At 39.2% G+C, this 72089-nt stretch overlaps 1 protein-coding gene across 1 annotated transcript; it reads right to left on the bottom strand.

Annotated features, from left to right (window-relative positions):
• Positions 1-52937: 52937 nt before the first annotated feature.
• On the bottom strand, positions 52938-70440 carry OTOL1 (otolin 1). The gene is made up of 4 exons (XM_068547389.1): positions 70077-70440; positions 66315-66404; positions 54512-54583; positions 52938-53845 (listed from the first exon to the last, which is right to left on the bottom strand). The coding sequence occupies exons 1-4, from the start codon at positions 70438-70440 to the stop codon at positions 52938-52940; spliced, it is 1434 nt and encodes a 477-aa protein (XP_068403490.1).
• Between the last annotated feature and the right edge of the window lie 1649 nt (positions 70441-72089).

The following is a 72089-nucleotide window of genomic DNA, read 5'->3' as shown; positions in this document are numbered from 1 at the left end:
ACCTCAAGAAATAAGAAAAATCTTAAATCAACATTCTAACCTTATACCTAAAGGAACTAGAGAAAGAAGAACAAAGTCCAAAGTTAGTAGACGGAAAGAAATCATAAAGATCAGAGCAGAAATAAATGAAATAGAAACAAAGAAAACAATAGCAAAGATCAAAAAACTAAAAGCTGTTTCTTTGATAAATCTTTAGCCACACTCTTCAAGAAAAAGAGGGAGGGGACTGAAATCAATAAAACTAGATATGAAAAAGGAGAAGTTACAACAGACACTGCAGGAATACAAAGCATCATAAGAGACTACTAAAAGCAACTCTATGCCAATAAAATGGACAACCTGGAAGAAATGGACACATTCTTAGAAAGGTATAACCTTCCAAGACTGAGCCAGGAAGTAACAGAAAATACGAACAGACAAATCACAAGTAATGACATTGAAACTGTGATTAAAAATCTATCAACAAAAAAAAAAAATCCAGAACCGGATGGTTTCACAGGTGAATTCTATCAAACATTTAGAGAAGAGCTAGCATCCATTCTTCTCAAACTCAGCCAAAAACCTACAGAGGAAAGACAACTCCCAAACTCATTCTATGAGGCCACCATCACCCTGACACCAAAACCAGACAAAGATAATACAAAAAGAGAAAATTACAGACCAATATCACTGATGAATATACAGGCAAAAATCCTCAACAAAATACTAGCAAACTGAATCCAACAACACATTAAAAGGATCATACACCATGATCAAGTGGGATTTATCCCAGGGATGCAAGGATTCTTCAATATATGCAAATCAATCAATGTGATACACCATATTAACAAATTGAAGAATAAAAACCATATGATCATTTCAATAGATGCAGAAAAAGCTTTTGACAAAATTCAACACCCATTTATGATAAAAAAATCTCCAGAAAGTGGGCATAGAGGGAACCTACCTCAACATAATAAAGGCCATGTATGACAAACCCACAGCCAACATCAGTCTCAATGGTGAAAAATTGAAAACATTTCCTCTACGATCAGGAACAAGATAAGGGTGCCTACTCTCACCACTATTATTCAACATAGTTTTGGAAGTCCTAGCCACAGCAATCACAGAAGAAAAAGAAATAAAAGGAATACAAATTGGAAAAGAAGAAGTAAAACTGTCACTGTTTGCAGATGACATGATACATAGATAATCCTAAAGATGCCCCCAGAAAACTACTAGAGCTAATCAATGAATTTGGTAAAGTTGCAGGATACAAAATTAATGCACAGAAATCTCTGGCATTCCTATACACTAACAACGAAAGATCAGAAAGAGAAATTAAGGAAACAATCCCATTCACCATTGCACCAAAAAGAATAAAATACCTAGGAATAAACCTACCTAAGGAGGTAAAAGACCTGTACTCAGAAAACTATAAGAGACTGATGAAAGAAATCAAAGATGACACAAACAGATGGAGAGATATACCATGTTCGTGGACTGGAAGAATCAATACTGTGAAAATGACTATACTACCCAAAGCAATCTACAGATTCAGTGCAATTCCTATCAAATTACCAATGGCATTTTTTACAGAACTAGAACAAAAAATCTTAAAATTTGTATGAAGACACAAAAGATCCCAAATAGCCAAAGCAATCTTGAGGGAAAAAAACAGAGCTGGAGGAATCAGACTCCCTGACTTCAGACTATACTACAAAGCTACAGTAATCAAGACAATATGGTGGGCTTCCCTGGTGGCGCAGTGGTTGAGAATCTGCCTGCCAACGCAGTGGATACTGGTTCGAGCCCTGGTCTGGGAGGATCCCACATGCCACGGAGCAACTAGGCCCGTGAGCCACAACTACTGAGCCTGCACGTCTGGAGCCTGTGCTCCCAACAAGACAGGCTGCAATAGTGAGAGGCCTGTGCACTGCGATGAAGAGTGGCCCCCGCTTGCCGCAACTAGAGAAAGCCCTCGCACAGAAACGAAGACCCAACACAGCCAAAAATAAATAAATTAATTAATTAATTAAAAATAAAAAAGACAATATGGTACTGGCACAAAAACAGGAATATAGATCAATGGAACAGGTTAGAAAGCACAGAGATAAACCCACACACCTATGGTCAACTAATCTATGACAAAGAAGGCAAGGATACACAATGGAGAAAAGACAGTCTCTTCAATAAGTGGTGCTGGGAAAACTGGACAGCTACAGGTAAAAGAATGAAATTAGAATACTCCCTAACACCATACACAAAATTAAACTCAAAATGGATTAGAGACCTAAATGTAAGACCGGACACTATAAAACCCTTAGAGAAAACCATAGGAAGAACACTCTTTGACATAAATTACAGCAAGATCTTTTTTGATCCACCTCTTAGAGTAATGGAAATAAAAAGAAAAATAAACAAATGGGACCTAATGAAACCTAAAAGCTTTTCCACAGCAAAGGAAACTATAAACGAGATGAAAAGACAACCCTCAGAATGGGAGAAAATATTTGCAAACAAATCAATGGACAAAGGATTAATCTCCAAAATATATAAACAACTCATACAACTCAATATTAAAAAAACAAACAACCCAGTAAAAAAAATGGGCAGAAGACCTAAATAGACATTTCTCCAGAGAAGACATACAGATGGCCAAGAGGCACATGAAAAGATGCTCAACATCACTAGTTATTAGAGAAATGCAAATCAAAACTACAATGAGGTATCACCTCACACCAGTTAGAATGGGCATCATCAGAAAATCTACAAACAACAAATGCTGGAGAGGGTGTGGAGAAAAGGGGACCCTCTTGCACTGTTGGTGGGAATGTAAATTGATACAGCCACTACGGAGAACAGTATGGAGGTTCCTTAAAAAACTAAAGATAGAACTACCATACGACCCAGTAATCCCACTACTGGGCATATACCCAGAGAAAACCATAATTCAAAAAGACACATGCACCCCAATGTTCACTGCAGCACTGTTTACAATAGCCAGGTCATGGAAGCAACCTAAATGCCCATCGACAGACGAATGGATAAAGAAGATGTGGTACATATATACAATGGAATATTACTCAGCCATAAAAAGGAATGAAATTGGGTCACTTGTAGAGACGTGGATGGACCTAGAGACTGTCATACAGAGTGAAGTAAGTCAGAAAGAGAAAAACAAATATCATATATTAACACATATATGTGTAATCTAGAAAAATGGTACAGATGAACCAGTTTGCAAGGCAGAAATAGAGACACAGATGTAGAGAACAAACGTATTGACGTGTATACACTAATAAGATAAAATAGATAACTAATAAGAACCTGCTGTATAAAATTCAAAAAAAATAAAAAGCAGGTGAGGAACAAGGAAACTAGTGCAACAGTGAGAAAAGCTTAGATATCCAGATCCAGTGCAGTTGCTGCTTCTCAAAAATGCTGAAATCTGTAATACTGGGCAATAGTCTCACCCAGAAATTAGCAACTTCATCAATTACAATAATGTGAGTCTGGATGAAGATGCTAAGTAACACCTGATTGCCCAATTTGGCATCTTTCAGCGGTGATATCCATGGAAGCAGTGCTTCCATGAATATCAGTAAATATTGTTGAGAACTGGTCAGCCAACCTCTCCCCCATGTATTTGAGGTCCTGGGAAGACAACTGCATTTGGTGACCACAGTAACATGAACTTTAGAATTTCACACAATCGGATTTAAATCCTGCCTCTAAGAGGAAACTTCTCTGATCCTCAGTAAGATGTCACTAGTGTGGTATTTACTTCAGAGTGTTGATGCCAGGATTAAATAAAGTAAGGCATCTAAAAACACTTAATATGTGGTAATTGCCTGATCATAATTTTTGTTTCTAGGTACAAAATGCCCAATCTACTCCCAGGGAACCAGGGTGAGGGTAAGTGAATGAGAAAGCACGGCAGGACATATGCACCTTACAGGCTAATTTGCCTTGCCTGACCTGCAAATCTAATCACAAAAGTCTAGAAAACTTAATTGAAAGAAAGTAATACCAATCAATTAATATTTTTTTTAAATAGACATGTCATGGTCAGTTCTGCCTGAGTATCTGTAGTGAATATTTCAGTGAAAAATCCACAAGACTCCCAATATCTTTCGAAGTCTCACAAAATGTATTTCCCCATCAGCTGCAATTTCAGAAGCTATCTACCAGGATTGTAGGCTTAAATCCCCACTGGAAAGCTAATTCTGCCTTCATGCTCTTGGGGCAGCCACAATGTCTTGAGCCTGGTCCAAAAGCATCCCATAAAGTCTAGACTGTCACCTAGGAGCCACCTAGGTTTCCAGGTACACGGAGAGAAAAGCCTTGGCAACGCTTCTCGGGTCACCTGCCATTTCCCTTCCCCTCAGTAATTCCCAGAGGCTCTTCCCCGCTGAGACAGACATGAGGACAGATTGAAGAGACTCCAAAATTCGTGCTGCCTTTCCTGCCTACTCGCCCCATAACTGACATCAGGAAAGCAGTGTAAGGGCAAGGCCAGCAGCGCCCAGAGCCAGGCCCACTGTAGACTCTTAATCAGTGTTTGTTGAATGAATGAGTTTCACTCATGGTCCCTGGGATGAGATACAGCCAGCTGTGAATCATGGACTGGCCCTTTACCTCGTTGGAATTCTGTCAAAGAGAGACTCTAATCCAATTAGGGAATCAATATCCAGAAAATATCAGAGCTGTTTTAGCCATGGCTTTTTTGTTCAAGGTTATTATTCTCTGGCATTTTAATGCCTTCAAATGGCAAAAAAACAGTAGTAAAAAAATAAAGCAACCTAAAAGTAATGAACAGATTGAAGTGACATAGTACGTGATACACAAAGAAGCTCGGAAAATAACACCATGAAATTAATTTGAAACTTAATTGGTGTTTTGTTTTGTTTTTTAATTTTTAAACTATAAGCTAGTGTAAAGGGAACAAAAAGACCTTTAGGAAGGACAACTAAATTTAATATAATTTTGAAAATCCTCTTTTTGAGACACTTATTCTAAAACATAATAAGATTTAAGTTAAACATACCAACCACCAAAACAACTTGGAAAATTAATGTCCTAATTTGGGCAAAATCAAATTTGGTTATCTTGGACCCTGATGGGCTCTGCCATCTCTCACCATAAGAAGCCGAGCATGAAATGGTACATGCCAAATCAATCTCCCTAATTGCCTTGGTCACTATCACAGGCCATTTGGACAGGAAGCCTGTTAAATAGCCTCCGAAGGCCAAATAAGACATGACATTGAGAGTAATCTAGCTCCGTGACTCCCCTTAGCCCAGTTGATTTGAAGGACAACGGTCTGTTTTGTAAACTCTGAAGGTGTAGAAAGTGACAGAGTTTATGGAAATATCCACAGACTTCTAGAATGTTAGAGCTGGAGGTGACCTTGCAAGGTCAGTATTTCTGTCTCTTCATTCTCCAGACAAAAAAAGGATGTAGCTATGCTCCCTCTCTGCGCACCTGTGATGAGAGATCTTTACTGTGTAGCAGCAAGTATTGGCCTCGGCAGTACCTAGAACATATTTGTCTATAGGCAGCACGTTGTAGTATCAGTTACACATCTTTCCTCCCCCCATTCGCCCCACCTCTCACACACACACACCACACACCACAGCTACATACATAAACACACTGCATACACACAAACACCACACACACACTTACATACACTTCATGCACACACACTCACATACACACCACACACACACCACACATGCTTCCAGACACACCACACACACTCTTACATATACCATACACACACACATTCTTGCATATACACCACACACTTACACACACACCACACACACACAGCACACACTTACATACACACACACAGCAAACCATTATCTGATATTTTGGGAAGGCAATAACCATGCTATTCACAACAGATGTGATTCCAAACCTGTCAGGAACTCAATAAAACTTGATTGAATAAAATTACAGAAGGCTCAAGCGATTCCCATATTTTGAATTAATTGCAGTCTCAGTGACACTTTTAAATTTTTTCCTTAAGCCCTTCATTCTGTCTCCGTCCAGGCCCTGATTGTCATGGGGTAGCTCTTGTTGTGGAGCCCGGATTGAGCCCCTGGTGGGGTTTCTCCCTCTGGTCCTGCACCAGCCTTTCCTGCTGGCATCCGCGGGGCCACAGCGCCACCTGCTGTGAGCAGCGTCACAGTGACTGAGGAAAAGCGGCCAAATACTGTGGGACGCCTTTGTTCTTCAAAACACAAGTCAAACTGCAATTAATCAACATTTATTAAAATTAATTCTAACACGTTCATTAACTTTTAAGGGAATTACAAGGCACGCGGCATTATTGAATGTCTACATGAAGTGTTCTCTCCAGGAGAGAGAACAACATTAATAGGATGGGAGGAACTGAATCTGTGGGCCTCAGATGCTAAAGCACCAGGTGGCTTACACAGAAAACTATAAATATGCCCTTTAGTCAGGTCTTCAGAAATCTTAGACTGGAACCTTGCACGTTAGCTGCCAGATGTCCTTATCCTGCCACCATCTACAAATATGTGTTGCCCCACCTTTCCCAGAAATGACATGCTGACCATTTAAGTGATCTGAGATGTCATTTAAGAAAGTGTCCTCAAAGCACAAGACCTCAGAGTATTGGTGAGTAATGGCTTTGTACCACCTTAACCTTATCTATTGAAAAAATGGATAAACAGGTGTTCAAACTTCCTTTAGGAGTTAGAATTCTCAATGCATTTTAAAAATAAGAACCAAATTCATACTTTCCTCCCCTACAAATGGAATTCTATTTTTGTAGGCTCAGAGAGAGAATTTTATTTCTCTTTCTACTGGGAAGTAAAATATTCAAAGATCTGAACATAAAAGAATAAACGGTTAGGGGTGGACAGAGCAGGAATAGGAAGAACAAGGTAGGTTTTTCATTTGTTTGGGTTTTTTGATTTCGGAGTCTACAGGCCTCAGAAGTTATACAACAGCGCCACTCCAGGGCCTTTTGTGGAATAACAGGCCAGGCTTGCCCAGCCCAATTTCCCCCTTGGTGTACCCCTCCTTTCATACAAGGCAATTACGCAAAGGGTTAACCTGGCACAAAATGTAATGGTATTTTAGTAGTAGCCTATTTCTTCTATTTTGTAAATTATGAAGCATTTACAAACATTATGCTGAAGCTATCAATTACTATTTTATTAGTCAAAAGGTACCTACTAATCTTCTAGATCAGCAGTCCCCAACATTTCTGGCACTAGGGACCAGTTTCATGGAAGACAGTTTTTCCATGGACCAGGGTTGGGGGAAGGGGGATGGTTTGGGGATGATTAAAGTGCATTACCTTTATTGTGCACTTCATTTCTATTATTATTACATGGTAATATATAATGAAATAATTATACTACTCACCATAATGCTGACAGGAGGCGGAGCTCAGGCGGTAATGCGAGCGACGGGGAGAAGCGGCTGTAAATACAGATGAAGCTTCCCTTGCTCGCCTGCCTGCCGCCCACCTCCTGCTGTACGGCCTGGTTCCTAACAGGCCACGGACCAGTACCAGTCCGTGGCCCAGGGTTTGGGGACCCCTGCTCTAGATGGCTTTAAGACAGCTGCTCACTCTGTGCTCTCGGGCAAGTTCCAGTAAACTTCCTGGGTCTCACTTTCCTATCTGTATAATGGATGGGTTTGTAGTCAATAGTCACAAATGGCTATTTCAATTCAAATTTCGATGAATTACAATTGAATAAAATTTAAAATTCAGTTCCTTAGTCATATTAGCCATACTTCAAATGCTCAGTAGTCACACGGGGCCCATGGCTACTGAAATGAACAGAGCAGAATAGAGAACATCTGCATCACAGCAGAGAGTTCTAATGGCCGGCACTGGCAGAGCTAATATTTATGCTTCCTTTCACATTGAGAATCCACATGCTTCTAGCAAAAAAATGTTTTACAGACCAAGTCGATCAAGGTGAACCATACAAAGAACAACGATTTGAAACGCCAAACAGAGAGACAGAGGAAGAAGAAGAAAGAGAAAGGAAAAGGAAATGGAAATGAGAGCCGGGTTCTAGGCTTCCTGCCACATTCACTGCTGCTATCTGATAAGCCACTCATGTTTTAATTCCAGTCTTCAAACCAACTCATCTGCAAAATGAGGAGAAATCAAGTGCCCGCATCCGTCGTCAGCATTACAAGCAAGGGAGGACCTAATGTGCAGCATAAATTTTCAGTGCTGACAGCTCGGGAAAGAATCTGCTGACAATTCCATGTTCACTTGACGAGCACAGCGCACACAGCAGGCTGCCTGGGTCTCTTAAGGACATTGAGGTGATTTTTGACCATTGCACATTGAAGGTGTTTCCTAACAAATCAGCTGTGTGCTGGATATTACAACTCTGGCCCGGCCTGGCCCACCACCGTGGACCTCGGACACACTGCAGAGAGCAGTGTGCTTGGGAACTCACAGCAGGAAACAGAGGTCTTGCTGATAGCATGTGCCTGTCCTGTGCCTGGAGCCACAGCAAGGCACCTGGGCCACACACGGCTGCACCATAAACACACTCGGCTAGTCCTGAAGCCACGCACGCCCGGCTCTGGCCAGCACAGGCCTCGGCCAGGGATCTGCCAGCAAGCAAAGCTGCTGCACTCAGCTTTCCCAAATGTTCGCTTTTAGAAGAACATGAGGTGGGGTGACGGGGGAAGACTGTGGCATCGTGAAAATCTGGGGCTCTTTCCTCAGCCTTCAGTCCCCTGAGGGAGGCCTGATGCAGATGTCCAGATCAGTCCTTGTTCCCTGTTGAAATGTCATCAGGGTCCACAGCTCTGAGCATGGCAATGGCCTCTTAAGAGGTTGGGGTGAAGTCTGTATTGTCTGTTGTCAAGCCAACATCTGGAAGGTTAGGGAGAATGTGCAGGGGGGTCACTGAAGTGGTGTTGTTCCCCCTTGCGGAATCCTCCTGACCTTTCTGGAATGCAGCCAGGCTGGACACATGGTTCCCCGCCACTCAGCCCAGCTGGATCTGGCAAGGGAGGGAAATAGGGCCAGTGGGGAGGTGGGAGACGAGTGAGTCAGGCAGGAGGATAGAGCAGTCGAGGGCGTTGCCTCGACGCACTCTAAGGAGCCCTGAGGCAAAACCTCGGGAACAGGGGGCTGAACAACCTGGGAGCATCAGTCAGCGGGACAGAGAGAGAGAGGCAGGGCAGCTGGCCAGTTGTGTCACCTACACAAGGCAGAAGGCCGAGCTCTATGCAGAACGGCTGCCTTCCGGGATGGGGAGGCGCTGCGCTGGGTGGGCTGTGCCCATCACTCCCCACGGACACCCAAACACAGCAAAGAAGGAGCGTGTGTATCCAGCACAAAAGACAACAATAGCCGTTTAGACCTTTACAAATGCTTCCCTGCTAACTGGCCCAGATGAAAAAACAAACTGCTGACTAGGACACCAAGTTCTTCTGAGGTCGGGTGCTCATCATTTATGTTACTGCCTATTCCAAATCCTCCACATGGAAAAAGATGACAAGAGCACCCTCTTGCCTGTAGGGACAGGGAGGGCAGAGAACTGCAATGACAAAAGTACATAAATGAACTCAGGCAGGCTGTGAATGTGAGCTGGGCTAGGGAAGGGCTGAATGTATTCATTAAGGTCAGAGGTCAAGTCCTGGAAACTCCTGTTTCTGCCACCAAGTGCCGTGCTCTGTCCACGGTCACCAATGATCTGCCTTTCCGGGCCCCGGGAAGAGGGGACATGTGAGTAGGACTAGGATAAATATAAACACAGCTGGGGAGCAGATTTTGAAGCAAAGCTTACCCAGAGCATTTTTCATATTCAGTCATCAGGGACTTGGGGTATTTCGTTTTCCAAAAAAAGAAGTGAAGTGTGAGCTGGGAGAATGCAAATTCACATTCAAACCCACATGCCACATTGTGCACCCTCTTAATGACAAGAATTATGCCCTGCCTCAGCAGCAATGTGAGCCTGCGGATTAAAGCAGTGCAAACCGTGGCCAAGGATAAAGAGATTAAGGCCTAACGACCCCATCTGTCCAGGCCACAAGGGAATTCCCCTGCCGTGCTCCAGTCTTGACATAAGTGGGCAAAAGCAGAGATCACACCACTGGAAGGTCATAAAAATAGCCTTTGCTCATGGCTCTGTTTTCTAATTCAGTGAGAAGGAGATAATGCAGGGATGCTTCCAAAGGCTTCATCACTCCCTTATACAACTGGTTTTGACAGAAAATTCTCCTGCCACCCACCAGATCATTGAACTCTGTGAGATGATAACAGAGTTGGCAAACATTGATGTTATATAGCCATGGACCACTTGCTTTGGCTGTTCTTTTTGGTTACCGTGGCTATAGTGTTTCTTTCCTCAGTTCTTATGATCTTCTTTTCAAAAACCCTAATGTGACATTAGACAATCCCCCCTAAAACCGTTCTGTTCAAGGAAAACACTTCATTCTTACACCATTATAAAGCACCTGTCAGAACTAGAAGGTCGGGTAGGAAATAATCTCCTGTTTCTAACCTCATCTTCTCTGTCTTTAAGTTGACCCCTAGTCAGCTGAGAATCCACCTGGGAGAAAAATCCATTATTAGGTAGTGATACTCAGCTACATGACATCTGCCCTGAAGACTATTCAAAGTTGGGTTAAGGGTGAGAAGATGGGTGAAATGGGGCCAGACAGTTTCCAGCAGGAGGAAATCAAATGCAGCAAAGAAGACATTTCAGAACATGCCACCCACCTCTACTAGTATGGACCCCACCCTGACTGCCGTCAGATCCACCTGAAAGGAGAAGCTTCTAAAATAAAGTTTCCCAGCCTCGACCCCAGACAACTGAATGAGATGCCTCAAGATCTCCATTACACAACCCTGTTCTAGATGGTAAAAAGAGAAAGGCATTTCTCTTCCTCAAATAAATCTCTAAGCTATGACAGTGACAATCTGAAATCGTTACTATTCAAGTAAAGACCAGTTTGGCAAAATGCTCTTTTTCTCCAAAATATATTTAGGTGCTAATCTGACATTTCTCCACAAGTCCCCTTTTTATACTCTTCTTTATCCAAGTGTAACATACACTCCTTGATATAGTCCTTTCAAGTCAATCTTCATCTCTCAGCTGTTTATCCCTTCATTTTCCTTAGGCAGATAATCAGAGTACCTGTCAATCCACCAGGAGGGAAATCATTCAGAAGAAACATTGAAAATAGAGGTGTTGTCTGCTCTCCTGAGGGATGTGAAGAACAAAGGTTAAGCAACGCTGCTCCCTTCCCTGCCCTCGTCCAGGCATCCTGCACTCATCTGTCTCTGATGTAAGTACGGTGGCTCTGAACGGCATTTGTGGGGACTTAAACTGTGGAGTCACGCTTCCCTGACACGGCAAATCCAGCTGTCTTTTCTTACCACAGGGCATCTGTGCTCGTTCACATCTTAAAAGCTCTCTTCCTCTGTATAAAGGTGAATACTTAAGATGAATTTAATCTTCTTCATTAGAATAAGTACCAGCGAAGAGATTTACACATCTGTTTTATTCTACGAAGAATGCTATTTAGGTGCATGTGCTTTTATTTCTCCAGCTCATTTCTTTATGATTAAATGTGGTGGGCAGGACCGGAGTGGGTGGGTGAGAGGGTAGAGAAAAGCTGCAAAAGCACTTAACGGAATGCATTACTTTCTGATTTGAGATGTCCTCCACGGATTTAGAATCTGACTTTTAAAACATGACGCACATGAAGTTAGCTATGAAACAGATACAGACTCAGACGTAGAGAACAGACTTGTGGTTGCCAAGGAGAAGGGGGGGGATAGATTGGGAGGTTGGGATTAGCAGATGCAAACTGCTATATGTAGAATGGATAAACAACAAGGTTCTACTGTATAGTACAGGGAACTGTATTCTATATCCTGGGACAAACCCTAATGGAAAAGATTATATATATATGTATACCTGAATCACTTTGCTATACACCAGAAAACTAACACAACATTGTAAATCAACTATATTTAATTTAAAAAAAAGAATCTGACTTTTCGTCTTCAGGAGGATACAGGTGCATTAACTACGGCTGAGCAAACCACGGAACCTTGGCTTTTCCTCCTGCAGGATCTTCCCCAGGAGCGAAAGTAGGGCAGCAGCCAGGTAGGAAGAGTATTAAATTCCCTCCCTTGAAGCTGCTGTTATATGCTGGCCATTTTTCCTCTCCTTTTGGGGGCCGTGTAATGACCAATCACCCCCTCACTGACAACCGTTTCATCCCACAATCTGAGGTCACGTATTCTGTAGGGGCCCAGCCGTTTATCAGGGCGAATCTGCACAGAAGGCATCTGTGCATGGTCTGTAGCGAACAGAGAATACAAGTGGGAACCTTCAACTGGGAGCTTGCTGTGAAACTGCCAAGAACTCTCTTGAACTCATTATTTGGGAAAGAACCAGAGTGAAGTGAATAAAGATCCAGGAACATGTAGCCCGTGTCTTTGTGGTGCCTCCTCTATACCTTGTCCTCTGTAGGTGGCTTGCCTTAAATGTCAGTGCAGCAGTACCATTTCTCCTTTTTCTTTTAGAATTAGGTTATAAGTGGTTTCACTGTTGGCATTTTTCCCTAAATACAGGTTGCTCAGAGAACTTACATCAAAACAATATTCTCCATAGTTTCCTTGAATTTATTGACCCCATTCTAACCCAAATTATTTTGTATAAATGTCGTGATGATTCAATGAAAATAAAGCTAGATTACCCCCTTTCCCTTTAACAGGCTTGTTACTTGTTTCTAAATCTCAGTGAAGATTTAGACAATCATGCGATTTATTGAGCACATTCTATAGGCCAAGCAATATGCTAGAAAGCATAAATTTGCAACTACATTTAATGTTCATGATAATTCTGTCAAACAAGCACAAATCACTGCAACTTCACAGGTGGAGAAAATTGAGGCTCCTAAAGGCTAAACTAACTGCTTAAGTTCTCAGAGCTTAAGTGGTGAGTCTGGAAATTGAACCTGATTCCAGTGCACATAGTAAGTCCACTCCTCTATGCAACACCACTAGAATAGAAAAGAATAGACACCTGGGAAGTACAGTACACCTAACCTAGATTTCCTCTCCTTCATCTCACAGAGATGGGCAGAGCCAAAAAAAATGACAAGCTGCTTCAAGGATTCTTCACTCAAAAAATTCACAGAGGAAATGAATAGATCAATATGTGCCAGGAAACATACACTGTGTCATCATCAAGACAAAGTGCGTGTGTTTGGGGGGTGGGGTGTGTATGTGTATGTGTGTGTGTTACAAACTCACATGAAGATGTGAGCTGATTACATCCTCTCACTCTGTGTCCATGAAGCGTCCAACCAAGAAGCACCCAGGCTACTGTTATTTTCTGTTCCTTCCTTTAAATTCCAGTGGAAGAGCAAAAAAACTTATTTCAAAGTGCCAGAAGTGGATAGATTACACACAATTCAATCCTAAGAATCTGTCTAATCAATGTACTGGCCCGTATTTTTCACATTTTATGGGACAGCAGGGAAAATTGTTGAGAAGAGCCAATTTGCAGCTGTGTTCTTAATTACGCCTTCTATGTGAAAGGAGGCGAATTTTTCAGCAAGAGACTGCAGCTGCATTCAGAAGGCAGGAAGCCCCAGTGTTGACAGCAGATAATTGAATGCCATAATGGTCCCAGATCTCAAGGTAGACCAAGCCACTTCCTCTCTGTGTGGCCCAGTCAAGCCACTTGACTCCTTTGTGCCTCAGTGAAGCCTGCTGCCAAAGTGTGTTCAAGCAGCAGGAGCTGACTGAAAAACAGATGCTATATGTGGGTAGAACTGTCCTGGATAATTACATTCCCCCAAGTCACTGTCACTTGCGAAATAGTGGAGTTCAAAAGTTCCTGCCTGCCTTGAGTGTCTTTGAGCTGTTATACTGCCGAGTCACAATTGCCTCTCTCTCACATTGGGCAGTTTACTTTGGGCCATCTTGGAAAGGAAAGTATAAAATCCTGGAGTATCTATACTGATCAGTACCAGGTAGAGGTACTGATCAGTATAGATACACCAGGTGTAGAGGGGAAGGATGGCAGACCACCAACTCAGATGTGCAAGAAATACAACTTCATTTTTCTACAACTGAACTCAATTCCTATTAAAATCCCTATTCTCTGAAGGAAAGAAAGAGGGCAGTTCAAGGACTATCCTCATTTTCCCTGTGATGCCATTTAGCTATCAGATTGTTTCTATGGCTTGCAACAAGGCATTGGGATAGCCATTGTGTCTGAGTCACCATCTCTGTGTGTTGGCATCTCCTAAGACGTCGTGATTCCTGTCATGTATGACAGGTGGTCGTTGTTGAGTTGTCCCTTGTTCCTTAATGCATGGCTCCTTGTATGGTCCCCCTAGGGCATGAACACACATGATTCTGCTGTTATAAGCAATTCCGTGAGGCTGTCTGATGCTCTTCACCTCTTCTGGGCATCATTTAGGAAAGAGGAAACCTTTCTACTGTTCCATTATCTTTGAGGCACGAGGGAAAATTAAGAGTCCATCTGAGTAAGCAGGCACAAGACCCCACTCCTCTCAGGTTCCCAATCCTATCTGAATTTCTGTCCTGTGCCCTACCCTGGAAGCGAGGAGGGATGGCAAAGGACACAGGGCTCATCTTTCAGGTACACACCTAATTCTAGTATCATTTCACTTCCCCTCGTATTCTTTCACTCTCTCTAATTCAGGAAAACTTCATCTGGGCTCAGGTTGTCTGTACCCTGAGGCCCTTCAGAGCCTGGAATTTCTCTGTTTCTGCTATAACATGCCTAACAGTGGCCATGGATGTCTCTTGATCAGATAGAAAGGAACAAGGAACAGTAGAAAACACATGAATTCATATCTCAAACACTCCCATCCTAACATTCAGTTCATTGGCTTTACCCTGAATATACCCGGGTGAGTTTGTCTATTTCCTTCCTTTCCCAAACCCTGCCAAGTGAAAAGAACATGATGGTGTCTGCCTTAGCAACTAGAGGCCTGATTTCCATCCAGTAAGCGCTGGACAGGCCATACTGATTGTTAAAATACTGAAATTGTTCCATATTGGTTGGTAAATAGAGGCTGTCCGAGATTACGAGTTTTGCCACTGCTACCCTGTCAGCCCCAGCCTCTCTACCAGAAACCCTTGAACCTCCCAGGGAATAAAACCTGGCAGATCTGGGGGGCTACAGGATTCTTGCTCCAGCCTATACCTAGTGTTCATTCTTATTGGTCAGTCATTGTGCCTGACCAGTTATTTTATGTTTTAAATTTTACACCAGCTATTTCCTTGAGACTGAGAGAGGGCAATCAGGTGATTACTCCTGGGGTAATCCTGGCCCTTGAAGGTGCACATCCATCCTTCAAGCAGAGTTGTTCAGACCTGTGAGTTACTGCTGAGCTGCTGGATGGGAACCACTAAACTGGAGAACCCGTTTAGATATCATGGCTAGTCCTAATAAAAGGCACTGGAGCTGGTGTCAGAACAGCCTGAGTTTGAGCTCCCAAAGTCTTAGGACTTTGAACAATCTCTGTATGTCCTTATCTCTTTAAGAGGTGGTAATAACTCCATCTGTATCATCGGGAACAAATAAAATATCAAAAGAATGTAATGATCTGCTTCCCTTCCTGGATAATTCAAACTAAAAACAATTAGGTAGGGCAAGGTGTGAGAGAGGCGGGGCAGAGAAGAAGGGAGGTGGGCACAGCCCTACTCAGAGTGTCAGAGCCTGAGTGGTGAGGTGGGACACCATGGGACATGGCAGAGAGTGCAAGAGCGCTCCAGCAGGTGATGGCAGTGGCCCACTCGGAGGTTTGGTACCTGAATGGGGTGAGAAGTAAACATTCGTGCAGGGTTGGGGGTGGGGGAAACAGTGATTCTATATAAGAGATTGATCAAATAAAACTATAGACTGAAAATAACGGAAGGCAAGTTTTTCACTGTTGGAGAAGGAAGTTACAATATGGAAGGAGACAAAACTAGAAATCAGCTTTGTAATGTTAGTTTTGAATTCAAGTACATATCTTCCTTGACTTACAATGGGGTTTTGTCCCAATAAACCTATTTTAAGTTGAAAGTATTGTAATTCAAAAACACATTTAGTACAGCTAACCTACCAAATCACAGCTCAGCCTGGCCTACCTTAAACGTGCTCAGGACCTTTACGTTAGCCTGCAGTTGGTCAAAATCAACTAACACAAAGACTATTTTATAATAATGCATTGAATACCCTGTGTAATTTATTGAATATCCTGTGTAACTTATTGAATACTGTACTGAAAGTGAAAAACAGAATGGTTGTATGGGTACTGAATGAGTGTAAGTGTATCAGTTATTTATCCTTGTGATCACGTGGCTGACTGGGAAATTTAGCTCACTGCCTTGCCCAGCATCATGGGAGAGTATTGTACCACATTTGCTAGCCCAGGAAAAGATCAAAATTCAAAGTAAGGTTTCTACTGAATGCATATCACTTTCACACCATTGTAAAGTTAAAAAATCCTGAGTCAAACCATTGTAAGTCAGGGATGGAATATATTAGCATAACTCATAGTTTTCAATCACATTGATAAATACAGAAATAAATGTATGTGCTGTATATATTCTCACACACAGACACACACAAACACATATTTCATAGCTCCATACAATGAGAGGCTCTGAGAGCAAGATACCTCAAGAACACTGAGCACACCTACTGCCAGATCTTGGTTTCTAAACAGTATTATTCACTAAAAGGAAGCAGGGCTCCTTGGAGAATTAGCTGGAGCAGAGATAGTACAAAACAATCCTGTGTCAAAAAAGTTTCAAAGGGCTTTAAAAATGACAGAGAGATGTTAAGAAAACAGAGAAGTAGGCTTGAAGGAGTCCCACTGACCAAATCTGGGTCAATTTGAGCATCAAAATAAATAACGATAGTAAAAGATTACATTAAATAACATAAGACTCTATTTGACTATATTGATATAAATAAACGAATGGAGAGAAGGAAATTTTTTTTCTTACAATAGAGTATCAACCAATAAAGGCAGAAAAATAACTGAATTATAAAAATCATCATTTGGCAACTGTATAGTAGTAATCTATTTAGCTATTTATTAGTTAAACATCAGTAGATGCTAAGCCAGTGGGTGAAATCTAATAAGGAATGTGATACTGACAAAGTCTCAAAGTAGCACCCTTCAAAATACATATTAAGTATAAAGAAAAAAAAGAGAAACTCTACAGTGGATAAAATTGACAAACACCAGCTCAATGAAGTGATTAAAGTCAACATCACCAGCAAAGGAGCAAATAAAAATCATATTAACACCTGACTAGATGCAATGAAAAGAACACAGAATCATGTCTGTGATATTCTGACCAAAAATACATAAACTGAATTTTTTCAAAAAGAACCATCAGATAAATCCAAATGAGGGGTATTCTCAAAAACAACCTGCCTATAATCTTGAAAAGTGTCAGGATCAGGGGGATTACTGAGGATTACAGATGAAAGTAGATTAAAGGAACATGACAATTAAATGCAATGTATGATGCTGAACTAGATCCTTTTGTTATAAAGGACACTATTAGGACAACTGGTGAAAATTTGAAGGGGGCCAGACAATTAGATGACAGTAATATATCAATGTCCATTTCCAGATTTTGACCATTGTGTTGTGGTTATATAGAAAAGTATTTTTTTTGTTGGGATTACAAACTAAAGTATTTTAGGATTGTGAAGCATCATGTCAGCAACTTACTCTGAAAAGGGTTGAAGGAAATAAGTTTCTTGATTATTGTTGTTTTTCTCTAAGTTTGAAATTATTTTAAAATAAATTTTTAACTAAAAAAAGAGAAAAATAAGAATACATATAATTAAGAGAAATATCCTGTGCATAGGAGAAGGAGAAAGAACTAGAATCGGCCTATAGCAAGTACAAAAAAGGAAAATACTGTAAGATCTCACTTATATGTGTAATTGAAAATAGTCAGACTCATAGAGGAAAGTGGAATGGTGGATGTCCAGAGCGGCAGGGAGGGGGAGTGCGAAGGTGATGGTTAAAGGGTATAAAGTTTCAATCACGCAAGATAAATAATTTTCAGAGATCTGCTATGCAGCGTAGTGCCTATAGCTAACAATACTGTATTGTATACTGAAAATTTGCTAAGAGGGTACATCTTATGTTAAGTATTCTTACCACAAATAATAATAATAATAATAAAATAATGGGGGCAGGAGGAAATTTTAGGAGGTGATGATTATGTCCATGGCCTTGAGGGTGGCAATGGTTTCAAGGGTGTATACTTATCCCCAAACTCACTGAGCTCTATACATTAAATATGGACAGCTTTTCACTGTCAGACGTCAATAAAGTAGTTTTTTTTAAAAAAAAAAAAAAAGAACTAGAACTGACCCACAGTTGCTGCCAAGCACATGAATGTGATGATTCACCTGTCCCTTTGCTCTGTCAGGATAGAAAGAGCCTCTTGGGCTTGTTGTCTGATCCAACCACATGTTAAAACAAGGGGACAGAAAAGAATGAGATCTAGAGAATTAAGGACCAAAGAAAGTAAGTGATTAATAACACTTAGAGGATACACCAGTGTATTATTTTAAATAGTTCTAATGGACTTATCCAGAATTGTGCATTAGAAATACAAAGCATGGAGATGTATCTTTAAATCTGGAATATTAAAATGTGGTCTAATAATGGCTCACGTCATCATCACTGTTAGCTCTCAACCAGAAACAAAATCAATTAAAAATGATTTTTATATCTCTCATTTCTTTAGTCAAATAAAAGCATCAAAATTAGTCATAATGGAGTTAATTACCTTTTCATCAAAGTACTGGCAGTGGCAATCTGACTTCTACTTCCTTGTAAAACCCCTGTGTCTGAAAGATTCCTTAATTACACATGTAGCTTATGCAAAGCAAAACCCAACCCAATTCTTACATCTATTACTACAGAAAAGAACTTCAAATTACTTTCTATGGCTGAATAGAGAAACTGCCTGAAAAATGCTGACCCAAACTTTCTCTTTCCTCATGGCAAAGAAATTGAAACAGATCTAGTAGAGTTGTCAAGGAGACCGGAAAATAAATTAACAAAGTGTAGTGTAGTGGTTAAGAGCACAAAGACTAGAGCCAGACTTCCTACCTATAAATCCTGGCTCTACTACTATAGAGCTGTGTGATCTTGGGGAAGTTACTTAACCTCTCTGTCCTCCAGGATTCTCATCTGTAAAATGAAGATTATAATAGTATCTACTGCATAAAGCTGTTGCAGAATTTAATGGATAGTTTGATGCAAAGCACTTTAAACACTAACTGGCTCATGATAAGTAATCAGTAGGTATCAGGCATTACTTAAATTGCTATTATTTATCACTTTCTTATATGGCAGAAGCACTGATCTCAAAATAGAGTCCTAAGAGTTATTCAGATTATTTCATATTTCATGGTCAAGTATCCCAGTAGATACAATAAAACTATATGTTACTCAAAGCAGGTCACTTTAAATGCCTTAACTGATTTTACTAGTTGTGTCAAAGCAAAGAAACCAAGTTGGTCTAGCAAAAAAACTACACCAGTTATTAGACTGAACTATTCAAATCATGTTGTGTGTTTCCAGATAATCTGACTGATATCTGACTAGTTTGACCAATAAAGCCAGTAAAAACACACTATTCCATTTGTACACAAAGAAAGATAGCAATAGTCTAAGTTTCCCAGAGCACTTTAACACTAATCTCAGATACTGGTAGGAACAACTTTTTTTTTAATTGAAGTGTAGTTAAGTTACAATATTGTGTTCATTGCAGATGTACAGCAAAGTGATTCAGTTATATTTGTTTTCAGATTATTTTCCATTATAGGTTATTACAAGATATTGAATATAGTTCCCTGTGCTATACAGTAAATCCTTATTGATTATCCATTTTATGTGTAGTAATTTGTATCTGTTAATCCCATACTCCTATATTTATCCCTCTCCTTTGGTAACCATAAGTTTGTTTTCTATGTGTGTGAGTCTATTTCTATTTTATTTATAGAATCATTTGTATTATTTTTTAGATTCTACATATAAGTGATATCATATAATATTTGTTAAGTATATATAATAGTAATATATAGTAGTAGCTCTACAGTAGGTCCTTGTTGTTTGTCTATTTTGCATATAGTAGTGTGTATCTGCTAATCCCAAACTCCTGATTTATCCCCACCATCCCCTTTGGCAACCATAAATTTGTTTCCTATGTCTGTGAGTCTGTTTCTGTTTTGTAAATAAGTTCATTTGTATCAAATTTTAGATTCCACATGTGAGTGAAATCATATTATCATATGATATTTGTCTTTCTGTGTCTGACTTACTTCATGTAGTATGATAATCTCTAGGTCCATCCATGTTGCTGCAAATGGCATTATTTCATTCTTTTTTATGGCTGAGTAGTATTCCATTGTGTATATTTACACCACATCTTCTTTATCTAGTCATCTATCAATGGACACTTAGGTTGCTTCCACATCTTGTCTATTGTAAATAGTGCTGCTATGCTCATTGGGGTACATGTAACTTTTCTAATTAGAGTTTTCTCTGGATATATTCCCCAGAGCGGGATTGCTGGATCATATGGCAACTCTATTTTTTTTTTTTGAGGAACCTCCATACTGCTTTTCATTGTGGCTGCACCAGTTTACATTCCCACCAACAGTGTAGGAAGGTTCCCTTTTCTCCACACCCTTTCCAGCATTTATTATTTGTAGACTTTTTGATAATGGCCATTCTGACCCATGTGAGGTGATACCTCATTGTAGTTTTGATTTGCATTTCTCTGATAATTAGCAAAGTTGAGCATCTTTTCATGTGCCTATTGGCCATCTGTATATCTTCTTTGGAGAAATGTTTCTTTTCACATTAGAGTTTTCCTCTTTCTAGACATATGCCTAGCAGTGGGATTGCTGGATTATATGGTAGCTCTATTTTTAGTTTTTAAAGGAAGCTCCATACTGTTTTCCAGAACAATCATTTTAAATTCATTATCAGATATGCTCTCCCATACTACAAAACCTGAATAAGGCTTTGACAGAGACTGAAAATAATGACGGAAGCTTTCCTCTTCATATTAACACAATACTTCTCTAATAGCAAGGTTGTCATCATTTTTTTAAAACTAAGAATGATCCTTAAGGTAAATGAGCCTCTTTTCTACATCAAAATAAAAATGAGAGGAAACCAAGAAATTAAAGGAAAAATAAGCATTTCTGATTATATAAGAATTTAAATAATTTTCTAGGTGAAAAAACATCAAAACTAGCATTAAAAGAGGAGAAATAAACAGAAAAAATATTTACAACCCATAGAATAGGTTAAGGGTCAACTACAGAGTGCAAATAGTTCCTACCAATTTATAGCAAAAGGATAATTTAGTCTTCAAAAAATGCACAGAAGTTATGAATAGTCACAGAGGAAATTCAAATGACCCATAAATATGGGAAAAGGTATTCAGTTTCACTAGCCATCAAGAAATGCAAATTAAAGCTAAACTGAAACACTATTTTTCAGCTATAAGACCAAAAAACTTAAGAAAATATTAATATCTAGTGCCAATGTAATACATCTCAGTGGAAGTGTGAATTGCTATACCAATTTTGGAAAGTGATTTGGAAATATTAATTAAAATTATAAATATATACCTCCTGCATTCCAGAAATCTCACCTCTATGGAAAAAAAAGTAACAATTAATAAATATATGTGTATGGTATTACTATACGTATATACATATATATATATACACACACACTATATATATATGGTATTCATTTTCTATTGCTGTTACAACTTATCAAAAACTTAGTGGCTTAGAATACAAACTTACTAGAACAACTCAGTTACAACTCTGGAGGTCAGGAGTCCTAAAATCAAGGTGTCAGCAGGGCTGCATTCCTTCTGGAAGCTCCCTTTCCAGCTTCTAGAGGCCATTTCCTTGCCTTTTCCAGCTTCCGGAGGCCACCTCCATATCTTGGGTCATGGCCTGTTCCTGGCATCGATCTGACCTCTGCTTCTATCATCACAACTTTTCCGATTCTGATCCTTCTGCCTCCCTCTTATGAGGACCCTATGAGTACTGTGAGCCCACCTGGATAACCCAAGATAATCTCCCATATCAAGATCCTTAATTTAACCATGTCTGCACAGTCCCTTTTGCCTTATAAGATAACATATTCACAGGTTCTAGGGATTAGGACTTGAATATCTTTTGGAGGTCATTATTCTGCCCACTACATTTATACACACACACACATAGACAAATATACAAACACACACATTTGCTATTCAAAAGTTATATTGTAGCAAAAATCTCCATGAGAGAGAAATTAAAGCTAGATTGCTATCATGCACCATAACCAAAAATGAATTCTGAAGAACCTGAATACAGGAATGCAGAAAATAAAATTCTAAATCTATTAGGAAAGGGATGGGGGAATAAAAATTTGTTTAGAGAAATGATCCTTAATGCAGTCACAAAATGATCCTGCATTTGCACTTCTGAGAATATATCCCAGAGGAATTCTGACACATGTATACAAGGAGACATGTACCATTATTTTTACTGCAGCAAGATTTGTAGTAACCAAAAATTATACATGACCTAAATATCCATTAATAGGGTGATGGATGAATCAAATGTGAAATATCACATGATGAAATATCCAGCAGTAATTAAAATTTTTTAAAAGCTTCATATGACTAGTTCTTCAAAACAATGTTGAATGAAAAAAATTATTTCATTCTTCTGTTCAAAACCCAGACATACCTCCTTGTTTCACTCAAAACAGCTAAAGACTCTATGATGGCCTATAAGGCCTTATACGACCCGGTACTCCTATTACTTCTCTGACCATACTTCCCATGCAGTTGGCTCCAGCCACACAGGCCTCCTGGTCACCCCCAGGCACATTCCCACCTTGGAGTTTTGCACTGGCTGTTTCCTCTGCCTGGAATTCTCTTCCCCCCTAATCCCCTCATCCTCAAATTTTTGGTCAAATTCCTTCTGATCAATGAGACCTGTCCTAACCACTCAAATTATAATTGTAACTCACAAATTAGAACACTCTCTAACACCATACACGAAAATAAATTCAAAATGGATTAAAGACCTAAATGTAAGGCAGGATACTATAAAACTCTTAGAGGAAAACATAGGCAGAACATTCTCTGACATAAATTGCAACAAGATCTTTTTTGATCTCCTAGAGTAATGAAAATAAAAGCAAAAATAAACAAATGGGATCTAATTAAACTTAAAAGCTTTTGCACGCAAAGGAAACCATAAACAAAACAAAAAGACAACCCTCAGAATGGGAGAAAATATTTGCAAACGAAGCCACCAATAAGAGATTAATCTCCAAAATATACAAACAGCTCATGAAGCTCAATATCAAAAATGCAAACAACCCAATCAAAAAGTGGATGGAAGATCTAAACAGTCATTTCTCCAAAGAAGACATACAGATGGCCAAAAAACACATGAGAAGATGCTCAACATCACTAATAATTAGAGAAGTGTAAATCAAAACTACAGTAAGGTATCACCTCACACCAGTCAGAATGGCCATCATCAAAATATCTACAAACAATAGATGCTGGAGAGGGTGTGGAGAAAAGGGAACCCTCTTGCACTGTTGGTGGGAATGTAAACTGATGCAGCCACTATGGAGAACAGTATGGAGGTTCCTTTAAAAAAGTAAAAATTGAGCTACCGTATAATCCAGCAATCCCACTCTGGGGCATATATCCAGAGAAAATCACAATTTGAAAAGATACATACACCCCAATGTTCATTGCAGCAGTATTTACAATAGCCAGGACATGGAAGCAACCTTAATGTCCATTGACAGAGGAATGGATAAAGATGTGGTACATATATACAAGGGAATATTAGCCATAAAAAAGAACAAAAAATGCCATTTGCAGCAACATGGATGGACCTAGAGATTGTCATACTGAGTGAAGTAAGTCAGACACAGAAAGACAAATATCATATGATATCATTTACATGTGGAATCTAAAAAAATGGTACAAATGAACTTATTTACAAAACAGAAATAGAGTTACAGATGTAGAAAACAAACTTATGGTTTCCAGGAGGGAAAAGGAGGGAAGGGATAAATTGGGAGATTAGGATTGACATACACACACTACTATACATAAAATAGATAACTAATAAGGACCTACTGTATAGCACAGGGAACTCTACCTAATACTCTGGAATGGCCTATATGGGAAAAGAATCTAAAAAAGAGTGGATATATGTATATGTATAACTGATTCACTTTGTTGTCCACCTGAAGCTAACACAACATTGTAAATCAAATCTACTCCAATAAAAATAATAATAATTGTAACTCACCCTCTCATGCTCCCAAGCCCCTTTCCCTGTTCTACTTTATCTTTTTTCCATAACACATCACTTTCTAACACACCCTATAATCCAATTTTTATTCGCGTTTATTATCTACTGACTGTCTCCCTGGCTCAAACATAGCTCCATGAGGGCTGGGATATTGTTTTGTCCACAGGCATTTCCTAGGAGCTAGAACAGTGCCTGACACATAGCAGATGCTCAATAAATATCTACTAAATAAATAAATACATGAATATTTATTGGAGCATTGTTGTAGCGGCAAAAAAACAAAAAACAAAAAACCTTGAGAAACACTGAATGCCAACAGTAGGGAAATAATAGAATAAATTGCTTATCATGGAATGTCATGAAGCTATTCAAAAAACATGAATTAGATCCGTTATCTGCTGATTTCAAAGAGGTTCATGATGGAGAAGGGATAGCATGGTATGTACCAGGCTTGGTACATTTGTTACCGTGAGGAAGAGAAGAGAAAAAAATTTAAATAATAATAAAAGATTAATAAAATGGAAAAAAACCTTCTGATGTAACATTAAGTAAAAATATAGACTACAGAGCCCTATCTATATTATTACTGCAGTCTGTAAAAATTTTAAACAGATATGATCAATGATTACGAAATAACTTGGCCACATAAAAATGTTGACTAGGTTTCAATGGGCAATTTTTGCCTCAGATTTCTTGTTATTTTAATAGCTTTCATAATAAAGTAACATTTTTAAAAGAGAATATAAAGAAATCTTGACCTATTATATTTTCATAAAACAAGAAACCTGAAAAGAAGCATTTTCATTTATTTTTGAAGTAGGAAAGACTTCCTGGTTAATTAATCTTTTTCCACATGCAAACACATTCCGTCCTGGAACATATCATATTCAGTTTTTCCCTAACATTATTAAAGACATGAATATTTCCCAAAATAAACCTCTAATGTGCAATAAAAATCTGCCACTTAAACCTATTTAACATTGGCAACAGTAAAAGTAAATTCACTGTTTTCTTCTCAATAATATTATTATGCTATTTTACACAAGCAGTATACTTTATAATTACTTTTCAAATTGCTTTCAAGTAATTTTTTCTTATGATCCTTTTTTTAAAAAATGTTATAAGAAACTGGTAGAGAAGATATTCTTAGCCTGATGTCATAGATGAAAAGGAAAAAGTTTGAATGACTACCCAAGGTCACTCAGCTAGTTAAGTAGGAACAGTGCCCAATTACCCTGCCTTCTACTTCACTGTTTTTCCAATTTTGTCAGTAAAAATCTGACAGTCACATTCTTACAGCCGTTTTTTAAAGCACAAATGAAGTATTGTATCAAGGATCTCCTGTCTTCAGCTGAGGTGATCACTTACCAATTGCTTTTCCTTTGGGATAGAAGAAAAATTGGATTTTCTAACCACCAGATCATAGTCACCTCCCAAGAGTCACCAGTGCGAATAAAGATCAGATTATTTAGAATGGCATCAGCATCCCTGCTTCTAATTCATAACCACCAAGAGAAAGAAAGTTTATGGAAAACTAAATAAAGTCGATAACACAATATACGTTCTGAATAATTGGGCCAGAATTAGTTCTTCTGATATTAAGTAAAAATTTTCACCAATGTATGTTATAGATATCCAACTGTTTTTTCATTTATTTTTCAGTTGACATGAATAAATATAAATGCAAATTTTTCCTTTTTTTCCCCCCCTCCCCCCAGAGAAAACAGAACAGATCAGGCTAGGAATGGCTAGGAATAGAAGGATAAGAAAACCCAAAAGGAAGGAACAAGAATTATTAGAAATAGTTTTCCCCTTTAGCGTTGTGTTGTCCTAATCCACCTAACCTAGCTCCTGTAGTTACTTTTCCCTTTAGAGGTGATTGACTTGTGCTGATTCTTTATGTTCTCATTTTCCACTGAAGAAGAGCCTGAATTTGCAAGATGGATGATCTGTCATAGAGTCACTCTCTGAGGCCAAGTAAAGAATGAAGATGCCTCCTCTTCCAGTGATAAAACCTTCATCTACTACATGCTCCTGTGCCCACAAACTAAGGAGAAGAGATGAAATAAAGAAAGGAGGTAAAGAAGAGAAGAGAACCTTGGAGTACAGAAGGGTGGGTGCCAATGGTATCCAGAATTTCTCTTGCAGTCTTCTACTGAGACCAAATAGAAATGCAGGACATTTCCTAGTGGACATAGCTGACTCCTTACACTTTTGACAGCACTATCATTTCCATGGGTTACCCACAGCGCCCCACCCCACCCTACAAACCATCTGGGAAGTTAGATTAGCAGAGTTTGTGCTGAATCTATGGGGGGAGAAAAAAGAGAAAGAGAAAGAGATGTGGAAACCAGAGTACTGAAGTTTCCAGCAGAATCAAGAACAATGTAGTGTCAGATTTTAGCCCCAAGAAAATGTCATAAAAAGAACTCCAACCGAACTTGGACTTTTCAAAGTGGCTATAAAATTGCAGGGTCCTGCCCACTTATCAATTCCCCTTGCTCCTCCCCCCCCACACACACACATTCTGAAGTGTGTGTAGCTGCCCAGGTGTGGTATTGGTGGAAGCGGTGATTGTTTTAGTGGGATTGGTTTATTCTGGTTTTGCTTTCATTTTATATCGAGTCGGAAATGTAAAACACCTTTAAGTTGCCCCTTACATTTTCACGAATAAGATATTTAGGTGGATATGTTATAAATGTAACACAAATATATTGAGTGGCCATGAAAAATAAAACGTATGGATTATTGGGATATATTCTGACAGTAGTAAATGTTTTCACATCATATGATTTTATGGTATGGTCAAAAATTCCCCTAAAAGTAATCAGATGAATAAAATGTGACATCATGCAAAGGTAGCCCCTATTAGCAATTGTTCTGACAATCAGTATGAATAAAGCCAAAATAAAAACTTTATCAGATCAAGAGGATAAGATTATATTTCTGGAAGATGGAACGCATGAAACTGCATGTGCTGAGACTTGGGAGACAGAGGACACCATCCCAGCCCAGGTTCCCTCTGCCTGGCTCCCCTCCACAATGCTGTCCTGGCTGAAGGTTGCTGTCTTCATTTGTACAATGACAGAGCAACCCAGTACAACTCCTGGGACTGTCATGAGGTTAAAAATAAAATAGTTTGGTAAGAAAGTATATAGAAATTTAGAAAATTATGTGTCACTATTTATTATGTATTAATATAATTATCAAAGATAAAACCATTCTTAAGATATGTGGATAATTAAATACTGGGTGAGAAACTGAAATAAAGGAGCAAAGACTTATTAGAGGCTACATTTTTGTCATATTATCATTTACAAAAAACTAAGACAATGCACTCTGTTTAGTAGAATGTTTCAGGAAACACAGTAATAACAACAGCAACAATAATAATAATAAGCTTTGCATCTGTATGCTAAACAACTAAAACCTCACTTCACCTTCGCAATGTGGATATTATTCCTGTTTGATAATCAAGAAAAACATTTAGCCACCTGCCCAAGGTAGCTCAGCTCTAAACTGCAGAGCCAAGACTGAAATCCAATCTCCTGACATGTGCTCTATGCTCTTTCCAAAAAGTGCTATTTAACAAGCAAATTTGCTAATGAAGCTAGATGCTGCTATTAAATGACCAAAGTCAAGTAAAAAGTTTTTAAGAACAAATAACACAGAAAATAACAAGTGTTGGTGAGGATGTGGAAATTGGAATCCTTGTGCACTGCTGGTGCAAATGTAATATGGTACAGCCACTATAGAAAACAGAATGGAGTTTCCTCAAAAAATTAAACATAGAATTACCATACAATCCAGCAATTCCACTTCGGGGTTGAAAAGTCCACTTCTGAATTGAAAGCAGGGTGCAAAATGATAATTGCAACCCATATTCATAGTAGCATTATTCACAATAGCCAAAAGGTGGAAGCAATCCAAGTGTCCATCCGCAGATGAATGGATAAACAAAATGTGGCATACAATCATAATTCAGCCTTAAAAAGAAGGAAATTATGACACATACTACAACATGAGTGAACCTTGAAGACATTTGGCTCAGTGAAATAAGCCGGTCACAAAAGACCAAATGTTGTATGATTCAACTTATGAGCTGCCTAGAGTGGTCCAATTCATGAAGACAGAGAGTAGGATAGTGGTAACCAGAGACTGCAGGGGAGGAGAAATAGGGAGTTATTGTTCAATGAATACAATTTCAGTTTTGCAAGATGAAAAGAGTCCTGGAGACAGTTGATGGTGACAGTTGTGCAACAGTGTGAAATACTTATGTGAACATACTTATGTCACTGACCTATCCACTTAAAACTGGTTGAAATGGCAAATATATTTTCCATAAATTTTAAATAAATAAATTGTACTAATAAAAAAGCATCCCTTCAATGAAAAGTATCTGTGATGGTTAATTTTATCCATCAATTTGGCTAGACTATGGTGGCTAGACTAGTTTGGTCAAATACTATCTAGATATTAATGTAAAGGTATTTTTTCGATGTGATTAACATTTACAATCAGTTGACTTTCAGTAAGGCAGATTACCCTCTGTAATGTGGGTGGGCCTCATCCAATCAGTTAAAAGCCTTACGAGCAAAACGGAGGTGTCCCAAAGAAGAAGAAAATTCTGTCTCCATACTGCAACATAGAAATTCTACCTGAGTTTCCAGCCTTCGGACTCAAGACTACAACATCAGTTCTTACCTGAATCTGCAACCTGCAGATTGTCCTATAGATTTTACACTTGCCAGCCCAACACTTGCACAGCCAATTCCTTCAAGTAAACTAAATGCCTCTCTCCTTCTCGCTCATATTCGACTGTTTCTGTTCCTCTGCAAATCCTTGATTAATACAGTATCTAAAAATCTTAAAGAGAAGCAGAGTCTTAAAAAAAAAAAAAAAAAAAGAAACTCCTGTGTTTAACACTAGTAGCCAGCAGAAATGCAAATTAAAACCACAGTGAGATATCATTACAGACCTATCAGAATAGCTAAAATGAAAAATGCCAAATGCTGGCAGGGATGCAGAGAAACTGGATCACTCACACATTGCTGGTGAATGTAAAATGGCACAGCCACTCTGAGAATAGTTTGGCAGTTCCTTTCCCAACTGAAAATGGACTTATTATATGATACAGTGACTGTACTATTGATCATTTATCCCAGAGAAATACACATTTATTTTCACAGAAGAACTTACACATAAATGTTCATAGCAGATTCATTTATCTGAGCCAAAAACTGCAAACTACCCAGATGCCTTTCAAAGGATGAATGGTTCAACAAACCGGTATATCCATGCCATGGCATACTACTCAGACACAAACACCAATGATCTACTACATGCAACTACCCGAATGAACCTCCAACAAAATGATGCTGAGTGAAGAAAGTAAATCTCAAAAGGATTCATGCTGCAAGATTCCGTCTCTGTAACAATCATGAAATGACATAATTATAGAAATGGAGAACAGATTAGTGGTTGCCAGAGGGTAGGAAAAGGGGAGGAGATGGGAATGCTATAAGGGGGGAACACAAAGGAGCTTTGTGGTGATGGTACAGTTGAGTATCTTTATTGTGGTGGTGGTTACAGAGGTTACACATGTGATAAAATTGCATAGAGCTACATACATACACACACACAAATTGTGCATATATAACTGATGACGTCTGAATAATCTGTATGGATTGTGCCAATGTCATATTCTTGGCTGTGGTATTATCCTGTAGTTGTGTGGGATATTGGCATTGGATGTTTAGAAGGGATACGTGGGACTTCCCTGTACATTTCTTTGTAACCTCCTATGAATCTATAATTACTTCAAATTAAAAGTTAAATAAACTAATGAAACACCTGTTTTTTAATATTCATATAAACTTTCTCTCTTCAGGAAATTAGACCTTATTCTAAATAAATTCTTCGCTCTAGAGTTTCTTTAATAAACATGCATTTTTCCTGATCCACTCTAAGACCAATTTTTTTGTCCATTTAATCTGCCAGCAATTTATTTCCCAAACAATAACTGCCTATGTAATAAAATAAAATTACCAGGAGGCAAACTTACATTTTTAGGACTGTTTACAGGTTTGTGAAATGTAACTACACAAAAGATATGAAGCCCAATGAACAAAAGAGTAATTCCACTTATGCAAATAATGTGATTCTATTATTTTAATAGTTTATGGCCCCCTTTAAGACAAATAGGCTTCAAGATTAGGAATGCCACAGACCATTCCACCACTAGACATTTCTATTGACTGGGTTAGTGCCCTTTCAATACCAAATTAATGAGCAATCATGGCAAACAATCTTAGTAAGGTAGTTTGCATATTTATGAAGACCCAGTAGCTTAATAAATTGTTTTATGGCAATGAAAGTTTATGGAGATCACTAGAAATGTCAGAATAGTACTCTAAAGATACAGTAAAATTTAGTAATCCTCATTTAAATCCCAACCTATCTAAAATAGAAACCAGTAGGTTTTTTTTTTTTTTATTAGCCCTGTCTAACTCATAACAGAATCTAATTTTCTTATGTAATGTTCTGTTTACTAATATTTAGTTGACCATATGGAAGGCCTGCCATGAGCTAGATTGTATATAATAAATTTAAGGGATTTAGGTTTAATTTTATGAAAGATGATTTCTACTCTCTTTAGCTGTACATATAAAAGTTGATGGATAGTTAGAGAGAAGGGGTATGGTAGCTAAGATTATAAATAATACACCATACCAATAAAACTACAACAACACTACCCCTAAAGCTAAAATATTATGCTACCATGTCACACTGGGGTTTGGAAGTAGGTAATGAATCAGATCCTCCGGTTTTAAGCAGAGCATTTATCAGCTTAGAGTTTATCTCCACCGTGATGACTGTCACTGCTCAAAGTAAAATCACTGTTAAGCTTTTATGTATTATAACAACTAAAAGCTACTGACAAGTGTATAATGATAATAGCCTTTAAAGGCAGGATTCTGTAAGTTACTTGCCAAGCTCTAGTTAGAGGCTGGCCCTTTTTCTCACAGCTGCAGCATCTACCAATCTTCCCCACTCCTGAGTCTGTTAGTCTCCTCCCTCTGTGGAGGGTCGAACACTGGGACAATCTGGACCCATTTTCATGTCTGGCTGAGAAGGATGGAAAAGATTAGCATACAAAACTACACTATATATCCCAGCCCATCACAGCATATAGGATTGTTAAAGTGATCTCTGCAAAAATCAAAGAAGAAATGTCTCTAAAAAGGTATTTGCTGTCATTTTAAGTAGCTCGCAGAGATTGCCCCTGAGAAAATCATAGTGGAATTAAAATCTCTGACTCAACAAGTTTAGATGGATACTTTTTTTATTTAACTTGCTAAATATTTTTTCAAAGGGGCTTCTCTTTATAGATCCAGCCAAAACTGTTTGTACTTATAACCCCAAATGCCTCAACAAATATCTTTTCTACATATTCTAACAGCCAATGGATAATGTTTGCAACAGCTAAGAGTAGAGGAAAAAAATCTGGATCTAAACCAAACCAGAGGGAAAAGAGGTACTAGATTTTGTATCCTTTATTTTACAGTCAAATTAAATAATTTTTGAGAAGACTTAGTTTAGAGTTTAAATATTAGAGTGGAAGCTTTTCTCCTCCACATCAAGAGTTAATACCTTTAATTTTTGAAGAGCACATTTAAATGTATAAGGAAACAATTTCTAAAAAGAAAAAGAATATAAATGGAAAAATTTCAGAAAAAATTATTGAATAGCACATTGTGTATGTTCAACTTCATTAGTGGTCAAAGCATGTTGGCCAGGCTGTGATGAAAGTATGGTAAAGGTGCTGCCAAGGGCACTGTGAAATGGAAAAGTCCGTTTGAAAAGGACTATAAAAATATGTAGTAAGAAATGTAAAAAAAATTCATGGCACCTTGACCTGGTCACCCCACTCCTGGGACTGTATGTTAGATGTGGCAGACGCTGCAGAATCACTGACTCACCCCTAACCCTTTCCTGTGTGCCATCTTCTGGCCAGGTGTGGCCACATATCACAGTTCTAGTTAAGGAAAGTGAGAGCAAGTCTATTGGGTGCACCTTTCTTTCTCCTTCCTCCTGCTTTAAATGGGAAAGTGGTAGTTGAAGCTGTAGCAGCCATCTTCCGGACATAAAAGAAAGATCGTAGAAACACTGGCCCTGAAATCAGTGAACCACCGAATCAATGCCAACAACCACCACATAACCTCCAAATTTGCTGTGTAGGAGAAATAAACCTTGGTTTGTTTGAGCCACTTAATGATATACAAAGGAATAAATTCAATAAGAGAATTGCTTAACATGCTTCTGACTAATTCAAGATTTTTCTATACGAGTGAAAAAAGGAAAGCAACCAATTGCTTCCTAATTGGGAGATGTTTAGGAATAGTGATGCAAACAAATCAGATGATCAGTCTGAAGATCATGTGTTTGGTGGATTGATTGTATTAATGACCCCAATTTTGTATCCTTTCCTAGATTCACACATTTTCCCATGAGGCTTTGCAGTTACTCTCAAAAAAGAGACAAGATGACTCTCCTGCCCTTGATTCTGAGTTCAGCCAAGGCACTTGCCTTTGAACAATGGGATGTTAGCAACCATGGCAGAAGTTGTCTTGAAAAGTACTTCTGCAGTGTACTTGGCCTCACACTAGCACCTTGGCCATCTTCATGAAAATCATTCCAGGCGAGCCTGCTGAAGGCCAAGACATGTGAGTAGTGCCAGGTCTCCCCAGTTGTCTGAGCTGAGGCCATTCTAAGCCATCTGGCAGCCAGGCAACTCTCAGGCAAATAAGAGAGCCCAGCCAAGATCAGCAGAGCTGCCCTAGATGGCCCATGGCTGCCACGTAAGGAAGCCCAGATGAGATCAACTGAGCCCACCCCAGACCAGCTGAACTCTATAGACTCATGGAATATTTACTGCTGCATGTCACAAGAGGTTTTGTGGTCGTTACACAGCATTTATATGGCAATAGGTAACTGATATAATGCAAAAAACAAATTTTATTTAATATCTGATGCTCATCTACAATATTCCAGGCCTTATGTTCAGCAAAAAGAAACAGGATTGTATTACTCTGTGAGGACAAAGTTGTAAACTATACGACGTATATGGGAAAGGCTAGGAAGGATGCTAATGCCATACATTGTCTTTATTTTGTTTGTTTGTTTTGTCTTTCCTTTAAAATGGCTTTCACCTGCCAAGTTTGTAGGTCGGCGGCACGCAAAGGATGAAGGAGTAAATGTGAATTGAAAAAAGTGGAGAGAATGAATGACAAGAATGGTGTAGAAGTGGGTAAGGAGACATTAGGATGACCAATAAGTCCTTTTGGGGATGGAGAATACAGAAACATGTTCGTAAGCTCAAATGAAAGCACTGGAAAAGATGGAGCATTAGAAGAGATGAAAGACAGGAAAATTGATGTGTAAAGTCAGTGAGGAGAGGCAGGAGGACACAGGTCGCCCAGCACAAGTGAGGGCTGAGATGGAAGGAAAAGAAGCCACCTCTGTCTCTAAAACAGTGGAAAAGGATGGGACAGTTTTATGTGCTTTTAACTGTAGAAGGTGATAAAGCTGCTACCTCAAGGGCTGTACTTTCTTAAGCCGCAATGCAGCAAAATCATCTACCATGAGTGGAGAGAATGAGGTGGGGAGGGAGCAAAAAGTGTTTGAAAGAAATAGTGAAGGTCTGTGAAAGGAGGCTGAGTGCGGGTAACCCCAAGGATTCCTGAATTGTGTTGCAGCTTATTATTTCCTGTCTCAAAGAAGAAGTTATGTTTCAGAAGAATTTTTAAAGCCCTTTAAAGTGACAGCAGAGAAAAATCTATACAAAAATAATGCCTTCATTAATACCTTGATTATTGGTATTGCTGAAGTTTCATTTTTAAAACTCCTTGATAGTTTATTTAGGGGTCAGCATAGATTCAATAAGATATGGAAATTGAAGTATAAGGTATAGTGAATTAAAATATAGACCAAAAATGCCCAAGTGAGAAAAATTTTAAGTTATCTTCCATGCACTCCACTTACAATTATAATTTTAATTAGAACATCTTAACTGCTCCATTACTTGATGAGGATTTTCTTTTCCTAATTCTATCTTTGCTGCCTTAATAGTTTCTGCCCTTAACTGCGTTAAAAGAGTCTATGGTTGTAAATTCCTTAGTAGCAGTTTGGGAATAAAATAACCAAAAAAAAAAAAATGGATATTACCAAAAATACACATGTAAGAGATAATGGTGTTTAGTGTAAAAAGTATGATTTAACTTCCCTTCCCTACTGCCACCATGTTACTTTTTTTGTTTAAAGCAAGGGGAAAGAGGCTGAGATAAACGATTTTAAAACTAGCTTAACTTTGACAACTAGGGAATTAAAAGTCATAAGTTTTGAGGAAAAGAATGGAGTAAGGTCCAAAGTCAGTGACATCCACAGCTTCCTTGACTTCACCCAGTTACAGCATAACTTGAGTAAGCAGTCCGGTTATTCCTGTACTCCTGTATGGATATATCGACCCCCCAAAAAAGTACTTTATGTGCACAAACACTGCAACATTTTTTTCCAGAGCTTTCTAACCTGTTTGGGGCCATAAACCCTCTAAAAACACACATTTGCACACATACATTGAAATGTTGCACGTAATTCCGGGAGGTTTATAGATCCCACAAAGCCCACCTAAAGGTCCTCCTTGAATCTCTTCTAGATCCTGTTTTCCAAGGTTCTACTAGATTAATGAAGCTATGGAACTATTTTTGTTCTGTTCAGTGCTGCATCAGCCTTACTTAGAGGGACAGTTGAGTGTTACCAAATCAATGTTTCACCTGAAGCACTGAGATGCAATAAATCAAAATGCAGAATTTACAGAGAAAATTATGAAAACTGGTCCCCTGACTCTTGGACCAGTCAACCAGGTTAAAGATTTTTCTAAAGGGGGTCGAAGGAAGGATTTTTTTTTTTGGACCCAACAACAGTCTCAGCCTCCACTACCCCTCTCCTAACTGCACCTTCACCTAGAGCCTAGTAAGCAGGGGCAGGGGGCTTCAGTGGGACAGTCGGAGAGCCATTACATGTGATGTATGTCTCCCTTACTCTGCGGCAGAGTGGACCGGGGGCTGACTCCTAACCTGGGAGATCCAGAGGGGCAGAGAAGTGACCAACTACTACAGAGGGGAATTGCTGTGCACAACTAAGAACCAGTGTGGGGTCAGTAGGTGAGGAAAGACTCAGCAACAGAAAGCTCAGGTAAAAGTCAGAAATCCTAGGGCTTACAGATGGAGGCTCAAACATCCACTGGCATCAATTTGCATCCCCCCTCCTCCTTCCAAGGCAGCTGCAGGTGACAAGTTCCTAGAGATGGGGATCACGGAGGGAGCTTTGAAAGAACCTCAAAGAGAACGAACTTCAAGTCTCTGCCTGAGCCAGCTCACAACAGCACCATTTCAGGTAAGAACTTTATTACAGCTTTTACCCCCTTCACCTGAGAGTTGAGAGAAGAGGTGAAGAAGAAAGAAAAGATGGACCGTGACACTCTCTCACAGAGCAAGGGAACAGCTGAGGGAAAGGAGAAGATGGTTGACAGATCAATTATGAAATTTTGATTATTGAGGAGGACTGAAGGCTCTAATTTCTGAACTGAGAATGTTTATGCCTTAAATCCATTGTGGGCAGGTCTTTTACTTACCAAAAGTCCTTTGAACCTGCCTACAGTTTTCAGTGGAAAAGTCTCTTCCATTAAATGCAATTTTAGAGAAATCAGGGGAGACTGAAACAAAATTGCATTTTGATTGTGTCTCTCAAATTATTTGTTCAATCTATAGCATGAAACTTTAACAGCATTTCAGAGGTTGCAAACTCTTGGCATGCATGCTTGATGAGTCTAGGAAATAAGTGTGTCTAGCTGCTGAAGTGATTTTTTAATTGAATGTGAATGCCTTCAGGTGCAATTGGCACCCCCCCCAGTTCAGCCTCTACATGACTCACGTCCCCTACCACCCACCGTTCACAGTCACTCATTTATGTCGCTGGCTAGTCAGTGCACGCACTTGAGTTTGAGGCGGGAAGGTCTCCACCTTAGAGTAACAGAGATGGATTTTATGTAGATTCAAGCAACTCTAAGTCAAAATCTTGGCTCCAGCAGGTATTGGCTTACCCGGGACAAGATATTTATTGTTTCTGAAAGGTCTTGTCTATAAAATATGTTCAATATCTATCTCATCAGTTACTTAGAAGCTAAATAAGATACTGTGTGCAGTGCAAGTCACCTATCACAGAGTGATGGCCCAATGAATATTAGCATCCTTCCTCCCCTTAATTTTTTATTGCTAAGTCCATTAGATGAGAAAATAGGGTTGTATAAATAACTGTTCATTGCATATACTGCTAGCTTTTCTTTTAGCTGTTTTGAAGGCTTTATAGCAAAATTACATTAAGAGAAAATTCCACCTAATTATAAATAATAACCAAAACTTGAGTTGGCCTCAATTAAAACAATTTCATCCAAGACTCTTCAAAACATTAAAGTTAAAATATGTGGCAACAATATAATTAAAAAGTCAAAAGTCTTGTAATTGCCTGTTTTTGCAGTGAGTAAAGGTAAATGCATGAAATTTTTTAATTCTCTCCAACGGACTATTTACCTTTCACTTGGCCTCATCAATTTTTATTTGTTTTTTGTCATATCAAGGTCCTTTTCAATTACTATTTCAATAACTATAGCTTCAGGGTGATTAAGCTTTGTCTTTGAATGAGTAGTTTTAACTGCTGGCTTTTCTGAGGAATTACACATTCTTGACTGGCATTGACAACTCACCAAGTGAAGAGTTACAATGGCCTGTTGATAGATCAAATTCTAAATGAAAGTCATATTTATGTTGACATGACTAGGAATTAAGCCATAATCAAAGCAGCTCACATAAAAGCAGTTACCTAGTCTAACCATGCATTCTGTGTGTGAACCTCTCAATTATATTGCTGATAAATGATTGTCCCCCCTCGGCTTGGAAACCTCCAATAAAACAACTCACCATGACCATGAGCATCTGATTAAATTTTAAAACATGTGTAAGTTTTAGAGACTGTTTCCTTGTATCGAACTAAAGCAACTGGCTCATTAGCAGAGACCCCTCCAGTCACTGCCATCTGATACCTATGTACACAGCCATTACAATTTTATCTGCCCAGAGACCTCAGCTAAAATGTCAGCTAAGATGAATGCTGCCCAGATGGTGGCTTGCTATAGTTAAGCCAGTTGATAATTGTTGCCAATGGCATCAAAATTGATCCCTTTTAAAGTTGCATGTGTGCTTTAAAACTTTAAAAGTGCATGTGGGGTGTGTGTGTGTGTGTGTGTGGGTGTGTGGGTGTGTGTGGGTGTGTGTGTGTGTGTGTGTGTGTGTGTGTGTTTAATTTCTTTATGAGTAAAACCTGGGATAAAGAACATTCTTGATCAGCATTGCTGAGAGATGGTATCTAAAGAAATGATGTCCTCAACTTATGAGAAAAAATAAAATCCCTTTTTCTGTGTCACCTGCATTTTCTTCAAAATGAAGACACTGCTGGAAAAGAAGCTGGGGACCCATGTGACCAGCAGTGACTTTTGTGATGTCAGCTCTGCTTTATAACAGACCCTGAGCTAAATACCTTATTCTCATTTAAACCTCCAGTCACCCACATGGTAGGTGCTATCATCATTGCTCTTGAGTGAGGAAACTGAGACAGAGAAAGATAAAGCAATTGTCCAAAGTCATACAACTAGTCAGTGAAGGAGGCAAAATTTTTACACCATGACTTGGAACTCAGAGCCCAATCTCTTCACCTCTGTGCAATTAGTGTCTTAACCAATCATTGTAATCCCATCCCTCTTGCCAGTGATTGGTTCAGCAACCTAGGTTTAAGCCAATTAAAACACTCCATAGGTTCCCTTGGAGACAATTTCTGGCCCAAGGATGAGCACGTGATCTAAAGTGATTCACAAAACCTGGAGAGTGAACTTTTTTCAGAAAACTTAAACCTAACTCACAAAAACTTGAAGTAAAACCGATAGTTTATTATTCTTTAATGTAAAATTCAAGCTGGTAAAGTAGCTCTCCTCCACAAAACTGTCAGATGTCCCAGCTACTTCTACCTTACTGCTCTGCCCTTTTCCATACCAGACCATCTCAAGGACTAAGCCCACCAACAAACCCTCATTCCATCATGTATGTGTGTGTGTGTGTACACGTACACACACACACACACACACACACAGAGAAGGAGAGAGAGAGATTGGAAGAGAAATGTTATTATAGGAATTGACTCACGTGATTATGGAAGCCACGAAATCCCACAAGCTGGAGAACAGGAAAGCCAATGGCTTAATTCAGTCCAAGTCCAAAGGCTTCAGAACCAGGGGAGTCAATGGTGTAAGTCCCATTAGGAGTCCTGAAGCCCAAGGTGGGGGATGGCCCAACTTCGTAAGTCCTGGTCCAAGTTTTAAAGCCCAAGAACCAGAAACACTGATGTCTGAGGGCGCTCAGCTCAACACAAAGAGCAAATTCACCCTCCCTCCTCCTTTTTGTTCTATTCAGGCCCTCAGCAGATGGAATGATGCCCACCTGCATGGGTGAGGATTATTTGCTTTGCTCAGTCTACTGATTTAAATGCTAATCTCTTCTAATGTGTGTTTCTAGAAGACACATTTTACCAGATATCTGGGCATCCCTTAGCCTTGTCAAGTTGACACATAAAATTAGGCATCACAAGGAAGAATAGATATTGGGTTATAACTAAGGTGTCTGACATATTCAAGAGGAGATATTTTCTTCTGGACATGACCAAGGAAGCATGCTTCCTTGGATATTGCTGGCAAGCATGTTAACACAATGGGAGAAGCCAGCCTGAGAATAAAGACAATGCAGAGAAGAGGGAAGAGCCAAGAGAACAACAGAGAAACAGAGCAAGCATCCTGATTTCCTCATGACTGAGGTCCATGCTACCTGTAAACCACCTGTTAGGTGAGATAATAAATTTCTTTATTGGTTGAATTAGGTTTCCCATTAATTGCAGCTGAAAGGGGTCTAACTACTACAATGCCCAAAAGACAAACAAGAGGAGGGAAGGAGAGAAGCAGCTGGATCCCAGTGACCTCATAATAATTAATGAGGGCTTTAATTTCTCTTTAGATATAAGAACAAACTTCTCTACTGCTTTTTACTTTATCCTCTCAGTAAATTCTTAGTTTTCTACAGGAATGTTGTACATCATCTGTATTTGAAAACAGAACTAACTTGATGCCCCTGACAGGATGGACTGCCTTGTGCTGAATTGCAGGTCTCTCTAAGTGTGGTACACAGTGATACATCTTAATTAGAGAGGGTCGTTGTAATCTCTAAGGCAATTAAAATTGCTCAGTGGCTTAGTTGTAAGTAGTGTTCAGTGAAGCTGCAGAATTGTGAATAGTAATCTAAAATCATCATCATTGCACATTAAGAACAACACCTAATATCAGCATAAAGCATAAAAGTACAAGAAGGAATGAAAATGCAATGTTTTCATCATGCTATGTAATGCCCTGCAATCACTTAAATATCCACACAGCATACACTGCAGTTAAGCTATTCTAAGTTTTAATCCCTAATTCTATAACCAAGTTTAACTCGTAAGTTCGTACCTCAGCCAGAGCCATATTTACAGTCCCATTACAAGGACTGACTTATGCTTTTGCCACACACCAGGAAAATGACTATTTCTGTCACTCGTTAAAACAGAAATCATACAATATACCACCTGGTTTTGCAGGGAAAATCAGTTGTAAGGCAAATTCTTCAACCAAACAAAACATAAAGACTGTATCAGTAACATTGCAGTTATATGTAGCTTAATCTACACTGTAAAATATTCACCGTATCCCTCAGTCCATCCCAACATCCCCCCTAAAAAATGTATTCCTATGTTTAAAGACCTATGGATCACTCTAATCCTGGCTGGATGATTAGTATTATTACATCAGTTCTAAATTAATGAATAACTTCTCAGATATTTCTCACACATGGATACCTCCAAATTATTACAGTCTAAATTTTAATTTTTCCCCCATAGCAATCTTACCCCAAGTCAAGTATTTCAGATCATGACAATGCATATTCTTCTAATATCAACTCATCTAATATAGCATGAAAGAAAATCTTAGAACATTTCCTTTGCACTGTAGTATTTTCTAATAACTTCTGATCACAACACTTCTGAAAGCGATTTCAGTTTATCTGTAGAAGTTATTTTATTTAAAAAAGTACATAAATACATATATACTTACATCATGGTAGCTTGTATTTATCAGCAAACATTCACGCTACCTTCTCCCACCCTTGCTCTGTGGGAAGAGTATACTTCTCAGCCCAGTTATGGGTTTGGTCAGAAGATTTTCTTTGCAAATGGAATTTGAGTGAATATGACTTATGTCCAAGCAGAAACTTTTAGTACAAGTTTCTATCATTCATTGAGCTCCAGCCCTCCACCATGAAGAAAACTTTCCCTACATAATGGCCGCTCATTCCACTTAGGTCCCAGAATGAAAGAACATATGAAACAGACTTGAACCCAGTCCACAGCCTGGAGCCCAGCCCAGAGCAGCCAAGAGGAGCTGAGCAAAACTACAAGCAACCTGTAAACACACGAGTGAGAAATAAATATTATAAACCATTGAAATTTGGCAGTTGTTTGTTACTGCAGAAAAAGCTCACTAATATATACCCAATGCTTCTGAAGGGCATTTAAGAGGATATATAATAAATGTAACCCTAAATTAACCCCTTTGAACCAGATACTTAAAAGTTATTTGACCAGAACATAGTCAACTGGAAAACCAAAGGGCCATTTTCTTCTTCTCACTTTAATAGGCTTATTTTTTGTCTGCTCTGACACCTCTCAGTAGAGACAAATAGCCCAAAACTGCTACACAAGTCTTTGAACACTTGAGGGTAAAGGATGGGAAATCCCTATGAAAGAGTTTAAAATTCTATCTTGATTAGGATAGAATGGAGCCAAGTCAAACCCTGAATCTAGCTCCTTCCATTTTCATCTACCTCTCAGCTACTCTCACCTTCATGTCACTGTGATATGACATTCCTACATTCTATTATAAGAACTTTTAAGGATAAGATAGGGACCCTGTCGTATTCATTGCTGTATGAATTCCCCCAGTGTTTATTAGTGCCATCCATAGAGTAGGCCTTACATAGATAGGATGATAAACAGAGAGACAGCTAGATGCATCTAGCTATCCCAGCCTCTGGTAGATTTAACTGTAACATTACTAGAAGCATCTACTTCACTGGATTCTCATCACATGCATTCCACATGACGTCAGCCCACATCCCCCTATTTGCAGTTCTGCAAATTCACCAATCTCTTTCCAAACTGTAATTCTATCTACAGGAGCCCCTTACAGGAATGGCCTTCCTCCCTTTTCACCAAAAAAATACTTCAAGACACGGTTTAAAGTCATCTCCTCCGTCTTTCCCACTAAACTGTCAGCTCCATGAAAACAAAGACTCATCTTTCTTATTCAAAGCTGTATCTTCAGCATCTATCTTGATGCCTGGTATGAGGTAGATGCTCAATGAATACTTCTTGAATGGAGAAATAAATTAACGCATAAGCTCCCCTGATCCTCACAGACTGCTTTTAACCTCTCTTCTGGTCTCCTATTATAGTTAATAAATACTTTAATTAAGGAATTGACAAAACTGTATGATAACTATCTATCACAGTACCCAACTGTTAATGACCAATAAATATTTGAGGAGTGAAATATTTATGGCAGAAACAGACTAAGATTCTCAAATCTGTGTCTGTGGGTTTTGTTTTTTTTTTTAGCACACATAACTGAGAACTGGTTTTATAGTGAGAGATTAAATAATACACTTTGCTTAGGTTGGTCATCTCCAAACCCTGTTTTCTTTTCTGGCACAGTCTCAGCTTGAGGATGACCAGAGACTGCTTTGGATCTGGCTAGGCACACACACACACCTCTATTTTAATTTTTTTCACTATTTTTGGCCCTCTTTGTCATCACTAAAATTGCCTTCAATGATATTTCTTATTTTTTTCCAAGTTTTGCTTTCACTTTCAAATTATCTTAAATCATTTTCTTGCCTATAAGGTGTTAGACTCCACTTCCCAATGTAACACCGCTCATTAACTTAATAAGCATGCTTTGTTATCTCCTAACAAGTCATTATTGCAACATGAAGCCTGGTTTCTAGGACAACAAGGCTCCCTGGAACATCACACCGTAAGGTTCCCAGGTTGGTGTTAACCACTGATGCCCAATCTTTGAAAATAGTCCTGAAACCAGTGATCCAGGTTTAGCCCTATATCCCTTAATCCTTTCTTTTTTTTTTTAATGAAGCAATCATTTGTTGATGAATAAGTGTCTTTTTTCCTTTGTCCAACATTTAATTGGCCCACATTCAAAGAAAAGTTTAAGAAATGACAGCAATGTTGGATTTCAGAGATATAAAAAAGTACCTCTTGTTGGTCATTCTTGCCCCCCAATTTCCCTCAAAAAATTCTCCATCAGCTTCCCATTTTCTGAAATTCCACCATCAGTATTCTGTTGATTTGTTTCATTTCCTTTCAAAAGATAAATATCTAGGGGTTAAAGTAACAAAGAATTTTCAGTCACTTATATCTAAGCATTAATTCACTTTTGGGAGCAATTTTAGTCCCACAAAAATAGAGAACCACTAGGGGAGCTTACATTTGAGAGTCCTGGAAATCTAAGAGGAATGAATAAAAAGGAGAAGGGGGCTCAGGAAACAAACTGACCCACTTGTAGAAAAAGAGAAGTAGATTAAAACTCAAGAGTCTTGCATGCAGACAGTCTAAAGAACTCCTATAAATCAAAATGAAAAAGACAACCCACTAAAATTTGGCCAAAAAACTGAACAGGCACTTCATAAAAGAGGATATTCAAGTGGTCAATCAGTATATGAAAAGATGTTCAACATTTTAAGTACTACTGATACACGCAACAGCATAGAAGATATTCCAGACAGATGTTGAGGAAAGAAGACAGATATGAAAAACTCTAAACTGCATGATTCCATTTATATGAAGTTCAATAATGTGCAAAATGAATCTATGGTAATAGACATTAGAGTCATGGTCATGTTTGTGGGATGGGGTGATTTGACTGGAAGTGGGCACAAGGAAGTCTTCCAAGTACTGGAAATTTTCCATATCATGACATGGTGGTGATTTCATGGGTATCACCATCTGTTTAAAGCCACCATTTGTTTAAAGCTATACATTCAACACAGCTGCACTTTTCTGAAGGTATATAATATACCAATAATTTTTTTTCTTTTTCAAATCAGAAGCCTTTGGTTGCAATGTGAATGCTGCAATATTTGGGTCCTTGGGTCACACATCTTGAGTTACAGAATCCAGGCTTTGGACTCTCTTCCCTCATGAAGAGTTGGTAAGGTGACTATAGAGATCCTTTCCAGGCCTGGGTGAAAGCTTCTGCCTCCTTTGGTTCTGGACTTTGCCAGGTCAACTTCTGATTTCCCCACAGAGTCTTTAGCCCTCTCTTGCTTGTCAGTCCAGGATCTTAGAAACAAGACTTAGGGTTCCAGATGGTAATACCCAAATGTGAAAATGTCGTTCTTGGATTTTTGTTTAACATTTTTTTCCTACTGAGACTGAACTTTTTGAAATAAATTGCTTATCTAGTACTCCATGGGGTAGTTAAATAAGAACATCAATCAACCAACTTGCTGGATTAAGTGTTTTCTCCAGTTCTCTTATAATAGCTATGGCATTTAGGTTCTTGGTCATCCCTGAGACAAAAAGATGGAACAACTCTTGTCTTTACTTAGTCACCTCTTCCACTCGACTGTGACTTCTTTGAAGACAAGAAATTATCTCATTCTTCTTTGTATCCCTGGCATCAAGCCCAGTGCCTGGTACACAGTAGGTGCTTATTAATTTTTCTTGAATTAAAATGAATGAGTAAGACCTTCACAAAACCTTTTGCCAGAGGCAATTTTAACTTGCGTTCAACATCCAAGGAGAGTGGGCGTGCTGCTTTGGCTCTGACATTGAATAATCTGGATGTTCCAAATTTCTTCTTGCTCATTTATCCTCAGGAAAAAAGGAAAGCAGGGGAAGATCATGTTTGTGGGCCTGGCAGACACATCTCAGACTCATCACCCTGTGTGACAGATGAGATGAAGAAGCAGCAAGACCAAGGCCACCTGCCCTGCTGTCTTCTGACTGCTGATGTTGCCTTAATCACAGAGCCGATGCAATTTCCTGCTGCTAATCCTGGCTATGGTCCACTGGGAGGTCTCATTTGTCACTGTCATTACCTTTCAGATCAGCAAAACATCCATCTTTAGTTGGGCCTTCCTTCAGTGCCTTGTTCAGGTGTATAGGAAGCTCATGGTCAGCATGGTAATCCAGGACAGTGGTCCTCGGTGCCTCAATATGAAGGTGGATTCATGCACTTTGATATACTAACTCTATCAATAGTAATTTTGAGGAAAGGGTGAACCTCAGGCTCATTTCAAAGGAGTAACACTTTATTTTTATATATCCTTTATAGAACATATTTTTTGTATTTTTTTGATAACTCACATATTCTATGGAAAGACCTTGATTAAATGTATAGCTTCAATTCCACCAACGTTGTCACCTCTGTTACTACCCTGAACCCAAATCAGTCCTCTTCCCCCTCCACTCAGCTGAAAAACTGAAACATACCTGACCCCAAAAAGGAATCTGAACCATATGCAAAATGCACCCTCTCACATTTGACTTGAATAGAACTGGCTTTCTTATCTGACAAACATCTGTCTAGCATTCACTATATGCCAGACACAGTTCTAAGAGTTTTGCAAATATAAACTCATTTATAACACCAGAATCTCATTTTATGGATGGGGAAACGGAGGCACAGATAGACTAAGCATCTTGCCCAAGGTCACATGGCTAGTAAATGAAACTCTAACCCAGTGCATCCCATTCCTGAGTCCATGCACTTAATCAATCACTACAGTCAGACAATAAGGGGTCTTTGGACCTAAATGCCAGGCCCAAAGCTTCCAGTAGTGTTCTGACAACATTACTTAATTACCTAATCAATTCTTTCAGCCCTGGCTCAGAACAATGGAGAGGGGTATGTGTAGGTGTGGGTGTGGGTATGTGGGGGGGTGTGCACATGTGTGAGTGCACAATGAACAAATGGTCCACAAAACTGTACCTCTACCACTGTCTCTCACATTTTCCATCTCATGGTCACCAGTTGGGTCTCCAGAAGCAAATGTTCAGAGAGAATCTGAGGCACAAGATGTTTATCAACCCCTGTGAAGGGAAAGGAAAGGAGGCAGAACTGAGCAGGGAAGAGCCCGACTGTAAGGAAGGCCCAGCAAAGCCTCAGTCAGGTAGCAGAGTCTGGAGCACGTATGGGTCATCCAGGTAACCACCAAGGGCTGAGGCAGCTGGGCCTTTGTTCACCCACCTTGCTCGGTTATCAGTCTGGGGCTGCCCCACGAAGGGCAGCCTCAAAAGAGGCAGCTCTGCAGCCAAGGCAGACCTCGAAGGAGCACAGTCCCTCAGGAGGGCATCTAGACTTTCCTTGGAGGAGGTCTGGGTGGCACAACTCCACACGTACCAAACTCAAAGTAAAGCCTAGGTCTTTAGCCTCAAAGTCCTACACAATCTGTGACCCCATTGCCTCTCTGACCTCACCCCCCGCTTCCTGCAGTCCCACTGGTCTTCTTGCCAAGCAAGCCCCCACCTGAGGGATTTTGTCCTTGTGTTTCCTCTGCTTGCTCTCATGTCCACATGATTCGCTCTTTTGGCTTCTTCATATCTTAGCTCAAATATTACATCTCAATGAAGCATTTTCTGAACACTATTTTAAATCTCTCTCACCACACCCCAACCCTACTCTGATACTCCCAATCCTTCTTCCTGCCGTATTTCTCTCCATACCATTTATCATCTTCTGACATAATATATAGTTGATGGCTTATATATTTTTAATTCTTTCTCTTCATAAGTGCTATGAAGACAGAGGATATTTTCCCCCGTTGTGTTCACTGATTTATCCTCAGTACCAAGAACAGTGCCTGGCACACAGTAGCCCTAAGGCAATGAATGACTACACAGAGAGTAAAAGAAGGAAGCTTCTGTCTCCTCAGCGCCCTCCACAAGCTCAGGACAAGATGCCTTCCATGCATTTCCTACCTTAGAGGCAAGAAACCCTGAACATGCAAATCTCTCATGTCATCTCTATTAGACACAAGGTAATTCTTATACTTCAAGCAACAGTAAATATGCTTTAATTCTAGTTCCTAGAACAATCAAGCACTCCTACTAAATTTTCCCACCAAACTCACATGGATTATTCACTAGGCTGATCAGAGCGCCCAACTACACACTCCATTATCAGTAAACCCCATCGGTTCCAACTGCAGTTTTGCATGAAACCCATTCTTGTATCCCCTGCCGAAATATCAGTGGATTCTTGTCCCCTTCTCATTCCCTTTCCCACTTGGGGTGATAGCCTTGAGAAACTGAGCTACTACCATTCTTTTTCCCATTATATCAATACCAGGTCTTACCAGCCAAGCTTTTTAGTAAACACTGCTTTGCTCCATTGGTTAAGAGGGCGGGTTCATGATATCTACAAAACAGAAACAGACACACAGACATAGAGAACAGATTTGTGGTTGCCAAGGGGGAGGGGGTGGGGGAGGGAGGGAGTGGGAGTTTGGCATTAGCAGATGCAAACTGTTATATATAGGGTGGATAAACAACAAGGTCCTACTGTATAGCACTGGGAACTATATTCAGTATACTGTGATAAACCCTAATGGAAAAGAATATGTATATGTGTAAGTGAATCACTTTGCTGTACAGCAGAAATTAACACAACATTGTAAATCAACTCTACTTCAATAAAATTTTTAAAAAAGAGTGTGGGTTCCTGGCTCCCCCACCTACCAGAAGGGTGTCCTTTGGCACATTGCCTAATAACACCATGCCTCAGTCTCCTCACGTGATCTATCACTTAAGGCACTTTAGACACATAAAGCTCAGTGCCTGGCACATTGTTGGGACCTAGGAAATAACAGTTTCTATGACTCCATAATTCTCTCTCTCCTGCCTGTCCCACCCCCATCTTTGTCACTGGCAACTGCATTGCTCTCAATTTTTCCTTCTCCCTAAGTCCTTCTTCCAAGTTTTACAGCATCCTTAAATCTTAAAGTCTTACAGTCTTCTTGCCTCATTTTAAAATCTTTTTGTAAGTGGCTTCACAGATATAGAATATAGTAATTCCCAGGACTCAGGATGACCCATTTGGGGCTGGGTTAAGAGATAAAAATGGATTAGACGCCCACTCAAAAGGAGCATCCTTGCCAGCAACAGGAGACACGTTCCCCTTCCATACTTGTAAGCTCCTCATTGCAACCCCATGGAACCGCCCAGTAGTCCCCTGTCCTCACAGGAAAAAAAAATCTATAGCTCTTTGAAACACAATGAAACATAAAACATGGCACTTCATGAAGCCAGTTTCTTAATTATGAAAATCTAAGTCACAGTTTTAGTTACTTTGCAACAGACTAGTAGTTTGTCATTGTTGTTTTACATGAAGATGGAAACCAAAAGCAAGATAACCTGTGAGCATCACCTTGCGGAGAGATTTACAACCCCCGCAGCAGTTTGGACCCCAACAATCTTCATTCACTGAACACATGGTTAACGTGCTGGTGCTGGGAAAGGGCAATAAACAGATAAAAATCCTTGGAGCCCTGGAACTTACTTCCTAGTGGGAAGACAGAAAATAAAGATCAGTAAGGGAAATATATATTAGATGTGGTGAGTGCTGTGGAGAAAAAAGCAAGGATGAGAGGCAGGGTATGGGAATGCAATTTAAAATCAAGTAGTCAAAGACCTTACTGAAAAGGTGATATTTGAATAAAGGCTCGAGAGAGAGGAAGGGGCCATTCATGCAGTTACCTGGGATAAGAGCCATTTAGGTAGAATGGCACGTGCAAAGCCCTAGCCCTAAGTGGAAATATGTGAGTGAATTTGAGAAATAGCATTGAGGGCAATGCCCAGAGTGAGCGTGGAGGAGATGGCAGAGTCAGAGGGAAAGCAGGGGCCAGATTGCACGGGGGCCTTTCTAGTCATAGTAAGGATTCAGCTTCTACTCCCGATGAGATAGGAACTTCAAGAGGCTTTGAGCAGAGGAGTAAGATGATCTAACTTCCTTTTTAACAGGATTGCTTTGATTAAAGGAGTTGGAGACAGAAATAGGAGATACTGTCTTTAGACTCAAGCAAGAGGGGCCCCTGCCCTCGGCCCCATGTTGTACAGGGTCCTGCATAAAACAAACACACAACATGTACATTTATGATAGTACCCAGGGCATCCTTCTCAGTGATCAGGCTCAATTCTGGCACAGCACAGCCTGCAGTCTTAAATATGTATTCCCATGACTACCACATTTTAGACCCTTTTAGACTCTTCTCCACACCTCTTGCCACGTGTGCATCAAACAAAAGGTGACTGCCTCCAAATGCCATCAAGGCTGCAAGCATGGGAGCTGGACACTGCTTAGGAATGTGGGGAGGATTTGAGAAATGGATGTGCCTAATTAAGAGAAGTATGACTTCACTTACTAACTTCCTCTTGGAGAGCCTAAGTGCCACAGATAACAACATATTATGTCTCAGCTGTGCTGAGAGTCCATTTCCTTGCTTCTCTTTGTGTTCCAATTCAGCATTCTTGAGATATTCACGAATGGCCCAGGGTTTGCAATGGTTGCATACATAATGGCTAGAAATATTAAACAATTCATATCTCTCTAAATTTGTATTTATGCAGGTCCAAACAAAATTCATGCTGGAGCTAAACTCTAGAATACTGTTTCAAGAGATGATGAAAATGGCAATATAAGTGATCATAGTTTATAGGATGAAATTTAAATATTTTGAAATATTGTTTACAATAGTGGTAATGTATCATCTGCAACCCCAATTACAATACCTGAACATGATATGTAGAAGTTGTGGTTCTTATTGCTAGTTCAGATGAGCAAAATTTCTCCAAACTGAAATTGAAATTAATATTTTTAATTAATTTTTAAAATACAAGGACTCAACAAGAGTGGTCTAATTTGATAAAACTATCAATAGAACATCAATTACATGGAAATCTTGATTATGTGGCATATATTTTACTGAAATTAAGTTTTAAAAATAACATCTACAGGATAGACATATAGTAATTCATAAGTTAAACTCTTTCTATACTCATCCAAATATCACCTACCCATTAAGAGAACACACCCAGACACACACAATAGTAATTCAGTCATCTGTGATGTTTTGCTTACTGTTGGTCATATAAAAATCATTAATTGTTTCTTACTTTTTCAACATAAGAATATACATTAAAGTAGGAGGATATAACATATTTTAAATAACTTTGTTAGATTAACTCATAAAGTTCAAATATTTAGATAGTTACTGTGTTGGGTCCCTTTTGTATTTTGGCCCCTTGTATCTTAGGGAAATCCAATTTGGAGCTTACTACAATAAAAAAATCCTGGCAATAAATGACGGTGGTCTCATCAGGGTGATGGCAATGGAGATGTGAGAAGTCATCAAATTCTGAATACTTTCTGAAAGAAGAACCAGAAGGATTCCTGACAGACTGGATTTAAGTGAAAGGGAAAAATCAAATGACAAAAGGTTTTCAGCCTGAGCAACTCCATAAAAAGTTGCCATTATGTGAGCTAGGGCAGGATGTAGGAGGAGCAGCTTGGGGAGACTTTCAGAAGCTTGTTTTGTCATGTTAAGCCTGAGATGTATTTTAACTCTCAGAAGTTTTTTTTTTAAATAAATAAATAAATTTATTTATTTATTTATTTATTTACTTACTTACTTACTTACTTACTTTTGGCTGCATTGGGTCTTCGCTGCTGCGCACAGGCTTTCTCTAGTTGCGGCAAGCGGGGACTACTCTTCGTTGCGGTGCGTGGACTTCTCTTGCAGTAGCTTCTCTTGTTGCAGAACACGGGCTCTAGGTGCCTGGACTTCAGTAGCTGTGGCACACAGGCTCAGTAGTTGTGGCTCACGGGCCCTAGAGAGCAGGCTCAGTAGTTGTGGCGCACAAGTTTAGTTGCTCTGTGGCATGTGGGATCTTCCCGGACCAGGGATCAAACCCGTGTCCCCTGTTTTGGCAGGCGGATTCTTAACCACTGCACCACCAGGGAAGTCCTCTCAGCAGTTTAATACTCTGGGCAGGCATTCAGGGGAGAGGTCAGGATATGCGACAGTCATTAGGGTAGGAGCAGGATATGGGTTGCATTCAAATCCTTGGGTTGCAAGAGATCCACTCTTTGTTTTGGGGCTTTCAACAAGATGGAAGATATGGTATAGTTGAAAGAAGGGACATTGTTGTGCCACTTCACCCTTGTAGCAGAGAGTGGCATACAGAACCCAGAAGTCACCTCCCAAAGCCATCCCAAAGGCTAAGAACTTCCTTAGTTGGGATGCCCTGGGAAAAGTTCATAACTAACCACCAACCCTGGATCCCAACCCTAAACTCTTAAACTTCAGACTTCCTTTAAAATGTTTACCACAAACACACATGTAAGACACTGCTGGATATCATAAATCCTCCATGTGAATTGTTCCTCTCTTACTGGCCCTCTGCCCAGCTGTCTTTTACATCACATCCTTTGATGTGGTTTCTCTTCCATCTTCCTAGGTTAGTTGGTCTCAGCCTTCCAAATCCCTCCGACCCAAAGATGGAGAAGGCATAAAGAAAGAAATATATCTATAAGAAAATACAGAGAGACAAAACTTTAAGTTCCTGGAATCTCTTCACTATCCCGTCCTCAAACTGGAAAAGAAAAGTCTAAGTGCAAATATCACTATCTTAATCATTTGTGAATTCTTACTCTCCCTGTGACAAATACAAGCAAAGCCACAATTAAAGCAATATTGCAATCTAAATAGAGAAGAATTGTTCAAGCAAGGGCGAAATGTCAAGAGTAAATTTTATCCCAGCCTGCTGGGTAATCTTTGGATGAGAAACTAATGCAACATTTCCAAAATTGGCATCTTACAGAACGCTGTTCCATGGGATGCTGCTTGATGAGTTCTATACTCAAAATAAATATAGTATCACTGGATAAAACAAAATTAAACAAATTTCTTTTCTGTGGGAATATCAGGGACTACACTAACATGCTCTATGAATCTTTAAAAGGGAGATAGAATATAGCATTTCCAACATTAGTTTGACACAGAACCCACTCTTTGCAGTAGCTCATAATAACAACTTCCAGTAATGGCTTTCCTCTGAACACAGTTTGAGAAGCACTATTCTAATATATATATATACATATATATGAAGATCAAAAATAAATTATGTTTTTCAGAGTTTGTTTAACTGGCAGAGCAAGGCCAGAAAGTTTCCCATCACCCACTCCCTGATTTGACTCACCAAGATTTGCAAATCTGCATAACTATATGCCTTCATTAAACCAAATTCAATTTAGAGTCAACAAATTCACTTCTTAAAAAATGAGGCTGTTGAGTTATTATATATTCACAGCTTTAAATATTCACATTGCAAGTGAATTCCCAAATACGCACCTGTTCCAGCAATGTTATCACTGAATAACTAGAATTAATTATTTTAGAGATGATGATAATGAAGCCAAAGAATTTATCCAAATTAAGTGTTCTTCCATGAAGAAAGGGCTGAAATTTTAGATCAATAATGATTTAATTTTACTCTGAAATCTTTGAGGGACATTCAGTTCTTCTAAGCACAATAATTAGATGAATCGCTGGATCTTTGCTATGATGAAGCAATATCTATATCAACTTTCTTTTTACCTTTTACCCAACACACAAGTCCATATGATACAGGTTTTTATGAGCAAATCCTTACACACTGATTAATCTTAAAAATACTTTAGCTAGTCTTTACTATTCTTTCTGTGTATTCTCCCTGAATTAAACTAACATGGGAATAGTTCTATTTTGTTGGAAGGCAATCCTCCCAACAGAATTAGAAACTTTTGAGAAATACCTACCCATCATACGTCAGCTGTTAGCCTCACATTCACACTGAAAAGAGTTACACACATTTTTCTGAGACATAGAAAATATTTAGTAAGAATATATTTATTACAAATTTCATTCATATTTTGGTATACAAATATTATTTAAAGGGCTTGAGAAATGCCATTATAATGCTAAATGAAAAAAGCTAAAAAAAAAAAAGCTAGCTACAAAATTAATAGACACATGCTCTCAAATACATATAAATATTTTTTAAAGGTGATGTTTTAAAATAGGAATTATTGACTCTAGGTGATACAATTTTTTCTTAATTTTTCTGTATTATTTTTATAATCGTGAAAAAAAATGAAGGCTATTTTTTTCAATAGCACTACCCAATGTTACCTGACTTATTCCACTAAACCCAAACTACAGTGTTGAAGATACAAGTTTATGGTGAAATGCCAGGGTTTTCCTCTGGGTACAAAAGGAACCCAGTAAAAATGCTATCATCCTCAGCACTGACATACACCCCATTCCAATCTTTTGAAACTTCCAGCCAGACTTGGTCCCCTGCTTTTAATTTCAAGATGATGAGGAGAGAGGCCTGGTCTATTTCATGACCATAGAGCGTTTCTCTGGACTTGAACTGCTTCCTATTCCAGGCCACCAGGCTGATCTGAGCAGGTCGGCCCCTCACGGTGACGTAGTAGGAAAAAACATATGCCCCAGGAATACTACAGTTAAATTTCCCAGTGACAGGGCTGTAGTTCCCTTGGTCGTTATAGAGAACCTTGTCAAACTTGATAGGGGCATTTGGAGGGGGGAAAGGCTTGGATAAAGCAGCACTGAAAGCTGACCGTGGGATTCTGGCCACCTCCCCCTTGGAGCCCTTGAGGCCCCGAGAGCCCTTCTTCCCAATAGACCCTCGGACCCCTTTGCTCCCAAGTTCACCCTTTGGCCCTGCAGGTCCCACAAGACCAGGAGGACCCAACTCTCCCTTTTCTCCTTTAACTCCTGGATCACCTTGGGCCCCAGGCAGCCCGTCTGAACCACTTTTCCCTTCCGTTCCAATATCTCCTTTGCTACCTTTTTCTCCTTTCATGCCCTCCTCACCTTTTTCTCCTTTTCCCCCCCTCTCCCCAGAATCTCCACAGTAGCCCTTATCCCCCATCTCCCCCTTGTCTCCCTTGGCCCCAGGCTCTCCATTCAAGCCTGGTGCACCCACAGCCCCTCGGTCTCCTTTATCTCCTTTCTCTCCTTTGGTACCATTGGCACACGTGTCCCCCTTCGAGCCTTTTTGTCCTTTCACTCCTGCCAGGCCAATGTTTCCTCTATCCCCCTTAGGACCAAGTCCACCTGAAATGGAAAAATTAAAACAATGGTTAAGGCTCACATACGGTATGACCAGTATGCTATTATCAGAGAGCTCACAAAATGAAACAAAACCTGTTAAGTGGAGCTGGAAACCTGCTTCTTGCCTGAGCAATGGCCATGCAGAGAAGACTCTTACACTGAGCCATTCAAATCAAGCTACTCCCTCATAAAGGAAAGACTTAATGCTACTGAGAAGCAACAGCTTATATTTAGATCTTATATATCTAGTTTGTCTGTTTGTTTGTTTGTTTGACTTTTAAGATGATGAAGAGTATTAGAACTATAGTTGCCCATTGTGTTTCATTACACTTTGCATTTTGGCCCAACCCAGCTATTCTCCTAAATCTCCATATTGTCCATCCAAACCCAAAATCTTACAGGCAAAAAAACTGCAACCCAGAAAGATTTAGAGATCTTTTTCCCAAGGACAGCAAGAAAGAGGAGCAGAGTTCAGATACTTTTACCACTTCCAGACTCCTAGACTAGTGCTGATAACACTCCATCCAATCAGTACACTAAATTATTAGAAGATTATTAGTAATTGATATTCCATCTTACCTCCCTGATAACTTTAAATACAAACAGGAAGAAAATTAAGGGCCATACTGCACACATGACTACACACAGTAGATATACTTTATACACTACCTGGTTCTCCAGGTTTTCCTGGGTATCCTGGAACTCCATTTGTTCCTTGCTCCCCACGTTCTCCCTTAAGTCCTAAAATGATACCAAGATTAACTTTTGTCTAACTATATTAGCTATGATATAACAAACACCCATTGCACAACTGTGTCACATTCTAATGTTTCCTTTACCAAAATGTGTAAAGGTAAAACAATATGGAAAAAGAATTTATTGCGCAACATTAGGAATATTTTATTCCAATTGATGGTAAACCATTTAAAGTATATTTGGAGGTAGTGCCAAATCTCTTCAAACAGATTTCAGCTTTTCCCTCAGCATTCTTGTAGCTCTTCAAATCTCTTACAAAACCTATGACATTCTGCCTTACATTATGTATGTCTGTGTTTGTGCTCTTCTTATTATGAATTCTGAATGACAGTTAAAAGGTCCTCTTTTTTTATATCCCTCATAATGCCTGAGAAATCGTACCATGCACCATATAAGCTAAAACACAGAGCACAACATTCTGCAGTCAGCTGAAACTATTCATGATAAAAACCTACACAGGATCAAAAATATTGTCCTTGATATACATAAAGCACCAAGGAAAAGCTAATTTTCATTTTGTTTGGAATTTTTTTCGTACACTCTTTGGGCAAATTATAAAGCTGTGAAAATTCATGTTTGAAAAAATAAAAATATCTGGGCTTTTAGATATTTGCCATATTACCACAAAATGGACTTTTATACTGGGCCTGGCCAAAGGCCCATCCTGTTACAGTGCAGCCACTCTACATTTATTTTAATTGTAACTAATAGTAGCAAAAATAACAGTAACAATAATAGCTAACTCTCATTGAGCACTTACTTTGCACCAGGTAATGTTCCAAACTCTTAACATGAATTTTTTAATTTCAACCTTTTAGTTTGATATTAATTTTTATTTGATAGTAAAACAGCCTCTCATATAACAGGGAGGCTCACATAACAGAGCACATTTCATCAATTGGAACATTTTTCATTTACAAAAGTTTGTAGCATCTCCCATCAAGAAAGGTAGAGCACATATTTTTGTCACCACTTTCATCACAAAACAAACTGAGGTATGAAAAAGTTTAGCAATCTGTACAGAGTCGAACATAACTGTATATAATACTGGTTGGCATCAACTTACCAGCCATATTATTTATGATATAACCAACATATTTTGTTTCATTTTGCCAGGGAAAAAGAAACCCTAAGTCAAATTAAAAGTCATGAGAAGAGGGGGCTTTTCAAGATGGTGGAGGAGTAGGAGGACATGGAGTTCATCTCTCTCCACAAATGCATCAAGAATACATCTACAGGGGCTTCCCTGGTGGCGCAGTGGTTGAGAATCTGCCTGCCAATGCAGGGGACACGGGTTCGAGCCCTGGTCTGGGAGGATCCCACGTGCCGCGGAGCAACTAGGCCCGTGAGCCACAATTACTGAGCCTGCGCGTCTGGAGCCTGTGCTCCGCAACAAGGGAGGCCGCGATAGTGAGAGGCCCGCGCACCGTGATGAAGAGTGGCCCCCACTTGCCGCAACAAGAGAAAGCCCTCGCACAGAAACGAAGACCCAACGCAGCCATAAATAAATAAATAAATAAATAAAAATTAAAAAAAAAAAAAAAAGAATACATCTACAGATGCAACAATTCTCACAGAACACCGGCTGAACACTAGCAGAAGACCTTGGACACCAGAAAGGACAATAAAGATGCCTGCATAACCGGGTAGGATGAAAGAAAGGGAGAAAGAAGAGGAGAGGAAATGGGATGGAACCTGCTCCCCAGTTGGGGAGCTGAAGCAGCAGAGAGGTTCCCACATCTGGGGAAGCCCCCTCACCGACAGAGAAATCGGTTGGGACAGAAGGGAAGCATCTGAGGCTGTCAGAGGAGGGTGAAATGGCCAGTCTGTGGCAGAGAGCACAGAGTGAGACCTACACAGACAGTCCATGTAACAGCACTGCATGCCCCACACTGGGACGTGTGTCCACTGGTGTGCACGGGGGCTGGGAGCCGGAGCGTGGGGATTGGAGTACAAACCCAGAAGGAGTACTATTGTTGGCTGCAAGGAGACAGCCTGTGGGGATGGGAGGGAGGAAATCTGCAACCGGAAATGCCTGTAGAGGAAACCTGGACTGCCATGGAAACAAGGCACCACTGTTGAGTGACATGCAGGGAATGGAGCCACCACTGCAGCCTCTCCCCCCATGCACCAGCCCCTGCCCATCCCCCCAGGCACTAGGAAAGGGCCCTGCCAGGGCTGGCCCTAGCGCACCTGCCACTGGGCACTAGAAAATGCTCCCACTAGGGCCAGATCTCTTGTGCCTGTGGCTGCCGCTTCCCTGCACACCTGTCGCCACTGGGGCTCCTGTGACCCAGGCAGCCATGCCACCTCCACGCCCTGTCCTCACTGGGGCAGGCCCAAGTGCTCCAGGGCAGCCTCGGGAGCAGACTCCTGTGGGTGGCCCACATGCAGAAGTGGGGTTAAGGGGCTTCCCTGGTGGCGCAGCGGTTGAGAGTCTGCCTGCCAGTGCAGGGGACGTGGGTTCGAGCCCTGGTCTGGGAGGATCCCACATGCCACGGAGCGGCTGGGCCCGTGAGCCACAATTGCTGAGCCTGCGCGTCTGGAGCCTGTGCTCCACAGCAAGAGAGGCCGCGATAGTGAGAGGCCCGCACACCGCGATGAAGAGTGGCCCCCGCTTGCCACAACTAGAGAGGGCCCTCGCACAGAAACGAAGACCCAACACAGCAAAAATAAATAAATAAATAAAATTAAGACGTGGGGAAAAAAAAAAAAGAAGTGGGGTTAAAATCACAGCTGAGCCCCAGGGGCAGGGTGACTAAGGAAGAGGAACAAAAATCTTTCCATCAGTTGCACAAGCTACATATTAAGGCCCTGTTATCAGCTTCGTAGACCCTGCATCTATGGATCTGAATGGACAATGAGTGTTCCCACAAATGAAACTGGTCTAGCTCTGGCAGCTGTGGACTTTGGGGGCAAGCACACGCATGAGTTGGGCCAGATCAGAGTCTGACCTGTCCTCAGAGTGCCCACAGCCGGTCGAGAGACCAACCTAGAGGCACTGGACGGCCCACTGGGGAGGTGGAGGTGGGCTGTGGCTCACAGCAGGGGCTAGGACAATGACAGCTGAGACCCCAGGAAAATATTATTATTACTATTATTATTATTATGTTTTGATTTGTTCTGCTGCTGGCTTTGTTTTTTGTAATTATTATTCTTTATTTTTATTTTTATTTAGTATTTCTGGGGTTTTTAGGTTTGTTTAGTTTTTCTGTTTTTCTTTCTTTCTTTTTAAAATTTTGTTAATATATTTTTTATTTTTACTTTGCTTTTTCATTGTTCTGTTTTTTTCCTTTTCTTTGTTCTATTTTGTTTTTATCTTTTTTCCTCTTTTTTCTGTTTTTTGTTTTTATTCTTTTTTTAATGGTTTTTGTGTGTCTGTTTTGTTTGCTTTATTCAGTTTGCATTCTGTTTTAGTTTTGTATTTTGTTTTCTGTTTTTGTTAGTTTTTAATTGTTTGATTTCATTTGGGGGTTCTTTTTGTTTGTCTGGTTGTTCTCTTGGTTTTTGTTTTCTTTGGTTTTGTTTTTGTTTCTTTTTGTGTGTGCATGAGTTTGTTTTCATTTTTGTTTGGTTTGTTTTGCTTTTACCATTTGTCTGGAGTTTTGTTTGTTTTTTGGTTTTATTGCTGTTGTTGCTATTTGTTTCTGTATTTGCTATTTCTCTTGGGTTTTGTTTCTCTTTTTGTTTTCCTTTGTTTTCTCCCCCCCACCTTTTTTTCCCTTTATTGCCGTGATGTGTGGCTTGTGGGGTCTTGGTTCCCCAGCCGGGGGTCAGGCCTGAGCCTCAGGGAAGGGAGCGCTGAGTCCAGGATGCTAGACTGCCAGAGAATTCCTGACCCCAAGGAATGTTAATTGATGAGACCTCTCCCAGAGGTCTCCATCTTGAATACAAGACATGGCTCCACCCAACGGCCTGCAGGCTCTAGTGCTGGATGCCTCACAGCAAACAACAAGCAAGACAGGAACACAAACCCACCTATCAGCAGACAGGCTGCCTAAAGATGTGCTAACCTCACAGACACCCCAAAACACACCACCTGACATGGCCCTGCTCATCAGAGGGACAAGATCCAGCTCCACCCACCAGAACACAGGCACCAGTCCCTCCCACCAGGAAGCCTACACAAGCCACTGGACCAACCTCACCCACCAAGGGCAGACACCAGAAGCAAGAGGAACTATGACACTGCAGCCTGTGGAAAGAAGACCTCAAACACAGTAAGTTAGACAAAATGAGAAGACTGAGAAATATGTTGCAGAAGAAGGAGCAAGGTAAAAACCCACAAGGCCAAATAAATGAAGAGGAAATAGGCAATCTACCTGAAAAAGAATTCAGAGTAATAATAGTAAAGATGATCCAATTCTGTTAAACAGAAATGTTTAACAAGGACCCAGAAGAACTAAAGAACAAACAAACAGTGATGAACAACTCAATAACTGAAATTAAAAATAAACTCGAAGGAATCAATAGCAGAATTACTGAGGAAGAAGAACAGATAAGTGACCTGGAAGATAGGATGGTGGAAATAACTGCCACGAAGCAAAATAAAGAAAAAAGAATGAAAAGAAATGAGGACAGTCTCAGAGACCTCTGGGACAACAGTAAATCCACCAGCGTTCAAATTGTAGGGATCCCAGAAGAAGTAGAGAAAGAGAAAGTGTCTGAGAAAATATTTGAAGAGATTATAGTCAAAAACTTCTCTAACATGGGAAAGGAAATAGTCAGTCAAGTCCAGGAAGCACAGACAGTCCCATACAGGATAAACCCAAGGAGAAACAGGCTGAGACACATACTAATCAAACTAACAAAAATTAAACACAAAGAAAAATTACTAAAAGCAGCAAGGGAAAAGCAACAAATAACAAACAAGGGAATTCCCATAAGGTTATCAGCTGATTTTTCAGCAGAAACTCTTCAGGCCAGAAGGGAGTGGCAGGATATATTTAAAGTGATGAAAGGGAAAAATCTACAACCAAGATTATTCTACCTGAAGGATCTCATTCAGATTTGATGGAGAAATCAAAAGCTTTACAGAAAAGCAAAGCTCAGAGAATTCATCACCACGAAACCAGCTTTACAACAAATGCTAAAGGAACTTCTCTAGGCAGGAAACACAAGAGAAGAAAGAGACCTACAAAAACAAACCCCCAAAAATTAAGAAAATGGTAATAGGAACATACATATTGATAATTACCTTAAATGTAAATGGATTAAATGCTCCAACCAAAGGACACAGATTGGCTGAATGCATACAAAAATAAGACCCATTTATATGCTGTCTACAAGAAACCCACTTCAGACCTAGGGACACATACAGATTGAAAGTGAGAGGATGGAAAAAGATATTCCATGCAAATGGAAATCAAAAGAAAGCTGCAGTAGAAATACTCATATCAGACAAAATAGGCTTTAAAATAAAGACTATTACAAGAGACAAAGAAGGACACTACATAATGATCAAGGGATCAATCCAAGAAGAAGATATAACAAGAGTAAATATTTATGCACCCAACATAGGAGCACCTCTATACATAAGGCAAGTGCTAACAGCCATAAAAGAGGAAATTGACAGTAACACAATAATAGTGGGGACTTTAACACTCCACTTATATCAACGGATAGATATCCAGACAGAAAATTAATAAGGAAACACAAGCTTTAAATGACACATTAGACCAGGTAGACTTAGTTGATATTTATAGGACATTCCATCCAAAAGCAGCAGAATACACTTTATTCTCAAGTGTACGTGGAACATTCTCCAGGATAGATCACATCTTGGGTCAGAAATCAAGCCTCGGTAAATTTAAGAAAATTGAAATCATATCAAGCGTCTTTTCCGACCACAAGGCTATGAGATTAGAAATCAATTACAGGGAAAAAACCAATAAAAAACACAAACACTTGGAGGGTAAACAATATGCTACTAAACAACCAAGAGATCACTGAAGAAATCAAAGAGGAAATCAAAAAACACTGAGAGGGGGCTCCTGGTGGCATAGTGGTTAAGAATCCACCTGCCAATGCAGGGGACACAGGTTCAAGCCCTGGTCTGGGAAGATCTCACATGCCACAGAGTAACTAAGCCCATAAACCACAACTACTGAGCCTGCACTCCACAGCCCACGAGCCACAACTACTGAGCCTGCGTGCCACAACCACTGAAGCCCACGGGCCTAGAGCCACAACAAGAGAAGCCACCACAATGAGAAGCCCGCGCACTGCAATTAAGAGTAGCCCCTGCTCGCCACAACTAGAGGAAGCCTGCATGCAGCAACGAAGACTCAACACAGACAAAAATAAATAACTAAAATTTTAAAATACCTAGAAACAAATGACAATAAAAACATGATGAACCAAAACCTATGGGAGGCAGCAAAAGCAGTTCTAAGAGGGAAGTTTAAAGTAATACAATCCTACCTCAAGAAACAAGAAAAATCTCACATAAACAACCTAACCTTACACTTAAAGCAACTAGAGAAAGAAGGAAAAAAACAAAGTTAATAGAAGGAAAGAAATCATAAAGATCAAAACAGAAATAAACGAAATAAAAACAAAGAAAACAACAGCAAAGATCAATAAAACTAAAAGATGGTTCTTTGAGAAGATAAACCAAATTGATAAACCTTTAGGCAGACTCATCAAGAAAAAAAGGGAGAGGACTCAAATCAATAAAATTAGAAATTGAAAAGGATGAGTTACAAATGACATTGCAGAAATACAAAGGATCGTAAGAGACTACTATAAGCAACTCTATGCCAATAAAATGGACAACCTGGAAGAAATGGAGAAATTCTTAGAAAAGTATAACCTTCCAAGACTGAACCAGGAAGAAATAGAAAATATAAACAGACCAATCACAAGTAATGAAATTGACACTGTGATTAAAAATCTTCCAACAAACAAAAGTCCAAGACCAGATGACTTCACAGGCGAATACTATCAAATTTTAGAGAAGAGCTAACACCTATCCTTCTCAAACTCTTCCCAAAAATTGCAGAGGGAGGAACACTCCCAAACTCATTCTATGAGGCCACCATCACCATGATATCAAAACCAGACAAAGATATCACACAAAAAAAGAAAATTACAGGCCAATATCACTGATGAACATAAACGCAAAAATCCTCAACAAAATACTAGCAAACCGAATCCAACAAAACATTAAAAGGACCACACGCCATGATCAAGTGGGATATATCCCAGGGATGCAAGGACTCTTAAATACATGCAAATCAATCAATGTGATACACCATATTAACAAATTGAAGGATAAAAACCATATGATCATCTCAAGAGATGCAGAAAAAGCTTTTGACAAAATTCAACACCCATTTAAGATAAAAAAAACTCTCCAGAAAGTGGGCATAGAGGGAACTTACCTCAAAACAATAAAGGCCATATATGAAAAACCCAAATGAAGCGTTATTCTCAATGGTGAAAACCTGAAAGCATTTCCTCTAAGATCAGGAACAAGACAAGGGTGCCCACTCTCGCCACTATTATACAACATAGTTTTGGAAGTCCTAGCCACAGCAATCAGAGAAGAAAAAGAAATAAAAGGAATACAAACTGGAAAAGAATAAGTAAAACTGTAACTGTTTGCAGATGACATGATAATATACATAGAGAATCCTAAAGATGCCACTAGAAAACTACTAGAGCTAATCAATGAATTTAGTAAAGTTGCATGATACAAAATTAATACACAGAAATCTCTTGCATTCCTATACACTAACAATGAAAGATCAGAAAGAGAAATTAAGGAAACAATTTCATTCACCATTGCAAAAAACAGAATAAAATATCTAGGAATAAACCCACCTAAGGAGGCAAAAGACCTGTACTCAGAAAACTATAAGATACTGATGAAAGAAATCAAAAAAGACACAAACAGATGGAGAGATATACCATGTTCTTGGATTGGAAGAATCAATATTGTGAAAATGACTATAATACCCAAAGCAATCTACAGATTCAGTGCAATCCCTATCAAATTACCAATGGCATTTTTCACAGAACTAGAGCAAAAAATTTTTACAATCTGTATGGAAACACAAAAGACCCCAAATAGCCAAAGCAATCTTCAGAAAAAAAAGGAGTTGGAGGAATCAGGCTCCTGACTTCAGACTATACTACAAAGCTACAGTAATCAAGACAGTATGGTACTGGCACAAAAACAGAAATATAGATCAATGGAACAGGATAGATAGCCCAGAGATAAACCCATGTACCTATGGTCACCTTATTTTTGATAAAGGAGGCAAGCATTTACAGTGGAGAAAAGACAGTCTCTTCAATAAGTGGTGCTGGGAAAACTGGACAGCTACATGTAAAAGAATGAAATTAGAACACTCCCTAACACCATACACAAAAATAAACTCAAAATGGATCAAGGATCTAAATGTAAGGCCAGTCATTATAAAACTCTTAGATGAAAACATAAGCAGAACACTCTATGACATAAATCACAGCAAGATCCTTTTTGACCCACCTCTTGGAGAAATGGAGGTAAAAACAAAAATAAACAAATGGGGGGGACCTAATGAAACTTAAAAGCTTTTGCACAGCAAAGGAAACCATAAACAAGACGAAAAGACAACCCTCAGAATGGGAGAAAATATTTGCAAATGAAGCAACTGACAAAGGATTAACCTCCAAAATATACAAGCAGCTCATGCAGCTCAATATGAAAAAAACAAACAACCCAATCCAAAAATGGGCAGAAGACCTAAATAGACATTTCTCCAAAGAAGACATACAGATTGCCAACAAACATATGAAAGGATGCTCAACATCACTAATCATTAGAGAAATGCAAATCAAAACTACAATAAGGTATCACCTCACACCAGTCAGAATGGCCATCATCAAAAAATCTACAAACAATAAATGCTGGAGAGGGTGTGGAGAAAAGGGAACCCTCTTGCACTGTTGGTGGGAATGTAAATTGATAAAACCACTATGGAGAACAGTATGGAGGTTCCTTAAAAAATTAAAAATAGAACTGCCATATGACCCAGCAATCCCACTACTGGGTATATACCCAGAGAAACCATAATGCAAAAAGACACATGCACCCCAATGTTCATTGCAGCACTATTTACAATAGGCTGGACATGGAAGCAACCTAAATGTCCATCAACAGAGGAATGGATAAAGAAGATGTGGTACATATATATAATGGAATATTACTCGGCCATAAAAAAGAATGAAACTGGGTCATTTGTAGAGACGTGGATGGACCTAGAGACTGTCGTACAGAGTGAAGTAAGGCAGAAAGAGAAAAACAAATATCGTATATTATCCCATATATGTGGATTCTTAAAAAATGGTATAGATTATCTTATTTGCAAAGCAGAACTAGAGACACAGACGTACAGAACAAATGTATGGATACCAAAGGGGAAAAGGGTGTGGGTGGGATGAATTGTGAGATAGGGATTGACATATATACACTATTGATACTATATATAAAATAGATAACTAATGAGAACCTACTGTAAAGCACAGGGAACTCTACTCAGTGCTCTGTGGTGACCTAAATGGGAAGGAAATCCAAAAATGAGGGCATATATGTATATGTATAGCTGATTCACTTTACAGCAACTATACCCCAATAAAAATTTTTCAAAGAAGAAACCAAAATAATTTTTTTTAGTTTCTTAATCTCTTTTATTTTATTTTTTAATTGAAGTATAGTTGACTTACAATGTTGTGTAAGAAACCAGAATATTATCAGTGTCCAAGAAGACTCTGTTGTGCCCCCTTTTTGTCACAGTCTAACCTTTGAGAGTAACTACAGTTAACTTTTAACATCATAGACTTTTGGGGGTTTGTACTCACAATTATATAATTGAAATTGTATAGTATGTAATCTTTTGTGTCTGAATTCTTTTGCTCAACATTATATTTGTAAAATTGATTTATACTGTTGCATATAGTTGTTTGTTGGTTCTCATTACCATTGTATAAATATGCCAATATTTAATAATCTACTATAAAGAATTTATTAATTTTACAATAAAAGCACAATGGCTGTAAATAAATAAATAAATACATAAAAGTCATGAAAAGAGATTCAGCCAAATTTCATAAGACTAGCTAGAAAAATCCCACCATAAGCTGCTCAACAGAGTTTTCTAAGTAGCTTGCTCCTCTTTATCATTCCATTTAAAATTTAAAATTTGGAAATTAACCCATAGGCCATCAGGAAAACATCTGTATACCTTTGAAGAGAACATAACTATGAATGGAAGTGAAGGAATAATTCTATTCCCAGTCCTTGTCAATATTCATATCCTGACCTTCACTGCACAGTTATTCTGGTTCTCGAGTTCATTTAAAGAGTTTAACTGCTTATAATGAATTTACTCAATCAGATAATGATTGAGTAAAAAATACAGTCATTCTACTCATTTATTTTTTTAACTTTAAGTCTTAACCAAGAGTCCAAGTGAAGTGGAAGTAGAAGGAAAATACAGTTGTCGCTTTATAGAGACTGGCTAAATGAATTTCTACTTTTGATCCTTCATCAAAGCATATTCTTAAGAACCTCATTTTATAATACTTCCCTGTTTTTTCTTCTACTTCCAGAAGTCTAACTTCCAAAATGTATGAATCACTGGGGAAGTTCATCACTCATCTTTATTTCACAGGGCTTTCTGCTAACATAATTCATCCACAAAAGGATTAAATGCTTCCAAGAATGAAAATCGCATAACTGACAAGTGTGAAGTGACTCTCTCTTACCTTAGCATCTTTTTTGAGTAATTACTTCACTGAATGTTCTACCAGAAATGAGTTAGGCAGCTCCTGAGCCATGCACAGGGTGATGTATAGATGATATTATGTCTTTTGACATGTGACACTAAGGCTAAAACATTTAACTTGATGGATATATAGTATTTCTACAGGCTGGTAGTATTCCCTGAGGAATTTCTAAATATCCCAGTGAATCTATAACCTTCCCTCAATAGCTTGAAGCACTTATAGAACCAGGGATTTCCCAGAGCAAAGCACCCTCTTTGCTGATACATCTATGGAATTACAGAATTTCTGAGCTGGAAAAGATCTAGGAAAGCCCACATAATGACAAATCTTCTTTAAACAGAGTATAAATAAATATCTAGTCTAGTCCTCTCAATTTCCAGATGAGGTAAAGTGACGGGTCCAAGGTCACTGCAAATAGCTTGACTTCTTCCATTTTAATTCAGTTCTCTTCCCACCGTTGACACTGCCCCTGATTTGAGAGTAAGCCAAAGGATATGTCATACTCTCCTTAGTAGGTAGGCTATCCATCTATATGGAATATTCTAGAGGATTGCCTGCTCTGCTTAGTTTTATGTAGTATGAAATTAATGTGCATCATAAGGAAGAACTCAAACAGAAGTATATAGGAAAGCACCCTTCCCCAGAGTCTATGCCCTGTGGCTCCCAGTCACTTAGTCAGCCAGGTGGACTCCAAGAAACAGAAAAGGTATGTGTGTGGGGGGGAGTATATTACCAGGCAAGTTTAAAATTTCTCAATTGTCTATTTATAAAGTTAATATGTTTATATCAAATATAACTCACAATATGCTTTACCAAGTTTTTACATTTTAAAAAATAGATCCACCTGCAAGAATCTGGTATTTACTTAGCAAGCTGCTCTTCTTAAAAATGATGCAGAACATCTCTTGGGTTTTGACATGAAATGGATATAATTACCTACCCTTCTCTCCTTTCTGGCCTTTTGGACCTTGGGGTCCAGTGACTCCTGGTGGCCCTAGGATCCCCATATCACCAGCTTCTCCCTTAAAACCTGGAAATGAGATTTAAAAACCATCAGGATAGAAAAATTCTCTTTTGAAATTCATTACTTCAAAAAAAAAATCAGTCATTTTATTGAGGCCAATGACTGTCAGTGTCCTAATGATAAAATCTGGGTGAGAATAAACTATTACAGAGTTCTAAGGACAATATTTTTGTGTGATTTGCAATTTTGCACTACCTGAATAGATAAATTGAGCCCATTAGTACTTGTCACTGAATTCATGGCAGTGATCAAATTATTCAGAGAAGCAGTACTATATCAAACAACAAGAAAAGATGATTATCTGACTCTTAACCTCATGTGGACCACACTTTCAAATTGGAAGTAAAACCACAATACCTAGCGCTTTTGGTTTTCCCACTCCTTCACTTATGTACTCATTCAGGAACCATTGCTGAGCCCTCCTACACACCAAGCACCCTGCTAGGTGTCAGGAATCAGCCATCAACATTCCAGCAGTCCCTTCCCTCATGGAGCTGAGAGTCCATGAAAGATAAACATGAACAAATAACCATAGAAATGGCCACACTGTTGTTAGTTATGTAAAGAAAAGAGAAAGTTCCTATTGTAGATGGTGGTTTAAAAAAAAAAAAAACTGATTTATGGGATCAGAGGATACCTCCTGGAAAAAACGTCATTAAGCTAAGACCCAACGAACAAATTAGAAATTTCTGAGACAAAGAAAAAAAAAAAAACCACAGATGAGTATTTCAGGAAAAACAAGAGTAGAAAAGACCATGGTGTTTTTAAGAAACTGAAGGAAGAGCACCATGGGCGGAGCTAGCGATCAGGGTAAAAGAGGCTGAGGGGCAGGCGAGGCGCAGATGGTGCAGGACTCAGACCTCCCTGGTGTCCTCGCTCATCCCAGCAGTCCAGGTCCCTTCCACTTACCTGGGCCACACAGACACCCAAGCCTAGGACAGTTATCGTTCCTGCAACCCCAGCCCTGTTCAAGCTAAGGGATTGTTTTGCAATCCCTGATTGGAATAATTTATGGCCAGGTTCTTTGAAAGTTAACCATATAAATAAGTACACTCAATTAAATTGTAATCTTTCATCTTAATTATTATAATTAAGTTGATGGGATGGAGAAAATTATTTTCTATCTGTTGAATTTCCTCTTTGAAAGAACACTGTATTTGTTTAGATGAAAAGCTTTAATAAATTGCATGCCATGGAGGTTAAGGCTGAAGGTAAGCTTAAGAAGCCAAAGTGGTGGTTAAGCTCTTCTGTCTAAAAAAGAAGGAAGAGCAGAGAGGAAAGGAATGGAAACCAAAGAGCAGGGGAGGCAGAAGCAAGCAGAATGATCAATTACAGTTCACTGTGCAGTGACTCCCCTTCCTCACGACCCCCAAATGCCCAATGTGGTTATGAGGGAAATGCACAGGGAGCACACAGCAACTGCCTGCAAGGGCACAAGGGGCAGGCAGGCTGCCCCTTCCATCTAGGCAAGGTGTACATCTTGGTTAGTTTAGTGTAAGTATCGGAAGCCTGGACCTCATGGAAGAGCTGGGGCTGGAGAGTGCACAAACCGAGTTTGACATCAGGTTCTATGCTCTCAGGTGCTACAACCTCTAGAATTACCTGAAACTCTCTGAAATGCAATTAAATTATCCACTGAAATGTAATAATATTTTAAACATTTTCTACAAAGATGAGAAACAACATAAAGTGCTTAACAGTTCTTGGCACATAGTAGGTAGCTATTATATAACTGAATTAATGAGAGAAGCTGAGATAAAATTTCAAATGGAATTTTACCTTTGCGAGCTATTAGATATAGCTGAGCTGTATACTTCAAAACACTTTCATTCAGAAACTCTGTAAAATTAGGCTCATAACTTTTAAAGTCTACATTTATTATTCACGTTACAGTAGATAATACAAATGTGATGTATGTAATATGTGTGTTAATTAATGTATGTAATAAGCTGAGCTCTAAGAACAGCGCAGCTAAATCCACCACTGGGTAAGACAAAAGCCCTGATGCTACGACTTATAAGACAGTTTAGCAACCAGCTGTGTTTACATGACCCCCTCCCACTCCCCACTAGCAGCTTGCCAGACATGATACTAAGAGAAATCCTGGTAAATATAATTTTCTCAGTCTAATTAGATCTCCAGTAATGTTTTTTTTTTTTTTCACCTACAAAGAGAGATATAGTTTTACTTTTTTTTTTTTCACACACACACACACACACACACACACACTGTATTTTATTTTTACAAGAGATAAATAGACTGACACCAAGCATTGTACATGGATGACCACAACAAAAGCAACAATGATTGCAATTAACAAACATGAAACACACTCATACTATGTCATAATATTGACATTCAGTCCAGTAATCCTCCACTGTAACAGCTCCTTTACTTTGCAGTGAAAATTGATTTGTATATTCTTTGCCTCTGAGTCCTTGTGGGATTTTTTTTTTTTAATTCAGACAGAAAGTCACAAAAATTATACTCACCCTCATCAGTTCACTCAGTCCCATGTAATTAATTTTTTTTTTCATCTTGATCTTTTGTTAGCACTTTTATGAGTTCATCAGTTTTTCATTAGAGTTCTGAAAATGCTTATTCATTCAGTTCAGCAGTACAGTCAGTTACCAGAAACCTGTACTTGTCAGAGTCTTTTCCATGAATTTCTTGAATTAGATCTCCAGTAATGTTTTGGCAACCCTGAAATCTTGGTTCCCCAGACCCCTGCCCAGCTTCTTTCCCATTCAATACCACCTCCACATAAACACTGATCACATTTCCCAAAAGCTTCCTGCAATGGGATGAAATGAATGAAAAGCTTAATGAGGATGCAGAATTCCTGATTTTATAACTTTAAATTCTTCAGGCAAGACACAACAAATATTTATATGTAATTCTTTCAGGGAATAGTGGATTTGAAATTGACATTCTGATCTCACTTTTTCCTTGAATTCTCTGCTGTAGGACATGTGAAAGCTGAACTGTATTCCCATAAAAGTGAGAGTACATTCATACTGTATACATGAAAGACATCTGAAATTTTGAAATATTTAACCATGATGTTCAATGGAGAAAACTGCTGGGCAAGGAGACTGTGTTGCCTCAGAATTTCAATGAGAAGTGAACTGAATCCTGCCTTTATTCTCCACCTCACAGGCATTCCATTTCTAATCCTAACTACAAGTAGCACTCCAAAAACCCATCAGTCAGTACACATTCTTACCAGACCACAGAATTTTCACTTACCCTATTTACATCAGCCATTAATGAAAAGATTGTGTAACTGGAAGAACTACACAACAGTGCTAGGGTTGGTAGGCCAGTCTCTGCTCTAACCAGCACCATCCAGTAGAACTTTCTGCAATTATGGAAATGCTCTGTATCTGTGCTGCCCATTGGCCACATGTGGCTACTGAGCACTTAGAATGGGACCCATGTGACCGAGGAATTGAATTTTTAATCTCATTTAATTTTAATATTAATAGCCGTACATGGGGCTCTGGCTACCCCACTGGGCAACAGAACCCATTGCATTTGTTACAATGTTACACCTAGGCTTGTTCCATGCGCATGACAATGTAGACACCCTTGGGGCAATTCCACCACCAATCCACCACCTCTCAACTCTAAGGATGTACAAGTGAGAAATATAGGGCCTCGTATATTTTCAAATACCTGGCTTTCCAGTCTCTCCAGGTTCTCCTTTTTGCCCTGGTCCAGATGAACAACAATCACAGCAATTCAAGAAGAAATCAGCCGTGTCAAGAGTGAGGTTTTCAGAGGGGAAGAGGGTGGCAGCACCAAAGACAGAATTGAAAGCTGAGGGGTCAGGGGTTGGTTCTGCCATTTCAGCCACTTCTGTGAAGGGAGTTTCTTCTTCTTCTGGAGGTTGGCCACTGGACGGCTTTGGACCCTTTGGCATCTCTTTTCCCTCAGACTTCTTCGTGAATTTGGTATATGGTGTGGTCTTTACTATTGTGTCCACACCAGCAATAGCCAAAATAATTAAAATGGCACAAAACCAAGAAAATACCCACATATTTGAGGCTGGAAGAAAGATAAAATGGGAATATATACATATATTACAAACAAAAAGACAAAGTGATATAGATATATTCTTATATGAGAGGAATATATATACATATATGAACCATAAGAATGAACAGTATGCATAATACTAAATGATTTTTATATACTTCATATGTAAATGTATGCTTGATTCACAACAGAATATTTTATTTACTTAAAGTATTTATTGTAAGGAACATTTTGCTTCAATTCTCCTTTCTGGTTGTTTTCCCAGTGTTACATGTACAAAAATATTGTTCTCAATCATTAAAATTATCTTGCCAAAAAGCAAACATGATCTATAATAAATGCAACATGACTTAATAGCTCATACACCCTGTGGAAAACAAATATGAATAAAATCATGACTGACTTCACCCAGATTTATAGGAATCAAATACATCTGTATTAGAGGGAGATGAAAAATATTGAGCTGAATTGTTTATTTCAGCAAACTCAATTATTTCAAGAAAAAATACTAGTAAAAGAGTCCTTAAATCTACCCAGGATAATGGTCTTGTTATGAGAACAATCTTCTAGAATCTGTTGTAATAAATGGAGAGAGAGAGAGAGAATAAAAAATCATAAATTTAAATATGTGTTATGTCTTCAGATTCTTCACATGTCATTTAACTCTCCAATTCTTTGCTTTATAATTTAAGAATTTTTTCTGCAAACTCACATTTATCTTTGTATTATTTTAATGGGCCAAATAGTGGTTATTCTTATTAAGGCTTTTATCACTGTTCAAAGGGATATAAGGTTCCTGATGAAATGAAATTTTGATAGTTCATAATATTCCATTCCCCAGAAACTCCCAGCAGTCCAGTGGCTGCTAACAGATAGCCAGGGTTAGAAATGCATGATTTCTGATTGGAAAAGGAAGGAGTGTTTAAGATAAATAGTAAGAGAGAAAAGAGAATGGAAATAAGGATAGTAACAACACCTACTATTTATAGAATCCCTACAAAGAGTAGGTGCCTTATATTCATCAATCCAATCTGTTCTCAAAACAGCTCTGCCAGGTAGACAACACTCTCACTCACCTTCACAGATGAGAAAACAGGCATCAGGTGGTTACATACCTTGTTCAAGATCACACAACCCACAAGTTATTAATTCAAAACTTAAATCCACATCTGTTTAATATCAAAGCCTCAACCTTAGGACCTTCAAGAGAGCAGAGAAGTAAGATGTGGAGATTAACTTCCTCTCCACAAATACATCAAAAATACATCTACATTTGGAACAACTCCTACAGAACACCTACTGAATGCTGGCAGAAACCCTCCGACCTCCCAAAAGGCAAGAAACTCCCCACGTATCTGGCCGTGTGGCTGACAGGGTCTTGGTGCACTGGCCGGGTGCCAGGCCTGCGCCTCTGAGGTGGGAGAGCCGAGTTCAGGACATTGGTCCACCAGAGACCTCCTGGTCCTACGTAATATCAATTGGTAAGAGCTCTCCCAGAGATCTCCAACTCAATGCTAACACCCAGCTCCACTCAACGATCAACAAGCTCCAGTGCTGGAAACCCCAAGCCAAACAACTAGCAAAATGGAACACAACCCCACCCATTAGCACAGAGGCTGCCTAAAATCATACTAAGTTCACAGACACCCC

The sequence above is a fragment of the Eschrichtius robustus genome, chromosome 6 (assembly GCF_028021215.1).
Source record: "Eschrichtius robustus isolate mEscRob2 chromosome 6, mEscRob2.pri, whole genome shotgun sequence".
Lineage (NCBI taxonomy): Eukaryota > Metazoa > Chordata > Mammalia > Artiodactyla > Eschrichtiidae > Eschrichtius > Eschrichtius robustus.
The sequence above is the reverse complement of the archived record's forward strand: the minus strand, read 5'-3'. Positions and strand labels throughout refer to the sequence as shown.

Excerpts from the sequence above, each read along its gene's own strand:
- OTOL1 (XM_068547389.1), bottom strand. The coding sequence starts at position 70,440 with ATGTGGGTATTTTCTTGGTTTTGTGCCATTTTAATTATTTTGGCTATT. Across the intron at positions 66,405-70,076 it reads TGGAGAGACTGGAAAGCCAG|GTTTTAAGGGAGAAGCTGGT; the intron begins GTATTTGAAAAT and ends TCTCATTTCCAG. Across the intron at positions 54,584-66,314 it reads AGGCCAGAAAGGAGAGAAGG|GACTTAAGGGAGAACGTGGG; the intron begins GTAGGTAATTAT and ends GTATCATTTTAG.